Source organism: Ochotona curzoniae, unplaced genomic scaffold (assembly GCF_017591425.1).
Source record: "Ochotona curzoniae isolate NIBS_2020 unplaced genomic scaffold, NIBS_Ocur_1.0 contig_517, whole genome shotgun sequence".
NCBI classification, from domain to species: domain Eukaryota; kingdom Metazoa; phylum Chordata; class Mammalia; order Lagomorpha; family Ochotonidae; genus Ochotona; species Ochotona curzoniae.
The window spans coordinates 8,189,288-8,261,376 of NW_024466454.1; the positions used below are offsets into that span (position 1 = coordinate 8,189,288).

A 72,089-nucleotide genomic window follows, 5' to 3' on the forward strand; every position below is an offset into this window, starting at 1 on the left:
TGCAAGTCTTTACCCTTCCCTCCTCTTGGAAGGAGTGCTTAGGAGTTTGGAGGGGAAAACTAGATATGCAGCTTTATTAGTTTGCCAGGACGACAAACTGGTGGATTAAACAAAAATGGATTATATCTCAGTCCTGGGAACTAGAATTCCAACATTGGCATTTTAATAGTGTAATCTCCTTCTGGGGTCTATGAACTTGTCACATCTCTCATCTCATTTCTGGAGGTTTTTTGGCAGTCCTTGGCACTCATCAACATGTTTAATTGTGTACCACATGTTGTTTTCATCTTTAAATGACATTATTGTGTGCTGTCCAAAATTTCCCCTTGTAATTGGATACCACCCACACTAGAATGAGGACACACTCTAGTGGTACTTGATTTCAACAAATCACATCTGCAATGAGCCTATTCCAAAAATTGGTAACATTCAATGATACTGGGAATTAAATTATTTAATAGATTAATTTGGGGGACACAACTTACTCCATCCAAAAGCATCCAAGTCTTCTCCACCCTACTGTTTCTTATAAATAAAACTTCCCTTGATGCCCTTGACTGTCCTTGGGCATACTGTAAACTGTACTGTGAAGGCATAGTATTGCTAATGACAGAGAAGCAAAAAAAAAAAAAAAAAAAAAAAAAGCCATATTCTGGGATTTAGAACATGAAAACATATTTGTCTCCAATTATATACTGAATCTTCCCAGATGTTTAATTTCAACAGGTAATATTTTGCCTTTCTGTGTGCCTTCTTTTATTGTTTTCCAGTTGACTGAGAATTTGGGAGAAGAAAATGAATCTTAACATATATCGTACCCAAGAATGCATTTTACATCAGCTATAACCATACCCCATACAAATGGATGACTAAGTTATCTGAATTCCTTTGAATTGAAATACGCAGGATGAATCTTTGCCTGAACATATCATAATAAATGAGGGATCATTTAAGGTTGTGTTCAAAAGGAACTTAGATGAGAATGAAGTCAGTTTGTGAGGTACCTTCCTTTTACAATAAAGAAAAAAGATGAAGCATTTACATGGTGTACAGTAAAGACCATTTTAACTCTAAGAATGAGGCTTCACAAAGAGATACGTTTATTTCAAAAGAAGACAGAGCAGAGGGAGTATTTTTTGGGAAATCTGACAGATTCGGTTAGAGGACAAATTAGCTCAAGAGTCTTAGGAGAAAATCTAGTTAAGGTGTCATCTGCCCTTCAAGGAAAATTCTATCTGGAGATAGGAAAATGTCCCAAGACACATGTAGTAGTTGCCTTCACCAGGGACAATGAAGCCATCCCAGATGGCTGTGTGGAGGCAAGGAAGAGGGCAGAGCACTAAGGGTGAATTCTGAGGAAGAGTGATACTTGCAGGGCAAGATGAAGAGGATTTCCAGAAGTAGTCAATGAGAACCTTGAATTAATTTAGAGGCAACAGCAATAACTACGCTAGATAAATGGTGCCTACACACAGAATAGTGGAAAAGGCAGTTACGATAGAACCCTCCTTGAGAGATATTACAAAAACGTGTAACACTTACATCTTGACCTGAACTTTGATTTCTTACTGTCCCAGACTCCTAACTCAAAGAATTATCTGCTTGAAAAAAATCTTACTCTAAAACTTCAGTGATGAGAACAAGCAGTTAAGATTTATTCAGAATTTATTTTGTGTGATCTGGGTTGGGAATCTTAATGGCCAAGCAGAAGAATCAGAAATCTGCTTTCATTTAAATAAAAGCACAATAAACAGAAGCTTTTCTGTAATACTAACATTGCCATTTACAAACATTTAATTATCTGTTGATTACTAAAGGTCAGCATCTTTAGAAAAAGTGACCCAAATTGACATGTCAACATTCCCAATTAGCATAAATCTATTGAAAATGTATTCCTGAATATTATTTTACCAGAGAATATTTAAAGAAATTTGATTTTTGATCAAAGTATGTCTCTATTTAGCTTTTTATTTGAAAGGTAGAAAGAGAGAGAAACCAGATCTTGGTATTCCACTTACTGGTTTATTCTGCAATAGCCGAGGCTGACTTGAACTGAAACAAGGAGCTCAGTCTAGGTCTAGCATGTTGGTGGCAGGCATCCAAGCACGGCAGCCACCACCTGCTGCTTCCCAGAGTGTACAAACATAGAATATGAATTAATAGCAGAGTTGGAATTGATCCCCAGGACTCTGATGACAGTTGGGGGCATTCCAAGTGCTATCCTAATCACTGAGCCAAATTACCTATTAAGTACTTGCTGAGTAAGGAACTATCTTCTGAAGTATTCATACCTTTAAAATTAGTATTTCATTTGAATCTAGCATGTCTATGTAAATAAACATGACTTTAAAACACAAGCCAACCTTGGATTATTATAGCCACATTTAACAATATAGGTGACAAAATTAACAGTAAATACCATTAGAATATCAAACACATTGTTCCTAAAATCATTGGTTTTGCTATTACGGATTTATACGTTACTGAATTCAGGAAAACCACTGTGTTCTAGCAATCAACTTTTTCAATGCCTCTTTTACCTCCTTGTTCCTCAGACTGTAGATGAGAGGATTCAACATGGGAATCACCACCGTGTAAATCACAGATGCCACTTTGACCTGATTGGCTGAGTAGCTTGACTTGGGCATCACATAGACGAACAAAACTGTCCCATAAAACAAAGTGACTGCAGTGAGGTGGGAAGTGCACGTAGAGAAAGCTTTGTTCCTCCCCTCAGTAGAGCGCATCTTCATAATCGCATGGAGAATATAGATGTAGGACACAATGATTGTAGACAATGTGCTTATAAGCACTGATGCTGAAGAGATGGCAGGTGATATTTCAGCAATATAAAGGTGACCACAAGAAAGCTTCAAGAGTGGGAAGAGGTCACAGAAAAAATGGTTGATTTTATTTGGGCCACAGAAAGACAGGTTCATCAGACAGCCTGTAAATGATGATGCATTCATGCATCCACCGAGGTAGGAAGCCCCCAGTAGGAGGAAACAGACCGTTGAGGACATGTTAGTGGAGTAGAGCAGGGGTGAGCAAATGGCCACATAGCGGTCATAGGCCATGGTGGCCAGCAAGAAGCACTCTGTAGTGCCAAAAGTGACATCAGAGCCAAGCTGGGCTATACAGCCTATGACAGGGATAGTAGTTTTTTCTCTTAAGAAACCAATGAGCATGATTGGTGTGACGGACGTGGAATACCCAATGTCCACAAAGGCCAAATGGCTGAGGAAAAGATACATTGGTGTGTGAAGCTGCGGACTGCTTCGGATTAACAGGATTATGCTGATATTTCCAACTATTGTGACTACATAAACTGCTAGGAAAACCACAAAGAAGATGGCACATAGTGTAGGATTATCTGTTAATCCTAAGATAATGAATTCTGTCACTGTTGTGTCATTTTCAGTCTCCATCTATCCATTTAACAGCGCCTATTAAAACCAGAATCAGAGAAGATTAAATTGGCAGAAATCTCCCCACAATCAATGCATATATGTAAACATAATATTGTAATTACATTTTCAAAATGATGGCTTTTCCTTCCTCCTAGAACACTTTGTGCACACAAATTTTCTTTTGATAAAGTATTAAAATTGTAGGTTCAGCTACTTTAGGACCCAGATATTATGCCCCTACTTATTGCCATGGAGCAAGTTCAATCCCTATGTGCACAAGAAATATAAATAGGAGGTTATTTACAACAATATTGACTATAATAAGATTAACATAACTGAAACATCCCTAGGAAGGTCAGTTTTTGATTTTTTCAACCCCATTCCGAATATGTTACTTTCCCAAGAGTCTCTCAGTAAATGTCATTTTGATTTAAACAGCTGATTGGAATAAAAAGTAGATACATTATTGATGTTATACATGTACTCCCCTGAATAAAACAAATCACATTCCCCCAGTGATGATATTAATACCAAATGCTTTACAATATCTATCTGTAAGTAGATGGCAAATAGAATTTTCAGTTTTAAAAACAAGCATCCTAGTATTTTGCAAATATCCTAGGACTTATTTTCTGTATCACTTATTGGTACATATGGAATAGTGTGAAGTACTAATAATGCAAACTGGAATTAAATGAGCCACAGAGCAATGGGGTCTTCCATTAGGTAAGATTCAGCTTCACTAGTTACAGCGTGCATCTGTAAGGATATATGAATTGGGAGAGCTGACATAGGCAGAGAGGCTTAGGAAGGTCAGAACGGAAATAGCCAGCTCAAAAGCCAAGAAATTACATAAAAAAGATTAATGCATATTTCAGAATAATGATCCCTTTCTTCAAAATATACATGATCATTGACAGGGAGACAATATTACTCACACTCCTCCTTTCCCACAGCTCTAAATAACATACTCTTCAGAAATAATAAGCTGTTCCTTTAAGATATTTTGAAGAACCATTATCAGCAACTTGTTCTTTTTCGCCATTCTACCAAATCATGTTCACAGTAACATGAGAGTCGTGATAATGATATGCCATAGTTTGAACAGTACAAGAGTGCATGTCAGAATTCTCCAAGGTCCAAGACAGAAATGAGTTTAATTTTGTATTTTGAAAGAAAACACATGTATGAAAGGAACAAATGTTTTCAAGTTTAAATGTGGTTGTTGACATTGAGGGCCAAGTGGTATGCAGAAATACCATGAACCTTGCAGCCATGCAAAACCCTGCTTCTCATTGTCTATGGAACCACACACAATGCACAAAACCTCTCTAATCTCTCATTTTCTTTCCTCTAAAAAGGACAGGATGATGATACATACCTCAATTCTTGTATTAATTTATGTGATGTGGATGAAAATACCAAACATTATTTCTGTAAAAATACTTTCTCAATTTCTAAAAGTTTCCTCGAAATAATCAATTTATTACTTCTAGCAAATATAGGAGTAGTTTAGTAACCTTTTAAGTGCATACTAGTGATATATCTAACCACAACACTGGAGACAGGCACCAAGGAATTGTTATTGCACTGCAAAGACATATTTAAGTGAAGTTTTGGTCATTTGGGATATAGCCCCAAATTACTAACTTCACTTGAAAATATAAATTGCTTATTCGGAAAAATTACACTGATGGTCCACTGGGACAGAGAAATTACAAGTAAACATCTATTGGGACAGAAACAGAATGTACACATGATTATGTAAAAGGTGCATGAATGAAATCTCCCCAAAGACTCAAAGGCTCCACTTACCATGCAATTAAATTATTAGAAAAAAAGAAATTACAACATTTTTCTCTCATCGAAACTGATTTCTAGGTCAGAATGATCCATGTGGCCAAACAAAACTGTAGCACATCTGGAATGTGGCCACTTGTAGTGGCCCAGTTCTCATGTCACCTGTGTTTAGAGACAATTTGAGTTTTCTGGCAGAGTTTGTTTGTTATTCATTGTTAAAGTTAAAATTTTCAATGCAATAATAATTATGCACCCATGTCATATAGTGTGAAATCTCAGTATATGTATAAAATGCACACTGATAAGATCAGGGTAATTAGCATCTCCAGTACGCCATTCTTTTTGCTTGGGGCCTCTGAGCTTCTCACTGTGGTTCTTGTCAAAGAAATTTAGTTTTAAATCATGAACCCAATAGTACAACATTAATTTCAACATAAGTGATACATGCACTTTTCATACACTTCAACAAATTAGGAAACAGACATGCTGTGAAATTCCAACTGCCCTTAAAAGGATGCACTCATTAGGTTGTGATAAAGTAAATCTGCAGCTGGGAATGGTACAGATAGGTGGCCACTGATTTCACAAAAGCATTGCAGGTTGCGTCTGAGAGAATTTAATTCCTCTCCCTCTGTCTTTCCAACACAACATTTTGTTCAAGCCACTTGATTAATACTCGCCATGATGAAAGATCTTTCTTTTTCACTGGTGCAAAGGTTTAACGTCTATGATTATTTTGGACAAACATTTAATGGTGCAGTATTATAAACACATGAGGTGCTAAAATATACTTATTGAAGCACTAAATTTAAGTGAGTAAAAACAAATCTGTTATGTAACAGTCATTGAACTACAGCCAAAAGATATCATAAAGCTTCATATCTCTATCTTTATTCAGCTACAAAAATTTTATGATTATGTGTATCATTGCTACTTTTCTGATGGAAATGTAATTCCTAGTTATTGGACTCTTAGGTCTCAGAGATAAATCTGCTCTGCAATTGAAGGTTTTCTTGAAAGTCTGGAGTAATTCATATTGTGCTGATGAATAGTGAAAGAAAGTATATTCTGCACTTACTGAAATATATTTTACTCTTACTGAAATATATTTTATAATTATACACTTTAAATTATAGATACAAGGGGAAATAATTGTCTAAAGTCTTTCCTATAATCTTACAACTATATAAGGGATGGGTCTCAGCTGCCTACTTCAAGTCTAGTCTTAGAATATTACAGAATGTTGGGCATATAATAGGATCAGATGAATGCACACTTTCAAAAAATTATTGTGTAATAGAATACAACATATGATTTAATTTCCTAGCAAAACTTTTAAGTGTCTGGTATCACCAAATTATTAAAGGAAAACATTGGAGAAATGATGCATGACATTGGAAGAGGCAAGGCTTTTTAAAGACGCCCAGTAGCACAGACAAAAAAAGCAAAAATAAATTGGGCTACCTCATGCCAAGAAGCTTCTGCACTGCAAAGAAAATGTTCTACAAAATGAGCATGAATCCAACAGCATGGGAGAAAAATCTGCACTCTACTCATGACATAGGATTAATATCCAGGGTCTATAAAGAACTCAAGAAGCTCAACAACAACAAAACAGACAATCCAGTTAAGAAATGAACAAAGAACATGAACAGGCCATTTCCCAAGGATGGAATACAAACAGCAAAGACACATGGAAAAATTCTTAAGTTCATTCACTAGCTATCAGACAAATGTAAATAAAACCTCCAAGGAGATTTTACCTCACCCCAGTCAGAGTGGCCATCATCCAAAAATCAGAACATTATAAATGCTGATGAGAATATGGAGTAAAGGTACCTAATCCACTGTCTGTGGGAATGTAACATCTGTTATAATGGCCATCACCCAAAAATCAAGACAATAAAATGCTGGCAAGGATGTGAGCTGGGGGGAAGTACCCTAAAACACTGTTGGTGGGAACATAAACTAATATAGCTATTATGGAAGACAGTAAATGGAGTCTGTGTGTGTGTCCCAGCCATCCCATCCTGGGAATTTATTCAAACAAAAAGAAATAAGCAAATGAAAGAGTTAATCTGTAATCCTATGTGTATAGCACCTCAATTCATGATAGCTAATATATGGAATCAACTCAGATGTCCATCAACTGATGATTGGATAAAGAAAACATAATATATGTGCACTATGGAATATTACTCATTCATAAAAAGAGTGAAATCCTGTTTTTTGGGGGGTGGGGGAAGAGGACAAAATGGATGCAACTGCAAACCATTATGCTTAATGAAATAAGCCAGTCTTGAAAAATAGAAATACTGTATTTTTTTCTGATAGAAGGCAGTTAAGATAAAATGCAAAAATCATAGGGGAATGATTAAGTAATTTGGAATACAATTGTATGGAATTGGAGCCTTCCTACTATGTTGGGTTTTTTTTTTTTTTAGTCTTCCTTCTTTTTACCTGTTTAAGGTTATGGTTTATAGTGAATGAAGCCTATAAATATAGTGATTTAAAATTATGTCTTAGCACATCTGATTAAGAATGTGGAGAGCGATGGGGGGTTGGGTGGAGCAGGGGAGTGATGGAAGTGGTATTGTCTTCTTGTAGCTATACCTATTGAAATGAGTAAAATCTGTTCTCTTTATGGTAACCAAAAATCTAAATGATGCAAGAAAAAACAGAGAAAGGAGGAATGCCTTCATAATTCTATATATAAACATCTCATAAATTGTATCCAGAGGATTAAGCATAAAAGTGGCACCAACCAGAAAAATGTGACACCATTTTTCCACAAAATTTCTAATTTTTCACAGAAATGAGGCTTAGCATACTGTATTCTTATTTACTTTTGTGAGTTCTAATACAATAAGAATGGTTTTAGCAATCCTTCAAGTATTTGCATTTAAAATACTCTTACTAGGTCTGGTGCCAATGTATAGTAAGCTAAGCCTCTATCTGCAGCGTGGGCGTCCCATATAAACACCAGTTCCTCTCCCAGCTGAATCCAGTTGATTCCAGCTCCCTGCCTGTGGCCTGGGAAACCAGCAGCAAATACCTCAAGTTCTTAGGCCCTTTTACCCCGGTGGGAGACCCAGAGGAAACTCCTTGCTCTTGGTTTCAAATGGGCTCGGCTCTGGCCCTGGGGCCATTTGGGGAGCAAACCAGTGGAAGGAAGATTTCTATGTCTCTCTTTCTCTCTGTAAGCCTGCCTTTCAAAAATACTTTAAAAATCTCTTATACACACAAAAGTAAATTTAGAGATGTTATGAGACAATACATATTATTTGAGCATGCATACTTAGATTTTATTGCCCTAATGGACTTTCAGTTACTTTGTAAACAAGTCATGCACTCCAGAGGCTATATCCCAAAAGACCATATGTATCATAAATGCAGCCTCGCCTTTCAGTGACAATTCTTTGGCATTTCTTGAGAGTACTGAAGTTCATACACTTACAGGTAATAATCTTCCTCTCACATTGATCCAACAATGTTCCTCATGTTTATATTGAAGTTATTTTAAGGTATTAATCATTTATTCCACATGCTATATCAGCTTCTGATATTAACCTGTACATTATCTGATTTAAACAGGATCCTGTCAGGTTTTGTTTTTAAAAGATTGAACAATTTTTGTTAGCTGTCTAAAATGTTACAGATCACCAGTGACAAAGCTAGCTCCTCACCTCAGGCCTATACAGCTCTGAAGCTCATGGAATTTCTGTCTGGCACATAATGACACTTGCATCCAATCTGATTTTGTGTCATGTATTTATATTTTTCTTTTTAGGTTCACATTTTCAGTGAGTCTGGAGTGCATGCCTATTAATTATGTTCCCTCCTCTGTATTATACAAAGACACAAGGAAGTCAGGACATCTGGAGTTCAGACAGCATAACTTTGGTGTTTATATTACAGCATGTCATTATTCAATTAATTCACATAACATCATCTAAGCATGGCTTTTAACAACTAAAATGTATCAATCTGTTACATCTGAGTACACGGCTATCGGTGTGTATGTTAAGTGTATCTGACACTGAATTCTTGTAAGAAAAGAAAATTTTTCTCACAATGTATATTTTCTCACCTCACTAAGAACACGATTCAAACCTGAGTTCCAGCAAGGAACATGGAACAGCATGAAGTTCTTACATAAAGTATTGTAGAAATGTATTTTCCCTTAAATTTGTGAATGAATGTCTGTTTCTGTGATTTTTATTTTATAACTATTGTAAAAGTAAGTAGGTAAATAATACTGTCTTATTAGATTTTTAACACCACTCATTTTGCTTTCAGTGCCTGATTCCCAGCATAGATGGGGACTAGAAACTACACAGCTTTGAGAGAATTCATCATTTTGGGGTTAACAGAGGATACCACAGTTTGTGCAGTTTTATTTATTGTGTTTTTTGGGATCTATGCGGTCACCTTAATGGGCAACGTCAGTATAATGCTGTTAATCCGAAGCAGCCCTCAGCTTCATACTCCAATGTACCTTTTCCTCTGCCATCTGGCCTTTGTAGATATTGGGTACTCTTCGTCGGTCACCCCGCTCATGCTGATGGGTTTTCTCAGGAAAGGAACTTCAATCCCAGCTGCTGGTTGTGTGGCCCAGCTCTGCTCTGTAGTGACATTTGGGACAGCTGAATGCTTTCTGTTGGCTGCCATGGCCTATGATCGCTATGTGGCCATCTGCTCACCCCTTCTCTATTCAACGCACATGTCCCCGAGCATCTGCATTTTTTTAGTGGGCATGTCCTACCTGGGTGGCTGCGTGAATGCTTGGACATTCACTGGATGTCTGTTAAGTCTGTCCTTTTGTGGGCCAAATAAAGTCAATCACTTTTTCTGTGACTATTCCCCGCTTCTGAAACTGTCTTGTTCTCATGGCTTCATTTCTGAAATACTTCCAGCCATCTCATCTGGCTCCATCATTGTGGTCACGGTGTTTGCCATTGGTCTCTCGTATGTCTACATTCTCTTTTCAATCCTAAAGATGCGCTCTTCAGAGGGGAGGCACAAAGCCTTCTCTACCTGCACCTCCCACCTCACAGCAGTCACTCTGTTCTATGGGACCATTACCTTCATTTATGTGATGCCCAAGTCCAGCTACTCAACTGACCAGAACAAGGTAGTGTCTGTGTTCTACACGGTGGTGATCCCCATGTTGAACCCCCTCATCTACAGTCTCAGAAACAAAGAAGTTAAAGAGGCGGTGAGAAAACTGATGGCTCGGACTCACTGGTGGTCTTAAGAAATCTGACTTTTTCTCCTGGAATTGTATCATAAAAAATTTTTAAAAAGAAATCTGACTTTAATAATACATATCACTTATAGTTCTCTTATGGAAATCAAGGACAATGTACTAAGTTTCAGTTAATATCCTAGTATCATAAATTTCAATGTCTTATTAGAATTTTGTTAAGTAATAAACATGTATCCACTAAGGTAGGAACATTTTGCAAAAAATAAAGTCACATGGTTTTCATCCATCCTCCACCCACAATTTCTTGCATATTTAAGCAAAAGTCATTTCAATTAAGTTCTGTGCTCTCTGAATGCAGTTCTTGCAATTGAACAAAGTGATGAAGCATTTCTAACTCCCCCAGCAGGAAATAAAGAGTAGTGTTGCTATCCAAGACATATTCATCTGACATGGATTGTCTCTGTAAGCTACAGTGATCTAAGGGTTTGAACTAGTGTTGCAGGTGGTTCAAAGCTTCTATCATCCTGTAATCTGAGCCTGACCAACACAATTTGCCTTGCAATGTCTCTGCAGATGAACCTGAGCTAGCATAATTAGAAGACAGAGAAGTCCTCACTTAGCTACAGCTCTTCCCCCTTTGGAATCGATTCCATCAAATGCCTGTAAGTGACAGCTTCCTGGGGGCTAAGTAGGATGACTTGGCCTTGTGGCAAAGAAGTTTACTGTTTTCATAAAGGTTGCTCCAGTTTCAGAATTGTATGCTACACTCTGTGATATTTGTTGAACCACTTTTTCTTATGTATTCCTATTGCCTAATACCAAACATTCTTGATGTCTTATGCATAGTCTCATTGGAAGTGTTGTAATAGTCCGAAAGATGCGATTCTTGTAACAGATGAATTTTCATTTTTAGCATTCAATATTATTGCATTATTACAGATTTCCTCTGTTTGTTCACTTTGCCGTTTCTACATGAATATATTTTAAAATAAAAGTATAACACTTTAGGAATCTCACTTTTTAAATAAAAACTTAAATTCAAGCGCAATCTTAGCGTGTGTTACACAATAGGCTCTTTGCTGGGGTATTTGATCAATTTGTTCTGTCCTCCATCCTCTGTTGTGGTACCAGATGTCCTCTGCAGACTCCAGTGTACTACCATATCCACCATGTGCATGTAGATGTGCTGTCCATTGCTCCATCGAAGCCACTGAGGAGGCCCAGCTCTGACACATGCATTCAATGGTCAGACCACAGGACCTGCAATTTTCTCCAAGGTTGGAGTTCTGAGTTCAGCCATTCAGTTGAAGGGATTCCCCAAGAAATTTCATCTGAGATGATCCCAGATCTGATTATTGTATGTGCATGCCAATACAGGGTCTGACACATTCTGTCACCCAAATCAGCCTACATGCATGCTGGCAGTTGCAATTGCTGGGTCAGTTATCTTCAGCCCTCAAACTAATGGGTGTTGCAGTCTAGCCTGATCCTGCCCACCACACACTCAGTCCTCATGCAAACCAGTAGGAGCTGAAGCCCAGTTGGAGCAACCTGCAATAACCCCCACCAGGCCCAATTCCTGCCTTGTTCCTGTGCTTGTTAGTATGTACAGCAGGCTGGTCCATGATCTTTTGAAGAATTTTCATATAAGTGTAATAACATTTTAAAATATTTCACAATCACATCAAGTATCTTTGTAGGAAAAGACTAAGATCAGGCTATAAAAGCAACAAAATTCTCGGGGCTTCCTAACCAACAGGCTGTGAGACCACCAAGGGGAGAGGCTATGATGTTCTTCAGCCCCAGAACCACCAGAGACAAAATGGTGAAGGATGCCCTTTTACTGGGAAGAACTTACAAGCTTATATAGAGTAGAAAAGGCAGAGGTAGAAGGGTGGTCCCGACCTTACTCCCACCTAATAATGACATTGTAACTGGCTAATAGGCATGTCTGTCTCTGTGGACCCTCCAATCAAGTCACTGATCATGTTCTGCAAGCAAGACTGGAAGCTGTGTCTCAGGCCACAGGCTGATGGGCCAAGATAAGCTAGCACCTGGGTTGAAAGCTATGTCTTTGGGCAGGTTCATTACATGCAGCTGCAAAACAGGATGAGGGTTACATTTAACTTCTTAAAGTCCTAGCACAGCTCATCCAAGGCCAGGATGCAGCCCACGGCTGTATGTCCAATGAACAGGCCAGGTTGGAACCTCAGTTATCCAAGACTACTGTCAGGGAGTTTCCCTGGAGACATGGTGAGCCATGTGCCTAGGCCTCTCATATTGGCTAAGCAGGCAGAGATCCAGGAGTGATCTTCCACACAGAATGACACTTTCATTAGCTTCTACAATGTATTATAATTCACAATAATAATAATAATAATAATAATTATATCCAGAAAATCATACTTCTACTTTATCAACCCTTGGTAAAATTTTTTTCAATGTCTTGAACTCTTTCATTTACCACCTGGGGAGTAAACATTTGGATACTCTCTAGAACTTTCCTCAGGGCTATCTGTATTTCCTTATTCCTTAGACTGTAAACAATGGGGTTAAGTAGTGATGTTAGCACTGTGTATATCACAGCCATTAGCATGTTTTCAGGAAGGTATCACTGTACTTGGGCTTCAAGTAGACAAAGCAAGAAAATCCATAGTATATAAACACAGCTGTGACATAAAAAGAACAGAATGAGAAGGTTTTATACCTCCCCTTTGCAGAACACATAATTATGGACACAATAAAGACATAGAAAATCATAATTAAAATAAAGCTGCCAAACAGTACAAAGGCAGAGAGCACAAAAATAGTCATTTTCACAATGGGAATTGTAATCACAAAAAAGGTGGAGCACAGGTGAGATGTCACAGGAGAAATCCTGAATGGTGTAAGAGTCACACAAAGTCAAGTTGAATACAATGGTGATGATGCACAGAGAAACCAGAAACCCAACCATACAGGATGCCATCACTAATTGAAAGCAGATTTTTCTTGTTATAAAGGTGTGACAGTGCAATGACTTGTGGATGGTTTTGTAGTGGTCATAGGACACGGCAGCCAAGATGAAGCAGTTGTTGCCTCCCAAGCCAAAAAAGAACAACATCTGTGTGGCACACTCAGGAAGAGATATGGTCTTGCTGTCTGATAACAAATCCATTAACATGCGGGGGATGATCACCAGGGTGGTACAAGTTTCTGAAAAGGACAGGCCAAAGAGGAGAAAGTACATGGGGGTGTGAAGGTTTGGACTGAGCCTGATGGCCACCATGATGGCCGCATTTGCAGCCAGGATGGTCACATGGGAGAAGAAAATCATCACAAAGAGTAGACTCTGCAGGTGTGGGAAACTAGAAAATCCCCACAGAAGGAATGTGTGCACTGTGGTGTGATTGCCCATTAGAGTCTGCATGGCCACTTTCTACCAATAATGTAGAGGTGTTCTTGGGCAAGACCACAAGGATCTGGGGTCATTGACATGCTGAGAAGTTACCAATCTGGAGGTATCTTCAAGAGGAACCTGCCTTCAGCATCATACCTCTTTTGAGGGAGCACTCCCTGCTTGAGAAACGTGGTGGAAAGCGGGAGTTTCTCTTACAGAAGTAAGAACTTCCAACAGCTCCTTATGAACTTTTTTTCACCTGGGTTTTAATGCCGGAACATTGAGCAAGCATACGTGTACTTTTAGATAAGAGTTAAATGTACCTGGTAGAAGTCATGGGTCAGGAGTCCAAGTGATGAGGAGAATGATTCCAATATGAACTTGTGGATGGTTCCATAGAGTAAATCCAAATGTCTTTGTGAAGTCTACTCACAGAACTAATCTTTGTCTTTTCTCCATTCTATATCTGTAAGGAAAAGAAAAAAATTAATAAAAACTTCACCTAATATTTTGAGGTTCCACATTTTTAAAATGTCTTATGTAATGTAATGGTATTCTGGCATAGATGAGAGCTCAATGAACTGTTGATTGGAGAAACAAAATAATTCAGTTATCTAACTTATTTGTAATTAATATTTTAAAATTTTGGAGATACTGGTAAAAATTTCCAAAAGATTTTTCACATTTCTTTCAATGCAATCCTGTCTTCATCAGTGCTCTCTGTGATGTGGTAACTCCAAGGACCACATTTTGTGACAATTATTAGGCCAAATAAATGAATTCAGGATAGTATAATCTGTGGGCTTCTATCTTTGATAACAATTGAAGCCTGATATGTGTTTATACATACAAACATTACTAATTGTTCTTAAAATAATATTCATTAAGGCATAGCATCAATTTTGAAGTTCTTGAGGGACTTATCACTGAAGCTTTTTTCTTAATATTTTGGACTAATCTGAAATTGACATATATGATTTTGAAGTTTGTTCCTTAATCCAGAATACTACTTTCTTTTTATAAGATACATTTCTGAGATTTATTTTTAGCTGAATGTTCAAAATGGTTTATAACTGGTAAACTTAAGTGGTTTGCTTTATAGTACAGCTCTTAAGAGAATCAAATTAAGTTCCTTGGATCAATACTGTTTGCCATATTTGCATTTTAATTGTTCATTAAACATAAAATTCATGAGAAAATGAAGACGGAATAATCATTTGCAGAAGTAACATAGACCCCACAGAGAATCCAATTCAATCATAGTAAATATTAAATGTGAGGGGAAAACAAAATAAACAGAAGCAGGTATAGGAAATTAAGGGCTGCAGGAGGGAAACATTGGTCAAAAATTCTTAACGGAGGTTTTATGAAATTTAAAAATAATAAAGCAATTATATGGTTAATTGAAGAGTTGCTGTATTCTCTTTGTACTACATTTGTATACAAATAGCACAAGCTTCAAACCAGCATGTATTCAATATAACAGCCAAAATGCTGCTGTGTGGCAACAATCTCTTATATAATCACAAATGAGTACATGTGAAGAATTTCCTCTTGGAATGTACAAAACATGAATGCAGGGGGTCAGCATTCTGGTACAGTAGATGGGATGCTAGCATCCTAAACTAGTACTTGTTGAGTCCTGGCTGCTCCACTTTCCATGCAGCTCCTTGCTATGCACCTGGTAAAAAAAGTCGAAGACAAGCCAAGTGCTTGGCCTGTGCCACACATATGGGAAAGCTGGATGGAGTACCTGGCTCCTAGTTCCACCTAGTCCAACCCCAGCTCTGCAGTCACTTAAGAGAGTAAATTAGCAGATGGGATCTCTCTCTCTCCTTTTGACTCTGCCTTTCAAATCAAGAGATCAATCTTTTTTTGGAAAAAAAAAAAGAAAAAATGGAAGGATTTATTCTAAAAAATTTTTAAAAACCCATGAAAACAAGGTAAGGAGCAGTTATGTGACTATCAGATCATGAACTCAGACATCCTACTTTGACTTAATGTCCATGATGTGCCAGGTAATTCTATGCATGGGAAGCATTATGTAAAATCAGACATGGCAACTGTGTGACAAGAGAGTGGATGTCTAATACTATTTATTTTGACAGAGAAATCCTCTCTGATGAGATGAGGGACATAAATGTAGAAAAGAATGACTCTGTGCCACCAATGATTAGAAGACAGAATATAACAATTAGAACAAGATCTGAAGTTAGGAAATAAATCTACTTGAGCTATCTTCAGGGAAGCTCAACTGGGTTTCCTTTGAATCCAAACCCACAAATTTACCTCTAGAGGAAAACCTTTTTCATGTTTATTCTTTCAGCTACCAATGCTTTTAAATCACTCTCCAATTCTAGACTCCCTTTTTACCAAAAGCACTCTCCATTTTCTTTTAAACATACCTAGCGCAGCATATTTATAGCAAACTATCAACTGTCTGTAAAACCACTTATTGGCACAATTAATAATAAGATCTCCTGAAGTACAAGTGCCCCATATCGGCTGTCTGCAATTGCCAAGTCTGGGCCAGGCCAAAGTCAGTAGCTAGGAACTCAATCTGAATTTCCCAAAGACGTGGCAGAAATCCAAATATTTGAATCATTACCTGCTGTCTCCTAGGGTTTGCTTTAGCAGAAAGCTGGAATTGGGAGCAGAGATGAGATTCCAACCCAGGCACTCTGTCTTTGGACTTGAGTGCTCTAAGAGATACCTTAACCAATAGGACAAAAAAAAAAAAAAAAACCCTGAAAATTTAAAATAAGCTTAATTGTTTATTACACAAGATACAGACTACTGTAAAAACTGTATCCTCCAACTTCCAGCCTAAGCTAAGTGGATGAGGTTTTTTAGCAAGGGTCGTTCAATGGCTATAGAAAAGAATGGAGGGCCCAGCGCAATACTATAGTGGTTAAAGTTCTCGCCTTGCATGCCCAGGATCCCATATAGGCCCCAGTTCTAATCCCGGCGGCCCTGCTTCCCATCCAGCTCCCTGCTTGTGGCCTGGGAAAGTAGTCGAGTACTGCCCAAAGCATTGGGACCCTGCACCCTCATGGGAGACCCAGAAGAGCTCCTGGTTCCTAGCTTTGGATTGGCTCAGCTCCAGCTGTTGCGGCCACTTGGGGAGTGAACCATCAGATGGAAGATCTTCTTCTCTGTCTCTCAACTTCTCTGTATATCTGCCTATCCAATAAAAATAGATAAATCCTTAAAAATTCTTAAAAAAGGAAAGAAAAGAATCGAACCAGGACTTGGGTCATCATCCACTCTTCCCAGGCAATAAGCAGGGAGCTGGATTGGAAGTGAGCTGTTGGGACATGAAGCAGCACCCATATAGGATCCTGGTACTTAGAAGGGGAGGATTAGGCAGTTGAGCCACCATGCGGGGCACATATCCCACCCCAAATTTCCTAATGTATCCAATGAAATATCTTCCATTTGTCATTATAATATACTGAAACTGAGCATGTTAAATGACTAACGTGAAAATTTCCACTTAAAATTTACAGATTAGTATTCCTTAGTATGAAATAGAAAAATAAACTTAAAAACTAATATGTCCGATATAATTTATTATAATATATTCTTGAAGATTATTCAGAGAAAAGAGTGCCAACAATGTAAAACAGGAAACTGATCACTTGAGAATTGACAGGACCCTTGAAGGTCGTGTTTTTGTGAACTTAATTGAAATAATCAATGTGTACTCCAGAATATGATAATGATCGCTGGTGCTTTTGAATTCACATTTGAATTTCTAGAATCCTCAGAGATTTGTCCCCAAAGGAAAACTATACTAGAACATAGCCAGGCTGTATTATAATAATGACTTCAGAATTCCTTACTCCATGATGACAGCAAACTCTCCTATCAACAGGTAATATTAGGCTTTTGTGAGTCTATTTTGTTATGTTTACTGACTTCATCAATCATCTGATTATACCTTTCTCTTTCAAGTTGTATCTGTACTCATCAGCCATAGCTCAGAATCAGGGCAAATGTAATCAGAGAATAGTTGGCAAGTGACCTGAAAGCATTAACCTGATTTTCTACCTTCAAAATTACTATCAGTAGACAGATATAATTCAGTTGACCCAGATTCCTCATATGTCTACTCAGAAGACCAGAACTATGGCCTTTAGTACTATCTAAAGTAAGCGTTCAGCTGTCATTTAATGTATTTATGAGATGTGAAATGATTTTGTTAGTAAATATACACATTGCTAAATACCTTGTGCAAGATCTAGTTTGTGTATGTGTAGCATCACAGTAACAGACCTTGATCTGAACAAAGACAAGCATATAAAGCAATTAAACTCCGGATATAAATATCAACCTGGTCATAAGCTGAAGGGTCCTGGGGAAACAATGTTTTAGGCTGAAATTGTATTCAGCCTTATGTTTACAATAATATTTCATTCTGTAACACTGAAATCATAAAAACTAATATTTGATATATGTCAAGAAACATTCTTCAACTATGATTAAATTTCAATCATTTGTTTGGCATGTGATTATATTTAAATAAAGAAATACTTTCAAAGAAAATTCTAAAAATAAACTGACAACAGGCAACTTCATTTATAATCCTAATTTCCTTTCTAATGTCCTGTTGTATTAAGACAATTGCTTTTTCTCTTTTCAAAATCAACAGACTTGGTTGGCTGACACACCGAAAACCACATATCTATACAGGAACCTTGTGATATATCACCACACAGAAAGATGAAAAACTAAAGCTTCTGTTCCCATTTGCAAGAGAACTACTACTTTTTTAAAAAAAGATTTATTTATTTATTGGAAAGTCAGATATACAGAGAGGAGGAGAGACAGAGAGGAAGATCTTCCGTCCCATGATTCACTCCCCAAGTGAGTGCAACGGCCGATGTTATGCCGATTGGAAGCCAGGAACCAGGAACTTCTTTCTGGTATCCCAAACAGTGCAGAGTCCCAAAGCTTTGGGCCGTCCTCGACTGCTTTCCCAGGCCACAAGCAGGGAGCTGGATGGGAAGCGGGGCTGCGGGGATTAGAACCGGTGCCCACATGGGATCCCGGTGCGCTCAAGGTGAGGACTTTAGCCGAGAACCCACCCTGCCAGGCCGGGGAACTATTACTTTTATACATGTACAACCTAGTTACTGAAGAAATAGGCTGAACTGAGCCTACTTGACTGTGATTCTTCCCATGTAAACTCAGGTAAGCTACTTAGTATTTTTAAACTCATTTCCTCAGCTTATAAAATCATAAACAATGTTATTTTAGGAAAAGTTAAAATGGAACAACTATTTTTATATATTTATACATTTTTGTTTTCATCCAAGAGGCACAAAGTCAGAGGCATAGAAAGGGAATTCCCATCTGCAATCTGTTGGTTCCCTTGCTGCAGTAAGTGAAACTCAATCCAGGTCTCCCATAGGGTGACAGGAACCACAGTACTTGAGCCATTACTGCTGCCCTCAGTGTCTGCACGAGAGAACCAGGAACTGCTGCTGGAGCGGGGAACTGAATTAAAGCACTCTGACATGAGACCCACACATCCTATTTATCACATAACTACCAGACCAAAAATTTGAACCTGTATTATTCTCAATCAGGATCCTAACTGAATAACTATTCAATGAATGTTCACTCCACTATATACCTTGATATTTGGATATCTTAATTCTTTTTGCTATAGTCACTATTCTTCATTTTCGTTTCATAAATCTCAAGTGATAGAAATCTATAATTTCAAGGTCATTTAATTATCACTCTTATAAATAGGTATAACAATATATATTTATGCTGTAAATGTCTTTTAAATATAGAAAGGCTTATTTTACATAAATATGAACATATAGATTCCAGAACTCCAGATTAAAAATGCAACTTCAGGGGTCAAATTTTTGCTTAAACAACCCATTTTTCAAGAACTCACATATTTTATATGCTTACTAAATCCTTTAGTATTATCTTTTCTTCATAGGTTCATTTTGTCAGCATCCTAATAGTCCCATGGATTTTCTGGTGAATGGGAACCTCACTACAATGTCAGAGTTCATCCTGCTGGGCTTAACAGATGATCCAATCCTACGAGTCATCCTCTTCACGCTCTTCCTATGCATCTACCTGGTGACCATATCTGGAAATCTCAGCACCATCATTCTGATCAGAATCTCTCCTCAGCTCCATCAGCCCATGTACTTCTTTCTGAGTCACTTGGCTTTTGTTGACATAGGCTATTCATCTTCTGTCACACCCAACATGCTTGTCAACTTCCTGGTGGACAGAAACACAATATCCTACATCGGATGTGCCGTCCAGCTTGGCTCAGCAGTTTTCTTTGGGACCAGTGAGTGCTTCCTTCTGGCTGCCATGGCATATGATCGATTCGTGGCCATCTGCAACCCACTGATTTATTCAACCAAAATGTCCACACAAGTCTGTGTCCAATTAGTTACAGTTGTTTATATAGGTGGTTTTCTCAACACTTGGTCTTTTACTATATGCTTCTATTCTTTACTCTTCTGTGGACCCAACAGAGTCAACCACTTTTTCTGTGATTTTGCCCCTTTGGTTGAACTCTCCTGTTCTGATGTCAGTGTCTCTGCAGTTGTTCCCTCATTCACTGCTGGCTCCATCATTGTGGTCACAGTGTTTGTCATAGCTGTCTCCTACATCTACATCCTCATCACCATCCTGAAGATGCGCTCCACTGAGGGACGCCGTAAGGCCTTCTCTACCTGCACCTCCCACCTCACAGCAGTCACTCTGTTCTTTGGGACCATTACCTTCATTTATGTGATGCCCAAGTCCAGCTACTCAACTGACCAAAACAAGGTGGTATCTGTGTTCTACCTTGTGGTGATCCCCATGTTGAACCCCCTCATTTATAGTCTCAGAAATAATGAGATTAAAGGGGCCTTTAAAAAAGAGATCACCAGAAAAATATTTTCATTGTGACTGCTGTGTTTTGTGTGTGAAATTTGTTATACCTGCATTTCAATGAATATTATAGTAAAATAAGAGTGAGTGTCTGTGGTTGAAAAAAAAAGGGTACTTTAAAACCTTTAAGCAATATAATTAAACAATAATTTATTTGTGCAAAATAATTTGAAATCCACACATAGTATTTTCAAATGAATTTTCCAATAATTGCTTGAAGACCTTTCATTCACACTAATTTAAAATTTTCTCCGCTTCAATTTTTTTTCTAAAGGAATCAGAGTGGCACAAACTCAATCATTCAGCTTTCTTCTTCTGTATTTCAATCGACTATGATTTATTCTGAATACACAAAACATGGACAAAAAAATTCTGGAAAAGGCAATAGTTCCTTTTTTTAAAAAAAAAAAGATTTATTTATGTTTATTGGAAAGGTGGAGATACAGATAGGAAGAGAGCCAGAGAGGAAGATCTTCTATCCTGTGGTTCACTCTCCATGTGGCTGCAACAGCTGGAGCTGAGCCAATCCGAAGCCAGGAGCCAGGAGCTTTTCCCGGGACTCACCTACAGGTACTGTGATCACAAAGTTTGGGGCTGTCCTTGACTGCATTCCTAGGCCACAGGCACAGAGCTAGATGGAAAGCAGGGCCGCCAGAATTAGAACTGGCGTCCATATGGGATCCCCACATGTTTAAGGCAAAGATATAACTGCAATGTTATCACACCAGGCCTGGCAATAATCATTAATATATGATTTGAACCTTTATATTTGGCCCCAATTTCTTTCCTGTCTCTTAAGATTTTTTCCTTTTGGTTGGTCCTCTTCCAAATTGTTAAACCTATTTATATAGTAGCCCCTGCATCAAGACTTTCCCATATACAGTACTTCTAGCTAAAATATACTGTTTTTTTCCTTTGACTATGCATCAGCTATTTATTCTACAGGTATGAACCTAAATATTGTCTCCCATCCTCTGGTAAACACTTCCTGAAACTCCAGAGCAAAATAAGAATACTGTTAACACAGGATCTTGTATATTTTCTTTAAAATATTCATTGTAATTGCAATTACATACTCAGTGTCTATTTCTGTTATAACACTAGATTTCACAGACATTGATTTAACAGCTTTTTATTTGCAGGTGCCTATTTCATGCAGCTCTTGGAACACAGTGAATATACATGAATGCTCAAATACATGTATAATAATAAATGGTGTAATGAAACTTTTGCTCTTGCTTGAATCATTGATTTTGCTGTCTCTGAATCCTGATGCATGCGGCTGCATGTTACAGATAGAATCTGTCGCAACTGTGATAGGTCTGAAGAGCCATCAGACTCACCACATCTACACCACTATGTTGAACTCTGCTATAACCTGATATTGCAAATAACACTCCAGTCTACTTTATTAAAGTACTTGTAACCACATGATTGACCAATTTCTCTGTTGTGTCTCTGCTAGCTGGAGAATCAGATGTAGAAATCAGATGTTTATTATAGCAACAGTAAAGAAATTAATGTATTAACAACGGTGACTGACAATACCAGATTACTGACTCCATTCCAAACCGTACAATTTGTGATTTATAAGTGTCAAAGCCTCTGAGTAACCTTATGCACTTTTTTGTTTTTAATTCTTACTTCACACAGAATATATCTGGGACACAAAAAATTAATATAAAAAACTTAGTATTTTGATTTCTTTTAAGGATTCTAATCTCTCTGGAGGAGTAGAGGCAGGGGCTATTTGAGAACATTTTACTACTAGGGATTTTGGCAGCTTTTGCAGAAAACCTTTTCTGTTCAGAAAAGTATGGAGACCTTCCTATCTGAGAACAGCAGCTTAATTTGTACCAGACCATGCTGGAGTCCAGCTCCAACCGAGTTCAGAGCTCGGGAAGGGTGCATGGAGTCGGTGATAAACAAAGACACAGACACAGACACTTGGTGCGTTCTCACCACAGTACAAGAAAAAGCTGTCCTTTTTATTTACTCAAAACCCCTCTCAAGCTTCTACACAAGCAACTAATTGTTCCATTTTTTACTTCAAGACTAGAGGGGCATGTACAGACATTTGGTCATTCTGTCTGCACTTCAGGACTAAGCAGGTGCCCCTAAAGATAATTCTGCAAAAATACTGTATTCATATTCTTCAAAGGAAGCTATTATTTATTTTTTCAACAGTAGCCATGGAGCAACAGCCAGGATTCCAAGGCCAAGGCACATGCGATTAACCCTACTGAGCCATGTGTGAGCCATATGTGGGTATGGATGAGCTGTGGCTGGGCTGAAATATTCAACAGCAAGGACCAGTTTGGGTTGAAGGCCAGTCAGGAAAAGCCACTGTTCCTGCTAGGACAGGAAGTGAACTGAGTAGGGCTGGCTCACAGATCATCTGGTGTGCACAAAATCTGGCACTGGGAGAAGTTCTGATGGAGGAGGCTGGACAACTCCTCTGGCAGGACACAGACTTAGCAGGTGAGCACAAGAAGCATGATAGGAAACAGCCCAGAACAGACCATGGACAGTATCCCACTGGCATACATTTGGCATGAATCAGGGGCAGACCAGGCAGAATCAGTTCACGTCATCCACTGGCAAATCTGAGCACCAGAACAGAGTGTGGGTTGGGCCAGGTTTGGTTGTGACAAAAAAACATTGCACATTACAGAATGCCAAGGTGAGGCTGCCTGTATCGGGTGTGACTGCAGCACCCAACCAGCACACATGAGAACCAGGTAAGGAGGAGGCAGAGCCAGCAGAGGGAATAATGAGGGAGGGTTCCCTTGCTGACAGCTACTTCCACTGGGGAGCATGAGCTGGGATGGGGGCAGACCAGACTAAGCAGGGCTATAACACCTGTACGCCTCATGTGGACTAGATCAGGCAAAAGCCAGGCTGGGCTGATTGATCCTACTGGTGCAAACAAAATTAGACTGGGTGAGGGTTGTTTGGGTTTAGCTGCTGCATCAGCTGGCAGAAGCTGGCACTGAGTGCTAATTCTGTCAAGTCAAACCACAGAACCACCTGGAGAGTGCATAATCAGGGAGTGGGAGTGGCCTGGGAGGGAAATAGTGGGCTCCTCCCTTTTGTGTTACCACTTCCATGGGAGGGCATGAAAACTAGGAGAGGGGCTGGTGTGGCTTGACAGAGAGGCACACAACAACATCCATGAGGGCTTGATTGTTGAGCTTGTTAGATGGATCTAAGCTTCAATACCTATCGACATGTATGAGATCTGAATGGGATGTGGGTCTGACTGGACTAGTCTGCTACACATACTGGCAAACGAGGGTAGGTAGTGGTCCTGGTGGGGGTTATTGTGGGTCACTCTCACTAGGCTGCAGCTACCACTGGTTCATGTGAGGGCCGAGTATGCGCTGGGCAGAACCAAGCTGGACTGCAACACCCATTGGTTTCAGTGGAAGACGTGGCTGAAAACAGAACCAACCCAGCAACTGCAGCCACCAGCTGATGGGGGCGATGGACTGTGCTGGGCCCCGTGCTTGCTAGTACATACATGAATCTGGTTTGAGAACACCTCAGACAAAGTTTCTTTGGGGATCTCCCCAATCGAACTGCTGGAATCAGAACCCTAACCATGGAAGGACAGAAGACAGAACAAGTCAATCAACCACCTCAGCTATATGTTGGCAGGGAAGTACGGGGCAAATGGAGACTCTATGATGGACTATGTCAATCAGTGGATTCTTCAAAGACCTCATAGTGCTTGGAGTGGCAAAATTTGAAGTAATTCATAACTGGTGAACTATGAAAACCACTTGTGCAAGTATCTCAGAGCATGCCCCATATCCTGGACTTGGGGTGGATGGGAAACTGTGTGGGGGCTTCTCCCTCAATATCCCCACTTATCTCTGATACATGAAGGAGATAATATGGAAATAATAGTCTTATCCACTTTCCAATAGCCCTTGCCCTTTTTACCCAAATTAACTATATAAAGATTTTCAAAATAAAATAAAAAATGGAAAAAAATGAAAAGAAAAACAGAAAAAAATAAAAGGTATTTCTTTTGTATATCTTGATATGCAAAGTTATATACATATCAAATAACTGCGTTTTTTAAAATATTCAATCTCACATTGCATCGCACCCCATATTCCCAAAGACATCAATCAGAATGTCCTACATTTATCACTAAAAATTAAAAACAAAAAAAATGGAATCTTGATAAAATCAGGATTGCCACCTAAGGTTCCATTTAGTAAGTTTTAAATTGAAGTATCAAGGCAAATGAAGAACCAATATTTTATTTGAGAAAATTTGTAACAATGTATTCAATAAGTATTAAAGCAAAATCTACAACATAAAGAGAATAAAAGTAACGGTCCCTTGAGACTTGATTGACCCTTGAAGATCAGCTATATTTGTCTGAACTTAACTGCTCATATGCACTGGAGGATGTGAATCACAATTCACATCTGAATTCACATCTGAATTTTCAGAATCTTCAGAGACTCATTTTCAAGAGAAAAAAAAACACAAATAACCATCACTGCTATATAATACATGACTCTGAATTAATAACTAGTAAGATGAATGAATTCTTAGTTCAGAGGTAAGATTTTGGAATTTGTGAGTTTACTGATCTCTATTTGTCATTAAAGAACATTTTTTTTGCATCAGTAGTAGCACTGATAATGGCTTTATATTAAGTTGTGGGGAACAGGGAATTTAAATATTTTTTCTTATTTGTCATTTATTGACATTATTACATAACAGTGTGTTAGTCATGTGATTATGAAGTGGAAGTGTGTTGTTGCGAATTTTTAAAAGAAGAAACTAAAGAGGAGGAAAGTGGGTGAGAAACACGGACAGGTAGGGAAGTATAATTATGCTCCTAAATCAGCACTGCGGAAGATAGGAAATTTGTTCACTTTTTAAAAAAGATAGAACATCTGAAGTTGCATCTGAATTGACAAAGTAGCTGAGAAACAGGGCAAATACAATTTGACAACTGGTTACCAAATAACTTCATCTTTACACATTCAAGTTCTACATTCAATTACCACATGCAAGTTAGTGTGGAGTAGATAGATGTAATTCAGCCTACTGAGGTCATCTCATTAATTCACACCCAGGAGGTCAGAACCTCAAATGGTGGTTCACGCTTTTAAAAGTCAGTAGTCAACAAAAAGAAACAAAGAAACAAAAGTCAGTAGTCAATTATAATCATACAATATTTGGAATAATTTTATTATACACTGTTAGTAAATATATTTTGGAAATAGCCTTTTAAAATACTGGTGTGAATCCTTTATTTCACAGTGACTAAAAGATATATTTATGACTAGACTGAAGCACTATACAATTGTGATAATATGGGGAAAATTGTCAAGGAGAAGGAGAGGGAAAATCCCAGACCCTGTGGAATTGTACAATAATATGCAAATTTTAAAAAGATTAAAATTATAAAGCAAAACATGAAATATATAAACCAAAAGGAAAAGGTAAGGACAAAGCTGGGCCATTTGGACTCTAAATGATGAGTTGACTGTTTTTTTTGGAGCTTTTTGTTGTTGCTGTTGTTGTTAAGACTTTTTTATTTGAAAGGCAGAGATACAGAGGAAGATGGAGACAACAAGAGGGAGAGCATCTTGGTTCATTCACCAAAAGGCTGCTGACACCAGGAGCCAGGAGCTTCATCTGAGTTTCTCGTGTGTGTACCGCACCCACTGCAGCTGCTTTCTTTCCCAAGAACATGAACAAGGAAATGAATCAGAAGTGGAATAGCCAGGACTTGAACTGGTGCTCTTATGGAATACCACACCATTGCAAATGACTGCCTAACCTGTTATACCACAACACCGGCTGCTGAGTAAACTATGTTGATGGTAATATTATTTCATTTTATACTATTCCAAATTAGAAAAGACTGCTATGACAAAAAAAAAACCGATTTAAACATAGATTCAATTATGCTCTAGATATATAATTGCAAAAAGATTTTTCAAGTGATTCTTCTGTGATTTGAAACATTTACAAACTATTTTCACTGGAAGTATTAAAAATAGTTACCAACTTTACGATAACCTCATTCATAACTTTAATTTCCAATTCCTTTCTGAGTCTTGTCCTTTCAAGAACACTATATTTCTCCTTTAAAAGATGGCCTGGGGTAGGCACATAGCTTAGCATTTCAAGGTGGCACCCCACCCCAGAGTGCCTGGGTGACATTTCCTGACTCCAACTTGCTTCTAATGCACATCCTGTTGGGCAGTGGTAATAGCTCAAGCATTTGGGTTCCTATCAACCACATGGAAGACCTGGATTAAGTCCCAGTCTCCTAGCTTCAGCCCAGACCACTGCATGGATTTCAGAGCAAACTAGTGACAGAAACACGCACTTTCCCCATTTCTCTGCCTCTTAGTAAAAATTATTGCAATTTTGAACTATGCAACTAGGTATCTCTGTTATGCATTGGTTGTTACAAAACTGAATGACCTACAGCTATGATCCCCAAATTAAACGTGTATACTTTGGAATAATTAACACGTATGAATATTGATGGGAAGGACTGACTGCAGTTCATAGTATAAGTCTACTACTTCCTATGATATTTTAGGTAACTCAACATTTTAATATTCAAATTATGCCCATTAAATGAAAATGTTGTTAAATATTATTTCAGCCTTTAAAAATGAACTCACTGTATAACTTTGAATCTAGTGCCATAACTTATAAATCATTCAATAAATGTGATATTGCTCAACACTCCATTTCATAGAATTTTATCAATTTCATATTTAACTCCTTCATTTCATTGCTTTTTGTTATTTTCCTATATCTCAAAATTTTGAAGCTTTAAATTAAAATCTATTTAGAAATATTTTTTACATTTAAATGAAATGGTGTTTGGTGCAGTCCTTAGGTGTTCCGTGGGGTACCTGTACCCCATTTTAGAGTGGTTATGCTGTGAGCTCTGCCTCCTCATCAGGTTCCAGTTTTCTATGATGAGCATGCAGGGAGGCAGTGGAAGATGGCTCAGGGACCTGCTCCCAGCTCCCCATGAGGGACATCCAGACTCCTGGTCTCAACCAGGGCCAACCCCAGCTCTTCCTGGCACCTAAGGAACAAATCACTGCATGAACAAATACTGCTGTCTCCTCTCTCACTCAAATAAAAATAAGCTAAATCGTACACACAAAACATATAGATATTATTTTAAGCCATTTTCTGGTGTTTCTACTATCAACAGCTTTGAAAACACAGGAAAGCTCAATACAATAACTAAGAAGATATAAACCCTGGCACTCCAGAATAAAAGAAAACACTAATGCAAATTTTACACACGTGATTAATTTGTTAACAATGACTTCCAAGCACATACTAATAGAAATGAAACCTTGATGTCTCTACATCCATTGATACATTATCTTCACAGGTTGATTTTGTCAGCACCTATTCTACCTCAGATTCACGATGGATGGGAACCTCACTACAGTGTCAGAGTTCATCCTGCTGGGCTTAACAGATGACCCCATCCTACAAGTCATCCTCTTCACGCTCTTCCTATGTATCTACCTGGTGACTGTGTCTGGAAATCTCAGCACCATCATTCTGATCAGAATCTCTCCTCAGCTCCATCAGCCCATGTACTTCTTACTGAGCCAACTGGCTTTTGTTGACACGGGCCTTTCATCTTCTGTCACACCCAATATGCTTGTAAACTTCTTGAGGAACAAAAGCACAATCTCCTACTTTGGATGTGCCACTCAGCTTGGCTTAGCTGCTTTCTTTGGAACATCTGATGCCAGCTTCCTAGCTGCCATGGCATATGACCGCTTTGTGGCAATTTGTCACCCACTGCTCTATTCAACCAAAATGTCCACGCAAGTCTGTGTCCAGTTACTGGTAATGGTTTATGTAGTTGGGTTTCTTAATGCTTTTACTTTCATATTTTCTTTCTTCTCTTTATTCTTCTGTGGACCCAACAGAGTCAACCACTTTTTCTGTGATTTTGCCCCTTTGGTTGAACTCTCCTGTTCTGATGTCAGTGTCCCTGCAGTTGTTCCCTCATTTACTGCTGGCCCCACCATTATAATCACAGTGTTTGTCATAGCTGTCTCCTACATCTACATCCTCATCACCATCCTGAAGATGCGCTCCACTGAGGGACGCCGTAAGGCCTTCTCTACCTGCACCTCCCACCTCACAGCAGTCACTCTGTTCTTTGGGACCATTATCTTCATTTATGTGATGCCTAGGTCCAGCTACTCAACTGACCAGAACAAGGTAGTGTCTGTGTTCTACATGGTGGTGATCCCCATGTTGAATCCCCTCATTTATAGTCTCAGAAATAATGAGATTAAAGGAGCTCTGAAGAGACGGCTTGGTAAGAAAGTATTGTCTTAGTGAACACTGTAGTAGTCTGTAGATTTTGATGTAATAACATTACATGAGTAGAGTTAAAGCAAGTTGAGTGGCTATACTTGGAATAAGTATGTACATATAAAATTACCTCAAGTTGAGTAAACTGAAGCAGACTTTCAGATATTGAATACTAAACTGTATACCCACACTGATATGAATAAGTTAAATTTATACTTCAGAGAACAATGTTGTAAATGGTACATTGGAAATTATTTAAACCTTTTGTTATTTCAAATAAAATTTTCTATGCTATGCTTGCATTTACATGCTTACAATCTTTAAGTTTATTTTCAACAGCATCTTCTTTTAAACAAGGATAATAGCTATGGTTAGTATGACTGTGCATTCTAAGATGAAATGAAAAGTATCACATAGGAATAATTTGCTAGGGATACATTTCATCGAATAGGGTCCTCTGGCCATGATGAGTTTTGGATCCCTACCATTTTTTTCTAAAAAAGATTTATTTATGTTTAATGAAAAGTCAGATACACAGAGAGGCAGAAACACAGAGAGGAAGATCTGCCATTCATTCATTCACTGCCTAGTGGTTACACCAGCTGGAGCTTTGCAAATCCACAGCCAGGCTCACAGAGCCTCTTTCAGGTATCACATGTGGGTGCAGATCCCAAGTTCTTTGGTCGTCCTTGACTGCTTTCCCTGGCCACAAGCAGGGAACTGGATGGGAAACAGGGATGTTGGATATGAACCAGTGCCCATATGAGATCCTGGGTGTGCAAGGCAAGGACTTCAGCCACTTAGCTACTGTACCCGGCTGAGATCCTTAATAAGTTTGTGTGTGCTCCTGCGTTTTAAATCCAACTTGGGGATCCCCAGCAAAGGATAAGATGTACCTGAATAACCTGGGAATTCCTATATCAGATAGGAATAAAGAGGTGATACCCTCTGAAGAAATCATTAGATTTCCTGTCATGGCACAAAACAAGTAGAAGAAATCTCCTGAGTGAATTCTTTGTGGTCAGACTCACCTCTAGCTGAGGAAATTGAGGGATGCAGACAGTGCTACTGCTGAGAATCTTAGCGTGCATTCTGCTGTATAGATAACATACCAACATTCTGACAACTAGAGAATTTGTATTTCCCTATCTCTTTTCATTATCCAACTTCGCCCCATCCTTGCCCAGTACTAGGTACTATCATACTATCATTGACTCAATTTGTGGACTCACAGCCGGAGCAAAATTTATTTCTGCTCCCCACCCATACTGCAACATTTAGATCCGTCTTGTAAATTCTAAGTTCAACAGTTGGCTACCACTTGTTGGCACCTTCATTATAACACTCATCTTAAGCTTTCCCTTTTGCATTTTGATTTAAAGGCATCCTTGTGATAACTGACTTTATGTATCAGCTTGAATAGGGTACAATGTTTTGTTGACAGATATTAACTAAAGCAGATTATCCACCACAATGTGTGCCTTGTCTATTCATCTGAGGACCTTCAAAGACTGGGGTGCTCATAAAAGTTAGGAGTCTACCTTCAGAGAAGTTTTGGACCTAGTTTTGCAACATCATCTGTAGCTGGTCTTTTTTGTTTTAAGCTTACCTGCCCAATTGTTTTGTGACTTGTCATCCCCCAAAATGCCCTGAACAAGGTTTTTTAAGTTTCTCTCAAGCATGCTCCTTTTCTAAAGACATAGACACACATATTCATAACCATACACACGAAGGGGTGTATATATGTGATGTTTATCTGAAGAACCTTGAGTAATGCAACCTGCATGTGCTTTCCTTTCCTCATACAACATTCCATTTCGTATTCCATATACCAATGATAGCCATAAAACTATGGATATTTGGTAATCTTCTACACAGTTTAGAATGAAATCAACAACTCTGTTTTTTTTTAAAGATTTATTTTTATTATTTTTTCATTGGAAAGGCAGATATACAGAGAGGAGAGACAGAGAGGAAGATCTTCCGTCCAGTGATTCACTCCCCAAGTGAGCGCAATGGGCCGATACTATGCCAATCTGAAGCCAGGAGCCTCTTCCGGGTCTCCCACACAGGTGCAGGTTCCCAAAGCTTTGGGCCGTCCTCGACTGCTTTCCCAGGCCACATGCAGGGAGCGGGGAAGGGAAGGGAAGGGAAGCGGGGCTGCGGGGGTTAGAACCGGCGCCCATATGGGATCCCGGGCGTGCAAGGCGAGGACCTTTAACCACTTGCGCCACCGCGCCGGGCCCCAACAACTCTGTTTTAAAAAGATTTATTTATTTTTATTGGAAAGACATATTTACAGAGAGATGGGGAGACAGAGAGAAATATCTTCCATTCACTGCTTCACTCCACAAATGCTGCAATGGCAAGAGCTGAGCCAATCCAAAGCCAGGACCCAGGAGCCAGGAGTTTTCTCTGGGTCTCCAACAATGCTGCAGGGTCCCAAGGTCTTGGGCTATTTTTTACCACATTCCCAGGCCATAAGCAAAGAGCTAGATGGGAAGTGGAACAGCCAGGACACACACTGGAACCAGGTGCTTCCAAGGCAGAGGATGGGCCAATTTAGCCATTAAGCTGGTTCAAAGCAAAAATTCTTAAAAGTATCTTAAAACGTGCCAAATATAGCTGTTTTCTTCACATCTCTCAGTTTCTTCTTGAAAGCACCTGTTATAACCAGTCAATGGATCTTTGAAAATGGTAAACAGGCACACTCTGATTATCACTTCATGACTGCAGTATTACACTGCATGCTAACACCTCTTACACTACAGATTCCAAAACAATTGTTCTGTTTTTTCATCCTCCTAGAAGCCTTCTTCAAGCTCCAGACCAATTCAGAGATACCTTTATCCCTTTATAATGCCGTAAGCACATTCTTTAAACCCTCAGTGAAACAATGTTCACACATTCAGTGTCTGTCTCCACCACAATTCTGGAATCTTCATTGCAGATAGGTACAAGAACTTCAAGTTTCTCATTTTCACACAGTTCCTACATCATCATGAGTAGAAATGTGCATCTGATATGAATGAAGAATAATGATGACTAATGAAAATTTTGCTCTTTCTTGTATCATTGTTTGTATAGACTTTGGATCCTGACCACTGATCAACTGGACACTTACCATTTGTTATTTAATATTTTGTCAGGTCATGCTACAAATATAACCAAACTTTTTAAAAATAAACATACACACACATATTATCACGTCAGCTCCATTGGCTCTAATGAAATTCAAGCATTTCAACAGAGATATTCATTTTTGTGAAAACCATGACATTTTATTTTATTATTTTTTTAAGTTTTGTTTTATGACACAGTTTCATAGGCTCTGGGATTTCTCCAAGCCATTCCTGTGCCCTCCCCTTATGTTGGATTCCTCCACATTGTTACAGTAGTACAGTTCATATTAAGTCATGATTCCTTCACTGCGAACATATACCATGCATAGAGTCCAACCTGTTATTGTCCAGATAAGTTCAACAGTTTCCTTGGCAGACCATCCCTGTTCTGAAAGTAGACATGGCAGAATATCATCCCCTCCAATGAAAGGCCACAACATAACATCAACAACAGTTTACAACACTATTCAGTTAATTGACATGGTATTGAGGGACCAATACGTTAGAAAATGTAAGTTATTATCCACATCCTGTGACTACCTCAGTGACATTTCAATTTTAGTTTATACACTACCAGTTGCTATACAACTTAAAATGGTTATAGGGTACTACTCAGCTGTCTTGTGTTTTTTTTCATTTTTATATTTAGCATTTTATAGTAATGAAGCATGAGTTTTACTGAAGTTGGTGAATTTTAGGATAGTCCAAACAAGCTTATAACTCTAATAAGGCATATGTTAACAACTGAGGCACAGAACAGTTTTAGGAGGGGTGTGCAGAGAATCTTCAATACCATACTGAGGAGTACCTAATATTTGTGACCTGCCTAGTAAGGTATATGTGAGTTGAAGCTGAATGTTTCCTGTCTGTTCTAAGCTTTCCATACTGGACGAAGCTTTTATCCGAACCTTGGAGACTCTCGGATCCTCACCTAGGACTATCAGTATGGGCACCAAGGGCTATATCTCAACTGTCAAGGAGACCACTAGAGATTGGAATGTAGGCCAAGAACTCCGAGGTCATACACTCCCTTTTGAATCTCCCACACGAGATGGAAGAACCCAGATCTTTCGTCACAGGATCTAAACTCATCGGAATATCAGCTGGGAGGATCGAGCTATAGACCTATAGATATATAGAATACACATAGAGATCAATAGATCTATATATAGAGAGAACACATTGATACTCACATGCTTGTTTCATCTGCTGGTTTAGTTCTCAAGTGTCTACAATAACCAGGTTTGGGCCTGACCTAAGCCAGGGGGCAAAAATCCTATTGAGATCTTTTAAAATGGTGCCAGAACTTGGTACTTGGGCCACATTCCGCTGCCTATGCAGTAAGGGGGAACATTAGCATATCAGCATTTACTGGGACTAGAAGTCCACTTCACAAACCAGCCCTTGGTTATACAATTCTAGGGTCATTCAAAGTGGCTCAGTTGGCAATCTACAATGTTATCCTCATCTCAAAGTATTTTATAAGTACTATATTCTTACAATTCAGTCTAGGAACTACATTCAGTCTGTTCTGCTGGTAATAATACCACATAAATCTGAAGATTGTTGAGAAATGTTTTTTATGATTCAGATTAGCAAATAGTATAACTGCCTATCTTAAATTGTGTTTTAACTTATCTTTATCTCTGTGCTATGGTAAACGTTAAGCATTCCCCTGCAGCATCAGCACCCTATTTGGGGAGCAGTTCAAGTCCTGGCTATTCCACCGCCCATCCAGCTCCCTACTAATATACCTGGGAAAAGAGCAGAAGATGGCCCTACTGCTTGAGCCCTTGCAGAAGACACAGAAGACAATCTGGGCTCCTGACTTCATCCTAGCAAAGCCCTAGCCTTTGCAGCCACCTGGGGAGTGAATCAGTGGATTTCAAACTCCTTTATAAAGAAAAGTATTCATTTATTTGATTCACAGATCTATTTTTGGTATATTTTAGAAATAAACACTAGCTTGTAACATGAAAACAGAGAGAAGGAAAACAGAAAAGGTGAGAAAGAGAAAGAAATGAAGAACGTTACAGAGAGAAGGAAAGACAGAGAGATCTTTCATCTACTGGTTCACTAACCAAATGGCCACAATGTAGAAGTCTAGTCCACGCTGATTCCAGGAGCCAGAAAGTTATCCAGCTCTCCCACACAGGTGGAGAGGCCTAAACACTTAGGCCATCCTAGCCTGGAGCTCGGACAGAAGAGGAACCGCTGGTCCATGAACTGGGACCATGAACTGGGATGCCACTTTTGCTACAACACAACACTGGCCCCTGCCCCTACCTACTTTATTTAAATATCTGCCATCATACACAATCAAATAACTTGCTCCTTTGTGTTCAAAAAATGTGCAACTGCAAGCTAAAGTCAAGGTTAGCAGCAATAGGACAGTAGAAACAATGGTAAAGCTTTAAGTGTGTTATAAACAACTGCTACTGAGACTCCTGACTCCATTCTGAGCCCTGTTCACAATGATTCACAGGAATTTAAAAATTCTGGACCTGGCACAATAGCCTGGTGGCTAAATCCAAGCCTTGCATGCACCAGGATTCCATATGAAAGTCAGTTTGTGTCCCGGCTGATCCATTTCCCTTCCAGCTCCCTGTTTGTGGCCTGGGAAAGCAGTAGAGGATGATTCAAAGCCTTAGCACCCTGCACCAATGTGGGAGACCTGGCCATTGTGGGAGAGAACCAGCAAATGGAAGATCTTTCTCTCTGTATCTTTCTCTTTGTGTGTTTGCCTTTCCAATTAAAAATCAATAAATCTTTTTAAAACGAATTAATTGAATACATTCTTAAAATACCCCAATAATGTTTTTCCTCAGCTATTGCTTTATAAAGGATGCAACTGAGGCCATGACAATTACTCTAGAAGTTAAGGTCACTGTATCTGATCAGCATGGTGACTTCATTTACGTCATGTACTCGGTGAAGAGTTGTAGTGAGAACTACTGAAGAATACTTCAAAACCAGGGGATTTTATCTGCCATATTATTTCTCGTACACCTTTTATATTCAATGTATATGAATATCCTCATTTGAAACTGGAACATAAATTTGTATTCTATAAATTAGTTCAAGTAAAACAAATAAGCAGCTGGATACTTTTTAAACAACATGTTTGAAAGCATGTCTTTCTAGATCCATAGAGAGGAGGTTACACCATCCCTCATAAAACTTCCCTCATACAACACCTACCCTCAGAAATAACCATGAAAGTACACAGCTACTAATGGGATAAACACTTTGAGTGAAGAAAGGAGGGTAGACATTTCTGGAGCTTAGGACATGAGGAATAACAAGGGTAGCAATGAAGGACGCTTTTCTTTGTGTGGCTGCTTTTCACATATTTAAAGGTTTCAGCAACAAGACATAAAGAGATTTGCTTCATACACCCTAGAGTAGAGACCTCCACCTGACAGGATTTTTAAAAGTTTATATACATATATATATTTTTGAAAGGTTAGACTTATACAGAGGAGAAGTACAGAGAAAGGTCTTGCAACAACTGGCTCACTCTCCAAGGGACCATAATGACCGGAGCTCAGCCAATCTGAAGCCATGAACTAGAAGATTCCCCAAAACATCTCATGTAGGTACCAGGTCCCAAGAACCTGAGACATCCCCTCTACTGCTATCCAAAGCTAAAAGCAAGGAGCTAGATTGAAAGTGCAGCAGCTAGGACATGAAGTGGCACCCATATGGGATGCCAGCACATGGAGCTAGAAATTTGGCCAGGGAACCAATTTGTTGGCCCCCAGATTTGTTTAACAATGAAAAAGACGCTCAAATAAAAGCCTGACATTCCTAGTGAAAAACACTGAGAAAAGGGTGGTATGAACAGAAGAGGAAACTTCTGGCAATATCCATCCAACCGCAGACAAATGATAAGGGAAAATGGTAACCACTTCTGCTCCACTTTCAGTGCAGCCAGTCAGGGAGTTGGTCTTCACTTCACTATTCCTCCCATTATCCTACCTACCGTGAGTGGGGTTCACCACACAAGTGAATCTCCCTGTTATCTGGAAACAACAAGACATAATGAGATGCTGTTGGATGGGACTAGATTGCTGGTCCCTTCCCTTGGGCACAGAGGACAGCTGAGTTCATGCCCTTATTACAAGAAACTTCCAACCATTCTTTCCCTCTTGTAATGGTGGGAGAATCCACCAGTGAGCAACGTTAAGCCAGAAGCAAGGAGACATACACTAGCATGTAGTCCACAGGGCAGGGTGGTGGTGAGCCTCTACTTCCATCTAGAAAGCAGGCGTTGTTCACGACTCCACTTTAGCAGATTGGAGTCTGTACACCCAGTAGGAAGCAGAATATACCTCTCACCTTTTGCAGGCATTGTGAAGCAAAGACATAGGAGGACTGCCTACTAAGATATGGAAAATGATCCAGAGATTTGTGATATGATAAACTAAATGTTCATAATAAAATGAAAATTATTCATTATATTCTGAAACTCAAGAAGATCACAGCTCAGATGAGAAAAGGCAACACAGATGCCCACAGAAATGAGACAGACGCTGGATATGCTAAATGTCCCCAATTTGAAAAAATTGTATACTGTTGTAGAAACAAGTTTAGTGTTTAGTGATCTTTAGTCTGAAATACCTAAGTGAACAAAAACTAATATTTGCTTGAAACAGCTTATTACAATATATTCTTAATGACTATGCAGTGAAAATGTGTCAGCAATGTAAAACAGGAAACTGATCATTTCAGAATTGACAGGACCCTTGAAGGTCGTGTTTTTGTGAACTTAATTGAAATAATCAATGTGTACTCTAGAATATGATAATGATTGCTGGTGCTTTCGAATTCACATTTGAATTTCTAGAATCCTCAGAGATTTGTCCCCAAAGGAAAACTATACTAGAACATAGCCAGGCTGTATTATAATAATGACTTCAGAATTCCTTACTCCATTGCTGGGGTCCGTGTGATGGATGTGGAAGGCAGGAACATGTGAAGAGTATTGTTCTATTGTAGGCAATGCCGCAAGGAATGTCCAGCTGTGTGGCAAGGCCAGGAGGATGTCTCTACAACACCTGAATGTAGCTCTGACTCCCTTTGCATGGACACCCCGGACAACCCCCGCTGAGTATTCTGTAATCTATTTAGGCATTGTCTGCCTCTGAGGAGTTACTGTTAAATATCAATAGGAACTTAGAAGCTAATGTTGCTGGTGCCGTTTTTAGCCAAAGAGCTGTTATTGCTGTTAGGGCTGCATCCTGTGGCAATATGTTAATCAAGAGTGTTATATCCCCCTTTTGATCCTATGCTAATCAAGGGTGCTAACCCCCCATTTTTGATCCTATGCTAATCAAGGGTGTTCTGTCTTCAGGTGTAGTGGGAATCCATTCTTTCCCTCTTTCTTTGATCTTTTAGGCCCCTTCCTTCCTTGACTGTCTCAAGACCTAGCTGTAAAGTAATTGTGGTAGGAATGTGCTACTGACTGATATGCATCATCTATTGAAAACCTTTTCCTAGCCAGGTGCCAGGTGAATAGCAACCTAGCCTTAGGTGAAACTAATGGCAGAGTTATCTTTAGAAACCTCCGTTTGAGCGTGATGTAAAAAGCCTGAGCCAGAGTTTGACTGATTTTGTATAAATAAAACGGACAGCTTTTGTGCGTCGTCCACGATGGTCAAGAGTTCCTAGTGGTCCGTCTCTTTCTTTCTTTACGCCTCATCCACGCACCGTTCGCGAGTTCCGAACTCAGCTGGAGCTGGACTCCGGCACTCCATGATTACAGCAAACTCTTCTATCAAGAGGTAATATTAGGCTTTTGTGAGTCTATTTTATTATGTTTACTGACTTCATCAGTCATCTGATTATAACTTTCTCTTTCAAGTTGTATCTGTACTCACCAGCCATAGCTCAGAATCAGGGCAAATGTAATCAGAGAATAGTTGGCAAGTGACCTGACCTGCATTAACCTGATTTTCTACCTTCAAAATTACTATGAATAGACAGACATAATTCATTTGACCAAGATTTCTCATATGTCTACTCAGAAGACCAGAACTATGGCCTTTAGTACTATCTAAAGTGAGCATTCAGCTGTCATGCTAATGTATTCATAAGATGTGAAATGATTTTGTTAGTAACCATAACTATTGTAATTATCTCCTGGAAGACCTACTTTTTGTATGTGGTTAGCGTTACAGTCACCAAGACAAGCATATAAAGCAATTAAACTCTGGGCAGGAATATCAACCTGGTCATAAGCTAGGGGGCCCTGGGGAAAAAATGGTTTAGGCTGAAATCGTATGCAGCCTTATGCTTAAAATAATGTTTCATTTGTGCAATACTGAAATCATAAAGCACTAATATTTGATATATGTCAAAAAATATTTCTCAGGGTGGTCTCAGGATGCGGTGTCTCATGCCTGGATCCAAGACAACAGCCACCATGTGCACGCGGTGGGCTGTCCCCAGGCCTGTCTGGGCTCCTGGGGCTGCTCCCTTTGGGGTGAGTACACCAAGGGGGGAGGTCTCCATGACTGGGCAGGTCTGGGGTCCACCCATCACCCTCATTGGGTGGTGGATGGGATTGGGGAGGGGCACGGCCTGGGACCTGGGGATTTAAACTTCCAGCAAACTCCCGGGAGCTGGTGGGTCTCAGGACGGGGCGCCTCATGCACAGATCCCAGACGACAGCCACCATGTGCACATGGGGAGCTGTGCCCCCAGTGGCCAGTGAGCCATTTGGAGCCAGCTCCACCTGCTGGCTGTGCAGCTCTGGAGTTTTGCTTCTTTGAATGGCTGCTTAGGTAGCTCCAGGTTAAACCCACTGTGCTTCTGGGAGGTGAATATATCCTAAAGATTCCCAATGATAGTTACTCTTCCTTTGAAGAACATGTGATCACCGTACAATGCTGACCACCAAATACCAGTTCATGCAAAAGCTAAGGCTCAGTGCTTGTCCAGCAGGACCATATCCTGTTACCTGACATGATGATGGATCAGCAGATGGGTCACATTATGCAGGACCAACACATTAACTAGCACTCAAGAACCGTATCCTGGGGTAGATTCCGTGAAGGGTGTGTGGGCCAAACCCTGTGGAAATTCTAGCCCCACTGGTTTGCTCAAGAGTTGGGGAGGTGATGGACTAAGCTAGGTGTGACCAAGGGAGCCTTCCATCAATCACAGGTAAAGGAACTGACAACGCTCTGGACTGGTCAAGGCAGCAGCATCTAAATGTGCATCCTGAATAGGGTGTGGGGTGGGCTGGGCTGCAACATTCACCAGCTCATATAAGGCCAAATGGAAGGCCAGACTTCCCCGGAACTGGGCCTAAAACCCAATGGCATGTATGAGAACTGGGTCTGGGAGTGGATCAAGTGGAGGAACTTGGGAAATTCCCCTAAAGTGTCATAGCTCCACTGGTGAACATGTGGTCCAGACCTGGGGGGGTTAGACAAGCTTGGCAAAGTAGCTCTAACAGCTGGCTGATGTGTCAATTGGTAAAGGAATAGGATGGACAGGGTAGGACTGAGAAACCATGGCCACAAGCAAAGCTAGACACCAGGATGGAGCACAGGTCATGCCGAACTAGGCTCTTGCACATACTGGTCTGTGTTGGGCAAGAACGCTAAGCCACAGTGTATAAGGCAGAGGTCGGGACAAGTGAGGGGTTGAGCCAAGTTGAGTCAGAGAAACCACTGGAATGCACTTGATCTACGACTGGGAACAGGCCCGGTTGGGAGCTAAGGGGACAATCCGAGCTGGGATGAGGATCCCACCCAGGGGTGCGTGGGCTGGAATGGGGGCTGCATTCTGATCAGGAAACAGTTGTAGTCTCCCTTGGCACAAGTGTGGACTGGGATTGGATGCACCGAGCTGGGCCAGACCCCAACACCCTCTGGTGTGCTGGAGGACCAGGGTAGATGTGGGATAGATCAGGCTAGGTCTCATCCCTACTGAGCCATGTGTGAGCCATATGTGGGTATGGATGAGCCGTGGCTGGGCTGAAATATTCAACAGCAAGGACCAGTTTGGGTTGAAGGCCAGTCAGGAAAAGCCACTGTTCCTGCTAGGACAGGAAGTGAACTGAGTAGGGCTGGCTCACAGATCATCTGGTGTGCACAAAATCTGGCACTGGGAGAAGTTCTGATGGAGGAGGCTGGACAACTCCTCTGGCAGGACACAGACTTAGCAGGTGAGCACAAGAAGCATGATAGGAAACAGCCCAGAACAGACCATGGACAGTATCCCACTGGCATACATTTGGCATGAATCAGGGGCAGACCAGGCTGAATCAGTTCACGTCATCCACTGGCAAATCTGAGCAACAGAACAGAGTGTGGGTTGGGCCAGGTTTGGATGTGACAAAAAAACATTGAACATTACAGAATCCCAAGGAGGAGGCTGCTTGTATCGGGTGTGACTGCAGCATCCAACCAGCACACATGAGAACCAGGTAAGGAGGAGGAGGCAGAGCCAGCAGAGGGAATAATGAGGGTGGGTTCCCTTGCTGACAGCTACTTCCATTAGGGAGCATGAGCTGGGATGGGGGCAGACCAACTAAGCAGGGCTATAACACCTGTACGCCTCATGTGGACTAAATCAGGCAAAAGCCAGGGGCTGGGGTGGCTCAACAGACACCCAACAGCATCTCTGTGGGCTGTGTAGTGGAGCTGGGTAGATGGAACAATGCTTTAATTCCCAGTGACTTGTACAAGAGCTGAATGATGTGTGGGACAGACTGGACTAGTCTACTGCACATACTGGCAAACAAGGGTAGTTGGTGGGCCTGGTGGGGGTTATTGTGGGTCACTCTCACTAGCCTGCAGCTCACACTGGTTTATGCGAAGGCCGAGTATGTGCTGGGTAGAACCAGGCTGGCTGTAACACCCATTGGTTCCAGTGAAGTCGGGGCTGAAAAGAGAACCAACCCAGCAATTGCAACCACCAGCTGATGGGGGTGATGGACTGTGCCGGGCCCTGTACTTGCTAGTACATACAAGAATCTGGTTTGAGAACACCTCACACAAAGTTTCTTTTGGGATCTCCCCAGTTGAAATGCTGAACTCAGAGCCCTAACCAAGAAAAGACAGAAGACAGAACAAGTCAATCAACCACCTCAGCTATATGTTGGCATCGAAGTACTGGACAAATGGAGACTCTATGATGGACTATGTCAACCAGCGGATTCTTCAAGGACCGCATAGTTCTTGGAGTGGCAAGATTGGCAGCAATTCATAACTGGTGAATTATCAAAACCACTTGAGCAAGACCCTTGGAGCATGCCCCACATCCTGGACTTGGGGTGGGTCAGAAACAGAGTGCGGCTTCTCCCTTAAAACCTCCTTTACCTAAGATATATGAAGTAAACAATATGGAAAAAATAGTCGTACCCAATTTCCTATAGCCCTTGAACCTTTTTACCCTAATTAACTATGTAAAAATTGTCAACAATATAATGAAAAATTGAAGTATTATTTCAAAAAAAACATTTGTCAACTATGAATAACTTCCACTCACATGTTTGGCATGTGGTTATACTGATATCTTAAATAAAGAAATATTTTCCTAGGAAATGCTAAAAATAATCAATTGATAATAGGCAACTTCATTTATACCCCTATTCCCTAACATCTTGTTTTATGACAATTTATACTTTTTCCTTTTCAAATTAGCTGACTTCGTTAGTTGATACACTGCAAACTACATAAACAAACAGGAGCCTTGTAATATTTCACCACTCAGAAAATGAAAAGCCAAACCTGCTCTCTCCCATTTGCAAGAACATGCAGCCTCTGTAACCATTCCTTTTTTTTTTCATGTACAGCACAGTTACTGAACAAAAGGCCTGAATTGAGCTTGCTTCACTGTGTTTCCTCTTTTAATACTATTATTTCCCATGTAATCTTAGATAAATTACTTAATATTTTAAACTCATTTCCTCATCTTATAAAAGAACAAACAAGGTTATTTTAAGAAAAGTCAAAATGGAACATATCTATATTTGTATGTAGTATTTTACATTCATTGGGGGAAAAGAGACAGAAAAGGGGAGTAATCAACTGCAATCTGTTGGTTCCCTTGCTGCAGTAAGTGAAACTCAATCCAGGTCTCCCGTATGGTGACAGGAACCACAGTACTTGAGCCATTACTGCTGCCCCTCAGTGTCTGCACCAGAGAGAACCAGGAACTGCAGCTGGAGCGGGGAACTGAATCCAGACCTTACAATGAGAAACCCATATATCCTCATCATCAGCTTAATGACCAGGACAAAAACTTGCACTGATATGATTTTCAGTCTTATGACTCTAATTTAAAAACCATCCAATGCATGTTCATCTCCATTAAATACTCTGACACGTACACAATCTTTGTTGTTATAGGTACTACTCAGTTTTCATTTTCATAAATCTCAAATGTATAAAGCTCTAGCTTCAAGCCTACTTAGTTACATCTTAGAAATATTTATCGTAATACACATTTCTGCTGTAACATTCCTCAAATTAAAGGAAGACTTATTACAAGTTTGCGAGAATAGACAGATTCAGAACTCCAGAATAAAGATATAAGTTAAAAGTTCAAATTTTGATTGAATAACACATTTGTCCATAACTCCTATTATTTATATGCTTGAAAAGCTTTCAGTATTATCTTTTCTTCATAGGTTCATTTTGTCAGCATCCTTATAGTCCCATGGATTCCTTGTGAATGGGAACCTCACTACAGTGTCAGAGTTCATCCTGCTGGGCTTAACAGATGATCCAATCCTACGAGTCATCCTCTTCATGCTCTTCCTACGCATCTACCTGGTGACTGTGTCTGGAAATCTCAGCACCATCATTCTCATCAGATCCTCTGTTGAGTTCTGACCTGATGTCTATGTCCCTGAAACTGTTTCCTCATTTACTGCTGGCTCCAACATTGTGGTCACGGGGTTTGTCATAGCTGTCTCCTACATCTACATCCTCATCACCATCCTGAAGAGGCACTTTCCTGAGGGTATCATAAGGCCTTCTCTACCTGCACCTCCCACCTCACAGCAGTCACTCTGTTATAAGGGACCATTACTTTCACTGTTGTGATGCCAGGTCCAATTTCAACAAGCAATGGTTAATTCATTTAGAGAAAATGAATATGAGGCTTTGAAATAAAAAATAAGAAAGAAGTTAGGAAGTAAGGAATCAATCAAACTCATTAAACTGACAAATACAATCAATGAATTTAAAGAGATACATGAGATTCCCGGATGAACTCAATAGTATGTATTTAGCAGAGGCAGAGATAGAAATATTGAGAACTTGAATAAATGTGTATGTAATGTGCTTAATCTGAACAAGGAAGAACAGATTGGAAATTACAAATAAAGCTACCTATACCAATGGGACAACAAAAAGTGAGTGTATTCCTGTTTTGCTTGTTTATTTTGGGAGGAAAGAAGAATGGAAGAAAACTCTACAAATACTTGATGAGATGAAATGCTGGCTTAAGAATGCTCAACACTGATGATACACAGTCACAAATTCAGGATGCTCAACTAAACTCAAATAGCAAAGGATCAATGATATCCATACCAAGACACTTCCTAATTCAACTTTTAAAAATTAAAGAGAGCACATTGCATGATGACCCAGTAGCTAAATCCTCACCTTGCACACACCGGTCAGGGCATTGCTTTGTATCCCAGCTGCTCTATTTCCCACCCAGCTCCCTGCATGAGGCCTGGATAAGCAGAAGACAATGGTCCAAAGTCTTAGCTCTCTGCCCATTCAAGGGAGACCTACAAGACGGTTCTGACTCCTGGCTTCAGGATCAGCTCAGCTCTGGCTGTTGTGGCCATTTGGGGAGTGAAACAGCAGATGGAAGATTCTTCTGTCTTTCTCTCTATAGATTAGCCCTTACAATAAAAATGAATAACCTTGGCCCAGCCTAATAGGGTAGTGGCCAAATTTCTTGCCTTAAACATGCCAGGGTCCAATACGGGCAACAGTTTTAATCCCAGCAGCTGTGCTTCCCATCTAGCCCCCCTACTATAGCCTTGGAAAGCAGTTGAGGACTGCCCAAAGCATTGGGACCCTGCACCCACGTGGGGGACCAGGATGAAACTCCAGGCTCCTGGCTTCAGATTGGTTTAGCTCGAACCATTGGTGCTGCTTTGGGGTGACCCATCAGCCAAAAGATTTTTTAGAAGCATGTTTGGGGTAAGAGGTATGATTGTTTGATAAACATGTACATACTCCTATGTTTGAGAGTCAATCTGAAAGAACATATGCATGGTGGAAATCTAACATAAGAACCCAGATCTGCAACTCACTGGAGGGAGTGGCACAAGTGATTGGAAACAGCTGGGTACCAACTGCAACTAAGTAAAATCAAATTGTAGATCTGTGGTGACAGAGCTTAGAAACCTGTCCCAAGGAGAATTTGATAGCCTAATACAATGAATAAGAGCAAAGGAAGAGACAGAGGCTCAATGAATATTACTGAACACTCCCTGCAATGGAGCAAACCTCTTTGTCAGCCTAGAGAAAGACATCGAGAAAATGGGGGATACAGAAATCAAAACACTTGTTATAAACCTTCCTGTTAACAACGAGAAGCACATAAAGCAGGTGTTGAAGGAATTCAACCAATATGTCACACTGGAAATAAATCAAATAAAAGCAGCTATATCAGAAAGAAAGAATACAGTGCAGTATAGTAAAAGTACAATGGAGAGTCTCCAAAGTAGAATGAAGCAAGCAGAAGAATCTCAAAATTAGAAGTTAATTCCCCTTACCAGGGGAAACAAAAATCTGGAAGCAGATCTGAGTCAAGCTAAAAAAAAATGTATTCATGAATTGAAAGACACTATTAAAAGGCCAAATAGAAGAGTTATAGGAGTCCCAGAAGGTGCAGAAAGAGAAACTGGGATTAAAGGTGTATTCAATGAAATAAGAAGGGGAAATGTATCTAATCAAAGAAAGAATTGGGAAACAACATCCAGGAGGGGCACAGACTCCCAACAGGCTTGACCAAAAGTGATCTTTACCATGACACGTGATCATCAAATTCTATTCAATCAAACATAAGGAAAAGATCCTTAAATGTGCACGTGAAAATAATTAAGTGACATACAAAGGAATGCCAATGAAACTCACAGGAGCCCTCTCACAGGAAACTCTACAGTCAAGAATAGAATGGAGATACATATTCCAGATGCTAAAAGCAAAAAAAAAAAAAAAAAATTGTCAGCCCAGGATAATGTACACAGCAAAGCTTTCCTTTGCCTTTGAAAATAAATATCTTCCACACGAAAGAAATGTTAAAAGAATATGCATAAAAAAAGAATTTGCCTCTTTTAAACCTGCCCTACAAATGATACTTCAAGATGTTCTCTTGACAGAGAAAAGGAATAGTGCCCACCAAAACCAAAGGCAAATGGGAAGAACATCCCAATAAAAGAGAAAAGAAGACTAAATCAATGAATAACCCATTGCTAAAGGGACAGGACCAAGTTACAACCCATTCATATTAACCTTGAATATAAATGGCTTAACTCAATCAATTGTCAAAGATTAGTAGACTGGATTAAAAACAAAACCCATCTATTTGTTGCCTACAGGAAACACATTTCACCAACAAAGATCAGCAGAAATGTATCTCATGGATTTTTCATTTTTTGTTGCTTTCATCTCTTCAAAGCATTTTTTTCTCAAAAAATCTTCACTAATGCATAGATCATACAGTAGCATCATTTTCTTCAAGAAGGTTCTTGATTTTCTTGTACAACACATAATTCATTCAGTAGCATGTTATTTGGCTTCATGATGTTGTTGATTTCTTTTTTCTTTCTGCTGCTAATTTTATTTTGTGGTTTTTCATTCAGGCGGATGTATAATGGCTGAGTAATGGAGACTATCATATCTAGTAGCATGTTATTTAATCTCATGGTGTTGTGAATTTCTATTTTGCCTTTCTGTTGTTGATTTAGTATTTTGGCTTTTCATTTAAGGGAATGTACAGTAACTGTGTAATATAGATTATTATATTCAGATGTGAGGATACAGTGCAGTATGTATCTCTACTTCTAGACTAAAGAAGGACTCCTAATGAAACTATTTACTATATTTTGACAATAGGATGTTGGACTCTCTGCCATTGCCCATGCCTGCAATAGTGAACATTTGACTATCTATGAAGAACTATATGTTAATAATGATATAAAGGAACTCATTGAGGGGGGAGGGAATTGGGAAAAGGGATAAGGGGAATCCCAGGGCCTGTTGAACTGTATGATCTAATGATAATAATAAAAAAAGTAAAACTAAACAAACAAAAAACAGGCACCCAGAAACAGGATGCTGAAGATCCAAACAACTAAGCCAAATGCCTGTTCCTGCAGGGCTTCCATTTCTTCTCTATCATCTTCTACTCCTTCTTGAACTATTGAGTTTGTGTGATCCTTACATTGCTTTCTTAACAGAAAATTACATGAAAATATTTTTCCAAGTCTACAGGCTATCTTTCCATCTTAATTGCCTTCTTCTAATTTTCTACTCTGCCTGTATCATGTGTTGATTTTCCTAAAAACCAGATTTGAGGTCCCGGAAACGTGGCCTAGTGACTAAAGTCCTCGCCTTGAACATGCCAGGATGCCAAATGGGCACCAGTTCTAATCCCGGCAGCTCCACTTCCCATCCAGCCCCCTGCTTTGTGGCCTGAGAAAGCAGTTGAGGATGGCCCAAAGCGTTGGGACCCTGCACCCACAGGGGAGACCTTGAAGAGCTCCTGGCTCCTGGCTTCGGATAGTCGTATCACCGGCTGTTGCACTCACTTGGGGAGTGAATCATGGGACGGAAGATCTTCCTCTCTGTCTCTCCTCCTCTCTGTCTCTCCTCCTCTCTGTATATCTGACTTAGTAATCAAAGTAAAAAAATAAATCTTTAAAAAAAACCCCAATTTTGAAAAATAACTTACTGTAAAGAGAAACTGGTAAAGGAACACAGAAAAAGAGGAAAACAGCAGAAGTTAAGCAAGAAAAAATAAAAACTAAGGTAAAGTTCTGGTTCTTTAATGGACATTATTCAGAAGTCATAACGCCATAAATAATTGTCTTCATACTTATAATAAAAGAGATTCTACAACTTAGTGCTAATTAGAGGACATAGTATCAAGTTACCTTCAGATGAAATTCAGGGAAAAATAATATACAGATAACATTTTTCTCGAAAAATAATTCAATACTATTTGTCACACCTAACAATTAAATGTGAAAACATATATTAAAAAATTAAACTTTAAGAGGATAAAACTTAATTGCAATTATGTGAAAAAACTGAAGAGGAAATTCTGACTGTCTGTGTTTACTTAGATTGCAAAGTCGTATAGAAACTAAGAACTACCCTTCTATACTAACAAATGAGTGCAAGGAATAATTACGTTTATCATATGAACAGCATGGTACATACAAGAAAATTCATTAGAACAGTAACTGCTGTGTGAGATGATAAATGGAGAGAGTGTATATGGGATTTTAGGATGAACAATCACAGCATTGACTCTGATGAGCACATGAAAAGAATCAGGATCTTGATCATTAGGCTGGGGCTCAGGACCAGACTGTAGACTGAAATTAGAGCTATGCATGGTGTTGAGGGAGATGTCCACACATTAAGGGACTCCTGGCCATGGATGCACTTAAGCCTGGGTGCCATTTGCTGTGCTTGATGCACATTCTAACATTCAGTCTGTCCTGAATATTAAACTTAAGATGGAATTTTACTAGGAAAGTACAATTGTGCAATTAAATTGAACTAAGCCTACGCTAACTCATCTGCAAAACACCAAACACTTGCATGCATTAAATGATGGAGTGTGTGTCAGCAGAGTGCTTGGCAAAATAGAAGCCCTCAATGAAAGTCAGCACTCCTAGTAGTAAAACACACCAAGAGAGTATTAAAAGGGTGAGACAGGACTGTGTAAATTTAGGATTACCAAGAGAATGAGAATGACTCTTCAAGTAGAAGTACATAGTATCTTCTACCACCTATCTTCTGCTATAAACTAGTAATGGAAGTAATTATTTCAATGTATAAGTAAAAGAGACCAAGGCTTACATGGAAATCATTCACATCTGGTGTTACTTGGAAGGATTCTATCTAACGAACTTTAAAAAGATTTAGTTGAGGAATCAGCACAATAGCTCAACTGGGTACTCTTCAACCTTGTAGTGCCAGCATCCCAAATGGGAGGCAGTCTGAGTCCAGAATACTACCTCACTTCCACCAACTCACTGCTTATGGCCTGGGAAAGCAAGGGAAGGTGGTCAAGGGCTTTGGGATTCTGTCCCCATGAGAAAGACCTGGAAGACACTCATGGTTTGTGTTCTGGCCTTGTGGCCATTTGGGGAGTGAACCATGAGATAGAAGATCTTTTTGTTTCTTTCTTTCTGTAATTCTGTCTTTCCAATAAAATTGAAGAAACATTATAAAATCTCTATTTAAAAGGTAATTGGTTTGTATATTTTGATACGAAAAGCTACTCATATATCTTAAATTACTGTACTATTTAGAATAGTCAAGGACATTTGGCATCGAATGCCTAAATCCCCAAGAAATTGAACATCATGTCCTATACTTATCCCTATCAAAAATTGGAATAGATGAAGCCATGACTGCCAGTTATGGTTGCAATTTGGCATCCTTTAATTTGAAATACCAGAATAAAAATAAACTAAGAACCAATATTTACATTTGAGACAATTTATTACACTATTCTCAATAACTTTGAAATGAAAATGTATAACATGCAAATAAAAATAAATGATCAATGGGGATTAAAGGACCCTTGCAGTTCAGCTGTGTTTGTCTGAACTCAACTGCTCATATGCACTGGAGGATGTGAGGATGATCCCTGGTGCTTTACAATTCACATCTGAATTTCCAGAATCTTCAGAGACTCGTCTTCAAGAGAAAACAACACAAAAGCATGGCTGCTATATAATACATGACTCTGAATTAATTACTAGTAAGATGAATGAATTCTTAGTTCAGAGGTAAGATGTTCGTATTTGTGAATTTACTGGTTTCTATTTAGCATTTAAGAACATATTTTCTATAAGTACTATTGCCTTTATTCTTGAGGAACAGTTTCTTTTTTAATTTCATTCCTAGTTGCTACTTGTTGAAATCTTTACACAGCAGCGTGTGTTAAACCTGTGACTGTGAAGTAAAAGAGTATTGTTGTAAATAAATTTTTAAAGAAAAACTCCAAGAGGAGGAAGATGGTTCAGGAACAATAGCAGGAAAAAGAAGAGGGTGGGAAGTATCATGATGCTCCTAAATTGCAGCATAGAAATTAGGAAATTTGTTCACATTTTAAAAAAATGATAAACATCTAAGGTTGCAGATGCATTGATAAAGTAGCTCAAAAAAGTGTAAATAGGATTTCATTAATGGTTACAAAATAATTCATGTGAATTGGTTTCCATTTTCAAGTTATTGTTGAACAGATGTAATGCTGATTTAGAGATTTATCATTTACTCACACCGAAAATCTCAGAACCTCAAATAGATTTCTGCCAACTAAACATCAGTATCCAATTATAACATGTTCATGGGAATTGAAATGTTTTTTATATACTGCTGGTTAATATTTACTCTTTTTAAATATTGGTTTGAATCTTATATAATAAACTATCCAAATGCTCTGGTAAAGATAAGGAGAAAAATATGAACGTGGCCACATTAGTCTCAAACCACTGAGCTGACTGAATTTTTGCTGTTGCTGTTGTTTTTTGTTAAAATTTATTTATTTGAAAGGCAGAGATACAGAGGAAGATGGAGACAACAAGAGGGAGAGCATCTGACTTCATTCACCAAAAGGCTGCTGACACCAGGAGCCAGGAGCTTCATCTGAGTTTCTCGTGTGTATGTACGGGACCCACTGCAGCTGCTTTCTTTTACAAGAACATGAACAAGGAAATGAATCAGAAGTGGAATAGCCAGGACTTGAACTGGTGCTCTTATGAAATACCACACCACTGAAGATGACTGCATAACCTGTTATACCACAACACTGGCTGCTGAGTAAACTATGTTGATGGTAATATTATTTCATTTTACACTATTCCAGTTAGAAAAGACTGCTATGACAAAAAATTAAACATTGATTCAATTATGCTCTAGATGTATAATTGCAAAAAGATTTTTCAAGTGATTCTTCTGTGATTTGAAACATTTACAAACTATTTTCACTGGAAGTATTAAAAATAGTTCCTAACTTTATGATAACCTTGTTCATAACTTTAATTTCCAATTCCTTTCTGAATCTTTCTTGTCCTTTCAAGAGCACTATACTTCTCCTTTAAAAGACGGCCTGGGGTAGGCACATAGCTTAGCATTTCAAGGTAGCACCCCACCCCAGAGTGCCTGGGTGACATTTCCTGACTCCAACTTGCTTCTAATGCACACCCTGTTGGGCAGTGGTAATAGCTCAAGCATTTGGGTTCCTATCAACCAGACGGAAGACCTGGATTAAGTCCCAGTCTCCTAGCTTCAGCCCAGACCACTGCATGGATTTCAGAGCAAACCAGTGACAGAAACACGTACTTTCTGAATATTTCTGCCTCTCGATAAAAATTATTGCAATAAAAATTCCACATGTCTCTGCCTCTCAATAAAAATTATTGCAATTTTGAACTATGCAACTAGGTATCTCTGTTATGCATTGGCTGTCACAAAACTGAATGACCTACAGCTATTATCCCCAAATTAAATGTGTACAATACCATCATGTAATTAGCACGTATGACTATTAATGACCAGGACTGACTGCAGTTCATAGTACAATTCTAATATTTCTATGCAATTTTAGGTAACCCAACATTTTATTAATGATCAAATTCTCTACCCATTAAATGGAAATAAAAGCAGTAAATATAATTTCATAGCCTTTAAAAATGAACTCACTGTGAAACTTAGAATCTTGTGACATAACTTAGAAATCATTCAATAAATGTGATTATTGCTCAACTCTTCATTTCATAGAATGATTTTACCCATTTCACATTTACTCTTTTGTTTCATTCCTTTTTGTTATTTTCCTATACCTCAAAATTTTGAAGCTTTACATTAAAATCCACTTAGAAATTTGTTTATACATTTAAATGAAGCAGTGTTTGGTGCAGTCCTTTAGGTGTTCCGTGGGGTTCCTGTACCCCATTTTAGAGTGGTTATGCTGTGAGCTCTGCCTCCTCATCAGGTTCCAGTTTTCTATAATGAGCATGCAGGGAGGCAGTGGAAGATGGCTCAGGGACCTGGCTCCCAGCTCCCCATGAGGGACATCCAGACTGAATTCCTGACTCCTGGTCTCAACCAGGGCCAACCCCAGCTCTTCCTGGCACCTAAGGAACAAATCACTGCATGAACAAATACTGCTGTCTCCTCTCTCACTCAAATAAAAATAAGCTAAATCGTACACACAAAACATATAGATATTATTTTAAGCCATTTTCTGGTGTTTCTACTATCAACAGCTTCGAAAACACAGGAAAGCTCAATACAATAACTAAGAAGATATAAACCCTGGCACTCCAGAATAAAAGAAAACACTAATGCAAATTTTACACACGTGATTAATTTGTTAACAATGACTTCCAAGCACATACTAATAGAAATGAAACCTTGATGTCTCTACATCCATTGATACATTATCTTCACAGGTTGATTTTGTCAGCACCTATTCTACCTCAGATTCACGATGGATGGGAACCTCACTACAGTGTCAGAGTTCATCCTGCTGGGCTTAACAGATGATCCAATCCTACAAGTCATCCTCTTCACGCTCTTCCTATGTATCTTCCTGGTGACTGTGTCTGGAAATCTCAGCACCGTCATTCTGATCAGAATCTCTCCTCAGCTCCATCAGCCCATGTACTTCTTACTGAGCCAACTGGCTTTTGTTGACATGGGCATTTCATCTTCTGTCATACCCAACATGCTTGTCAACTTCTTGAGGAACAAAAGCACAATCTCCTACTTTGGATGTGCCACTCAGCTTGGCTCAGGAGCTTTCTTTGGAACATCTGATGCCAGCTTCCTAGCTGCCATGGCATATGACCGCTTTGTGGCAATTTGTCACCCACTGCTCTATTCAACCAAAATGTCCACACAAGTCTGTGTCCAGTTACTGGTAATGGTTTATGTAGTTGGGTTTCTTAATGCTTTTACTTTCATATTTTCTTTCTTCTATTTACTCTTCTGTGGACCCAACAGAGTCAACCACTTTTTCTGTGATTTTGCCCCTTTGGTTGAACTCTCCTGTTCTGATGTCAGTGTCTCTGCAGTTATTCCCTCATTTACTGCTGGCCCCACCATTATAATCACAGTGTTTGTCATAGCTGTCTCCTACATCTACATCCTCATCACCATCCTGAAGATGCGCTCCACTGAGGGACGCCGTAAGGCCTTCTCTACCTGCACCTCCCACCTCACAGCAGTCACTCTGTTCTTCGGGACCATTATCTTCATTTATGTGATGCCCAAGTCCAGCTACTCAACTGACCAGAACAAGGTAGTGTCTGTGTTCTACATGGTGGTGATCCCCATGTTGAACCCGCTCATTTATAGTCTCAGAAATAATGAGATTAAAGGAGCTCTGAAGAGACGGCTTGGTAAGAAAGTATTGCTTTATTGAAGATTGTAGTTTCTGTAGATTTCGATGTAATAACATCACATGAGTAGAGTTAAAGCAAGTTGAGTGGCTATACTTGGAATAAATGTGTACATATAAATTTACTTGAAGTTGAGTAAATTGAAGCAGACTTTCAGATATTGAATACTAAACTGTATACCCACACTGATATGAATAAGTTAAATTTATACTTCAGAGAACAATGTTGTAAATGGCACATTGGAAATTATTTAAACCTTTTGTTATTTCAAATAAAATTTTCTATGCTATGCTTGCATTTACATGCTTACAATCTTTAAGTTTATTTTCAACAGCATCTTCTTTTAAACAAGGATAATAGCTATGGTTAGTATGACTGTGCATTCTAAGATGAAATGAAAAGTATCACATAGGAATAATTTGCTAGGGATACATTTCATCGAATAGGGTCCTCTGGCCATGATGAGTTTTGGATCCCTACTATTTTTTTCTAAAAAAATTTATATTTAATGAAAAGTCAGATACACAGAGAGGCAGAAACACAGAGTGGAAGATCTGCCATTTGTTGATTCACTCCCTAGTGGTTACAGCAGCTGGAGCTTTGTAAATCCACAGCCAGGCTCACAGAGCCTCTTTCAGGTATCACATGTGGGTGCAGATCCCAAGTTCTTTGGTCGTCCCTGACTGCTTTCCCTGGCCACAAGCAGGGAACTGGATGAGAAACAGGGATGTTGGGATATGAACCAGTGCCCATATGAGATCCTAGGTGTGCAAGGCAAGGACTTCAGCCACTTAGCTACTGTAACCGGCTGAGATCCTTAATAAGTTTGTGTGTGCTCCTGCGTTTTAAATCCAACTTGGGGATTTAAGGATAAGCAAAGGATAAGATGTATCTGAATAACCTGGGAATTCCTATATCAGATAGGAATATAGCGGTGATATACTCTGAAGAAATCATTAGATTTCCTGTCATGGCACAAAAGAAGTAGAAGAAATCTCCTGAGTGAATTCTTTGTGGTCAGACTCACCTCTAGCTGAGGAAATTGAGGGATGCAGACAGTGCTACTGCTGAGAATCTTAGCGTGCATTCTGCTGTATAGATAACATACCTACATTCTGACAACTAGAGAATTTGTATTTCCCTATCTCTTTTCATTACCCAACTTCACCCCATCCCTGCCCAGTACTAGGTACTATCATACTATCATTGACTCAATTTGTGGATTCATGGCCTGACCACAGTTTATTTTTGCTCCCCACCCATACTGCAACATTTAGATCCGTCTTGTAAATTCTAAGTTCAACAGTTGGCTACCACTTGTTGGCACCTTCATTATAACACTCAAGCTTTCCCTTTTGCATTTTGATTTAAAGGCATCCTTGTGATAATTGACTTTATGTATCAGCTTGAATAGGGTACAATGTTTTGTTGACTGGTTCTGCAAGGGTCCAAATATTATTCTGATGGTGTCTTGTAGATGTGAGTATTATGTATGTCAGCAGATATTAACTAAAGCAGATTATCCACCACAATGTGTGGCTTTTCTAATCATATGAGGACCTTTAAAGACTGGGGTGCTCATAAAAGTTAGGAGTCTACCTTCAGAGAAGTTTTGGACTTAGTTTTGCAACATCATCTGTAGCTGGTCTTTTTTGTTTTAAGCTTACCTGCCCCATTGTTTTGTGACTTGTCATCCCCCAAAATGCCCTGAACAAGGTCATTTAAGTTTCTCTCAAGCATGCTCCTTTTCTCAATTTCATAGACACACACATATTCATAACCACACACACGAAGCGGTGTATATATGTGATGTTTATCTGAAGAACCTTGAGTAATGCAACCTGCATCTGCTTTCCTTTCCTCATACAACATTCCATTTCATTTTCCATATACAATGATAGACATAAAACTATGGATATTTGGTAATCTTCTACACAGTTTAGAATGAAATCAACAACTCTGTTTTAAAAAGATTTATTTATTTTTATTGGAAACACATATTTACAGAGAGATACAAAGAGAGGAAGATCTTTCATTCATTGCTTCAATCCACAAATGCTGCAAAGGCAAGAGCTGAGCCAATCCAAAGACCGAAGTACATTCTTTGAATCCTCATTGAAACAATGTTCACATATTCAGTGTTTGTCTCCACCACAATTCTGGAACCTTCATTGCAGATAGGTACAAGAACTTCAAGTTTCTCATTTTCACACAGTTCCTACGTCATCATGAATAGAAATGTGCATCTGATCTGAATGAAAAATAATGATGACTAATGAAAACTTTCACTCTTCCTTCTATCGCTGTTTATATAGACTTTGGATCCTGACCATTGATCAGCTGGACACTTACCATTTGTTATTTAATACCTTGTCATGTCCTGCTAAAAATATAACTAAGTTTTTTATAAAAACATATATATTATCACGTCATCCCCATTGGCTCTAAGGAAATTTAAGCATTTCAGCACAGATATTCATTTTGAGAAGACAGTGAATTGCATATATATTATACATTATATTTTATATTTTATATATGAAATACATATTATATATATATACACATAGAGGGAGAAAGAGCAGTATAGTATTCAGAAGATCGTTTCACCTGCTGGTTTAGTTCTCAAGTGTCTACAATAACCAGGTTTGGACCTGGCCTAAGCCAGGAGGCAAAAATCCTATTGAGATCTTTTAAAATGGTGCCAGAACTTGGTACTTGGGCCACATTCTGCTGCCTATGCAGTAAGGGGGAACATTAGCACATCAGCATTAAGTGGGACTGGAAGTGCACTTCACAAACCAGCCCTTGGTTATACAATTCTGAGGGAATCTCAACCGAACCTGAACTGTGGTTGCGAAACGGCGGGGAGGAGCCAACCATGGGGAGAGGGTTTGGAGAGTGGTTGGAGAATCCCAGTGCCTATATAGAACTGTGTCACATAATACAAAGTAATTCAAAAGTATATATAATAAGAAAAAAAAAGAAAAGAAAAAAAAACAATTCTAGGGTCATTCAAAGTGGCTCAGTTGGCAATCTACAATGTTATCCTCATCTCAAAGTATTTTGTAAGTACTATATTCTTACAATTCAGTCTAGAAACTACATTCAGTCTGTTCTGCTGGTAATAATACCATATTAATCTGAAGATTGTTGAGAAATGTTTTTTATGATTCAGATTAGCAAATAGTATAACTGCCTATCTTAAATTGTGTTTTAACTTATCTTTATCTCTGTGCTATGGTAAATGGTAAGCATTCCCCTGCAGCATCAGCACCCTATTTGGGGAGCAGTTCAAGTCCTGGCTATTCCACCGCCCATCCAGCTCCCTACTAATATACCTGGGAAAAGAGCAGAAGATGACCCTACTGCTTGAGCCCTTGCAGAAGACACAGAAGACAATCTGGGCTCCTGACTTCATCCTAGCAAAGCCCTAGCCTTTGCAGCCACCTGGGGAGAGAATCAGTGGATTTCAAACTCCTTTATAAAGACAACTATTCATTTATTTGATTCACAGATTTATTTTTGGTATATTTTAGAAATAAACACTAGCTTGTAATATGAAAACAGAGAGAAGGAAAACAGAAAAGGTGAGAAAGAGAAAGAAATGAAGAACGTTACAGAGAGAAGGAAAGACAGAGAGATCTTTCATCTACTGGTTCACTAACCAAATGGCCACAATGTAGAAGTCTAGTCCACGCTGATTCCAGGAGCCAGAAAGTTATCCAGCTCTCCCACACAGGTGGAGAGGCCTAAACACTTAGGCCATCCTAGCCTGGAGCTCGGACAGAAGAGGAACCGCTGGTCCATGAACTGGGATGCCACTTTTGCTACAACACAACACTGGCCCCTGCCCCTACCTACTTTATTTAAATATCTGCCATCATACACAATCAAATAACTTGCTCCTTTGTGTTCAAAAAATGTGCAACTGCAAGCTAAAGTCAAGGTTAGCAGCAATAGGACAGTAGAAACAATGGTAAAGCTTTAATTGTGTTATAAACCACTGCTACTGAGACTCCTGACTCCATTCTGAGCCCTGTTCACAATGATTCACAGGAATTTAAAAATTCTGGACCTGACACAATAGCCTGGTGGCTAAATCCAAGCCTTGCATGCACCAGGATTCCATATGAAAGTCAGTTTGTGTCCCGGCTGATCCATTTCCCTTCCAGCTCCCTGTTTGTGGCCTGGGAAAGCAGTAGAGGATGATTCAAAGCCTTAGCACCCTGCACCAATGTGGGAGACCTGACCATTGTGGGAGAGAACCAGCAAATGGAAGATCTTTCTCTCTGTATCTTTCTCTTTGTGTGTTTGCCTTTCCAATTAAAAATCAATAAATCTTTTAAAAAGGAATTAATTCAATACATTCTTAAAATACCCCAATTATGTTTTTCCTCAGCTATTGCTTTATAAAGGATGCAACTGAGGCACATGACAGTTACTCTAGAAGTCAAGGTCACTGTATCTGATCAGCATGGTGACTTCATTTAAGTCACGTACTTGGTGAAGAGTTGTAGTGAGAACTACTGAAGAATACTTCAAAACCAGAGGATTTTATCTGCCATATTATTTCTCGTACACCTTTTATATTCAATGTATATGAATATCCTCATTTGAAACTGGAACATAAATTTGTATTCTATGAATTAGTTCAAGTAAAACAAATAAGCAGCTGGATACTTTTTTAAAAAAAGTTTGAAAGCATGTCTTTCTAGATCCATAGAGAGGAGGTTACACCATCCCTCATAAAACTTCCCTCATACAACACCTGCCCTCAGAAATAACCATGAAAGTACACAGCTACTAATGGGATAAACACTTTGAGTGAAGAAAGGAGGGTAGACATTTCTGGAGCTTAGGACATGAGGAATAACAAGGGTAGCAATGAAGGACGCTTTTCTTTGTGTGGCTGCTTTTCACATATTTAAAGGTTTCAGCAACAAGACATAAAGAGATTTGCTTCATACACCCTAGAGTAGAGACCTCCACCTAACAGGATTTTTAAAAGTTTGTATAATTTTTTAGATTTATAGAGAGGAGAAGTACAGAGAAAGATCTTGCAACAACTGGCTCACTCTCCAAGGGACCATAATGACCGGAGCTCAGCCAATCTGAAGCCATGAACTAGAAGATTCCCCAAAACATCTCATGTAGGTACCAGGTCCCAAGAACCTGAGCCATCCTCTACTGCTATCCAAAGCTAAAAGCAAGGAGCTAGATTGAAAGTGCAGCAGCTAGGACATGAAGTGGCACCCATATGGGATGCCAGCACATGGAGCTAGAAATTTGGCCAGGGAACCAATTTGTTGGCCCCCAGATTTGTTTAACAATGAAAAAGATGCTCAAATAAAAGCCTGACATTCCTAGTGAAAAACACTGAGAAAAGGGTGGTATGAACAGAAGAGGAAACTTTTGGCAATATCCATCCAACCGCAGACAAATGATAAGGGAAAATGGTAACCACTTCTGCTCCACTTTCAGTGCAGCCAGTCAGGGAGTTGGTCTTCACTTCACTATTCCTCCCATTATCCTACCTACCGTGAGTGGGGTTCACCACACAAGTGAATCTCCCTGTTATCTGGAAACAACAAGACATAATGAGATGCTGTTGGATGGGACTAGATTGCTATTCCCTTCCCTTGGGCACAAAGGACAGCTGAGCTCATGCCCTTATTACAAGAAACTTCCAACCATTCTTTCTTCTTGTAATGGTGGGAGAATCCACCAGTGAGCAACGTTAAGCCAGAAGCAAGGAGACATACACTAGCATGTAGTCCACAGGGCAGGGTGGTGGTGAGTCTCTGCTTCCATCTGGAAAGCAGGCGTTGTTCACAACTCCACTTTAGCAGATTGGAGTCTGTACACCCAGTAGGAAGCAGAATATACCTCTCACCTTTTGCAGGCATTGTGAAGCAAAGACATAGGAGGACTGCCTACTAAGATATGGAAAATGATCCAGAGATTTGTGATATAACATACAAAATGTTCATAATAAAATGAAAATTATTCATTATATTCTGAAACTCAAGAAGATCACAGCTCAGATGAGAAAAGGCAACACAGATACCCACAGAAATGAGACAGACGCTGGATATGCTAAATGTCCCCAATTTGAAAAAAATGTATACAGTTGTACAAACAAGTTTAGTGTTTAGTGATCTTTAGTCTGAAATACCTAAGTGAACAAAAACTTAAATTTGCTTGAAACAGTTTATTATAATATATGCTCAATGACTATGCAGTGAAAATGTGTCAGCAATGTAAAAACAGGAAACGGATCATTTCAGAATTGACAGGACCCTTGAAGGTCGTGTTTTTGTGAACTTAATTGAAATAATCAATGTGTACTCTAGAATATGATAATGATTGCTGGTGCTTTCGAATTCACATTTGAATTTCTAGAATCCTCAGAGATTTGTCCCCAAAGGAAAACTATACTAGAACATAGCCAGGCTGTATTATAATAATGACTTCAGAATTCCTTACTCCATGATTACAGCAAACTCTTCTATCAACAGGTAATATTAGGCTTTCGTGAGTCTATTTTGTTATGTTTACTGACTTCATCAGTCATCTGATTATACCTTTCTCTTTCAAGTTGTATCTGTACTCACCAGCCATAGCTCAGATTCAGGGCAAATGTAATCAGAGAATAGTTGGCAAGTGACCTGAGCTGCATTAACCTGATTTTCTACCTTCAAAATTACTATCAGTAGACAGATATAATTCATTTGACCAAGATTTCTCATATGTCTACTCAGAAGACCAGAACTATGGCCTTTAGTACTATCTAAAGTGAGCATTCAGCTGTCATGCTAATGTATTCATAAGATGTGAAATGATTTTGTTAGTAACCATAACTATTGTAATTATCTTCTGGAAGACCTACTTTTTGTATGTGGTTAGCGTTACAGTCACCAAGACAAGCATATAAAGCAATTAAACTCTGGGCAGGAATATCAATCTGGTCATAAGCTAAGGGGTCCTGGGGAAAAATGTTTTAGGCTGAAATCGTATGCAGCCTTATGCTTAAAATAATGTTTCATTACTGCAATACTGAAATCTTAAAACACTAATATTTGATATATGTCATGAAGCATTTGTCAACTATGGTTAATTTTCAATCACATGTTTGGCATGTGGTTATACTGGTATTTTCAATAATGAAATATTTTGATAGGATATGCTAAAATAACCAGTTGGCAATAGGCAACTTCATTTATAACCCTATTCACTTTCTAACATCTTGTTGTTTTATGACTACTGATACTTTTTTCTTTTTAAAATTAGCTGACTTGTTTATTGATACACTGCAAACTACATAACGAAACGAGAACCTTGTAATATTTTACCACAGAGAAAAATGAAAGGCCAAACCGGCTATCTCTCATTTGCAAGAACATGCAGCCTCAAAAACTATTCCTTATATTTCGTGTATCTCATAGTTACTGAACAAAAGGCCTGAATTGAGCTTGCTTGACTGTGATTCCTCTTCTAATACTACTATTTCCCATCTAATGTTAGGTAAGTAACTCAATCTTTTTAAACTTGTTTCCTCATCTTATAAGAGAAGAAACAATGTTATTTTGAGAAAAGTCAAAATGGAACATATCTATGTTTACATGTGTTATTTTCCATTCAGGGAAAATAGAGTCAGAAAAGGGGAAAAATCATCTGCAATCTGTTGGTTCCCTTGCTGCAGTAAGTGAAACTCAATCCAGGTCTCCCATATGGTGACAGGCACCACAGTACTTGAGCCATTACTGCTGCCCCTCAGTGTCTGCATGAGAGAGAACCAGGAACTGCAGCTGGAGCAGGGAACTGAATCCAGGCATTCCAATTAGAAACCCATATATCCTCATCATCAGCTAAATGACCAAGCCAAAAACTTGCACTGATATGATTTTCAGTCTTATGAATCTAATTTAATAACCATCCAATGCATGTTCATCTCCATTAGATACTCTGACACGTACACACTCTTTGTTGTTATAGGTACTACTCAGTTTTCATTTTCATAAATCTCAAATGTATAAAGCTCTAGCTTCAAGCTCACTTAGTTACATCTTAGAAATATTTATCAAAATACACATTTCTGCTGTAAACATTCCTCAAATTAGTTTGTGAGAATAGAGATTCAGAACTCCAGAATAAAGATATAAGCTAAAAGTTCAAATTTTGATTGAATAACACATTTGTGCATAACTCCTATTATTTATATGCTTAAAAATCCTTCAGCATTATCTTTTCTTCAAAGGTTGATTTTGTCAGCACACTCATTGTCCCATGGATTTCCTGGTGAATGGGAACCTCACTACAGTGTCAGAGTTCATCCTGCTGGGCTTAACAGATGATCCAATCCTACGAGTCATCCTCTTCATGCTCTTCCTATGCATCTACCTGGTCACTGTGTCTGGAAATCTCAGCACCATCATTCTGATCAGAATCTCTCCTCAGCTACATCATCCCATGTACTTCTTTCTGAGCCACTTGGCTTTTGCTGACATAGGCTATTCATCTTCTGTCACACCCAACATGCTTGTCAACTTCCTGGTGGACAGAAACACAATATCCTACATCGGATGTGCCGTCCAGCTTGGCTCAGTTGTTTTCTTTGGGTCAAGTGAGTGCTTCCTTCTGGCTGCCATGGCATATGATCGATTCGTGGCCATCTGTAACCCACTGATTTATTCAACCAAAATGTCCACACAAGTCTGTGTCAAATTAGTTACATTTGCTTACATAGGTGGTTTTCTCAACACTTGGTCTTTTACTATATGCTTCTATTGTTTACTCTTCTGTGGACCCAACAGAGTCAACCACTTTTTCTGTGATTTTGCCCCTTTGGTTGAACTCTCCTGTTCTGATGTCAGTGTCCCTGCAATTGTTCCCTCATTTACTGCTGGCTCCATCATTGTGGTCACAGTGTTTGTCATAGCTGTCTCCTACATCTACATCCTCATCACCATCCTGAAGATGCGCTCCACTGAGGGACGCCGTAAGGCCTTCTCTACCTGCACCTCCCACCTCACAGCAGTCACTCTGTTCTTCGGGACCATTACCTTCATTTATGTGATGCCCAAGTCCAGCTACTCAACTGACCAGAACAAGGTGGTGTCTGTGTTTTACATGGTGGTGATCCCCATGTTGAATCCCCTCATTTATAGTCTCAGAAATAATGAGATTAAAGGGGCCTTTAAGAAAGAGATCAGCAGGAAAATATTTTCTTAGTGATTCCTGCTTTGTTGTGTGTGAAATTTGATATAATTGCACGGTATGAATATAATAGTGAAAGAAAACTGAGTGCGGTTAAAAAACACGGATACTTTAAAACCTTCATGAGAGAAGAATTAAGAAGTAACTTATTTGTGTAGAAATAATTTGAATCTACATCTAGTATCTCATATGAATTTCTCATGAATTATTTGAAGAATATTCACATGTGTTATATTTAAATTTTTCTTTGCTTCCATTTTTAATTTCTAATGAAATCATAGTGACTCAAACCCTACCTAAACAGCTTTTTTCTTCCATCTTTTAATCACCACAATGCTTGGATAAGCAAATTCTTGGAATAAAGACAACATCTTAATATATACTTGTGTTTCTGAATATGGCCCTGATTTGTTTCCTGATTTCAATAATTTTTTCTTTTGTCTGGTTTTCTTCCAAATGCTTAAACCTATCTATAGAGTAGCACCTGTAACAAGACTGTTTCCTATGCAGTACTTCTACTTTAAATATACTTCCTTCCTTTAACTATGTAATTGATAGTTCTGCTACAGGTATGAACCTAAATATTGTCTCCCAACCTGTGGGAAACACTTCCTGAAACTCCAGAGCAAAATAACAATACTATTATTATAGGATCTTGTATATTTTCTTTAATTATTTCATTATTTCATTAATTAATTCATTGTAATTGCAATTACATACTCAGTGTCTATTTCTGCTACAACACTAGCGTTTACAGACATTGGTATAACAGTTCCCTATTTCCAGGTGCCTATTTGATAGAGTTCCTGCAACACAGTGAACATTCATGCACACTCAAATACATGTACGAAAAATCAGTAATATAACAAATGATGTAATGAAACTTTTGCTCTTGCTTGAATCATTGATTTTGCTGTCTCTGAATCCTGAACATGGATGTGTCAAGTGCTTCTTTGTGATGCATGCGGCTGCATGTTACAGATAGAATCTGTCGCAACTGTGATAGGTCTGAAGAGCCATCAAACTCACCACATCTACACCACTGTGTTGAACTCTGCTATAACCTGATATTGCAAATAACATTCCAGTCTGCTTTATTAAAGTACTTGTAATTATATGATTGACCAATTTCTCTGTTGTGTCTCTGCTAGCTGGAGAATCAGATGTAGAAATCAGATGTTTATTATAGCAATTGTAGAGAAACAAATGGATTAACAACGGTGACTGACAATACCAGATTGTTGACTCCATTCCAAACCGTGCAATATGTGATTTATAAGTGTCAAAGCCTCTGAGTAACCTTGTGCACTTTTTAGTTTTTAATTCTTACTTCACACAGGATATAACTGGGACACAAAAAATTAATATAAAAAACTTAGTATTTTGATTTCTTTTAAGGATTCTAATCTCTCTGGAGGAGTAGAGGCAGGGGCTATTTGAGAACATTTTACTACTAGGGATTTTGGCAGCTTTTGCAGAAAACCTTTTCTGTTCAGAAAAGTATGGAGACATTCCTATGTGAGAACAGCAGCTTAATTTGTATCAGACCAGCTTACTGAAACAAACTAGGAAGTTAGATACATGTTATAAATGTCTGAAGGCACTTTTGTGTTTCCATTGAGCTAAGACAAATAGGCCTGAAAATTTTTGAAAGATGCAAAGAAAGAGGACTGCTTGTTGTTTTAGAATGAGAAGAAAAGAGAGCAATCTGTTGGGTCTCCTGAATGCTTCCTTATACCCTGGAAAGCGCAACGCAGAACCTCTGGTACAACCATTCACAATCACAAAACAAAGCTCTAAAAAAAACTGCACTGTTGTAATAAATACAGGAAATCAGTGGGGGTGGGTGGAACCTGGGTTAGAGGCAGGAGAAATCACAGAGCTTTGGCAATTGTATCAGAGGGGCAAGAAGGTAGTACAGGATGAGGACAGGTTTAAACTGATGAAGAATCATCAGGCAGGGTGAAACAGAAAGTGCAGATGCCAGTAAAAAGGAGAGAACAGGCCAACAGCAGGGGGCACCTGGAGATCTGTGGACACAGGGAAACAAGTATCTGAGTATCTGTGTTACTTAGAATGCAAAGCTGTACAGAAAGTAAGAGCTACCTTTCTATACTAAAGTCAGTGCAAGGAAAAGCTATGTTTATTATCATATGAAGGGTATTATACAGCCAAGAAAATCCATTAGGACAACCACAATGTGAGATGATTTGAAGTAGATAGAGTATTTGAAGTAGATAGGAATTTTAGGATGAAAAATCGCAGCATTAACTAAGATGAGTACATGAGAGAAAATCAGGATCCTGACTATTAGGCTGGGGCTCAGGACCAGACTGTAGACTGAAATTAGATATATGCATGGTATTGACGGAGATGTCCACACTTTAAGGAACTCCTGGCCATGGATGCACTTAAGCCTGGGTGCCATTAGTTATGCTTGATGTACATTCTAACATTCAGTCTGTCCTGAATATTGAACATGATGAAATTATACTAGGAAAGTTCAGTTGTGCAAGTAAGTTGAACTAAGCCTAGACATCTGCAAGACACCAAACACTTACATGCATTTAATGAGAGAATTTGTGTAAAGCACAGTGCTCGGCAAAATAGAGGCCCTTAATGAAAGTCAGTACTTCCAGTAGTAAAACACACACACAAACACAAAAGGAGTGTTAAATGGGTGAGACAGGATTTTGTAAATTTGAATTACCAAGAGAATGAGAATGACTCTCTAAGCAGAAGTTCATTGTATCTAGTATCACCTATCTTCTGCTATAAATTAGTAATGGAAGCAAATATTTCAACGTATATAGTAAAAGAGACCGAGGCTTACATGGAAGTCATTCAAACCTGTCTTTACTTTGAAGGATTCTATCTAATTCACATTAAGAATTTGACTATGCAAAATGGAGGAATCAAGATGGCGGAATAGGGTAAGGACACATTTAAACGGACGGAGAAGCATTTAACCAGAATGAAGCAGAGAGGACATATTTCAGGAAATACGAAAGGACAGAACAACAGCAGAGGGGTACCTGGAGACTGACAGACACAGGAAAGCAGCGGGCACAGCAGTTTGGTGTTGCAGTGAATGATATTCCAGCACGGTGATCTAAACTCCACCAGCAGCCGGAATTCCACCAGCAACCAGGTGGGAAGAGACTTTCACTGGCAGCTTGGGAGGTGAACCTAGACGGGGAACTGTCTGTCCTGCTGGTCCGTTTGATTTGACTAGGAGCAGAGACAGAGCAGCAGGTCCCAGGTGGGCAGTGCGAGAACAGCGAGGATTTTGTAGCCCAGTCAGCCCCCTAAAGCTGAATTGGGCGCCATTTTGCCTAAGGAGGAAAGGGCAAGGGAAAGGACTGAGCATGCTCTGAGAGGGAGTGAGCTCATTTCTGACTTGGTGAACTGCAACGACGTGGCATTCTACGGGTTCCATCCAGGGCAGGTCTGGGTAACCCTCAGACCTGACAGCCAGCAGATCAAGAACTGTTGTGGTAGCACATCGGGCGCCATTTTGTGCACAGTGGCAATAGCTTTGGGACTGCAAGGGACAACAGAGAACTGCGCATGTGCTGAGCTCGCAAGAACTCGCTGAGGTCCCGCAGGAAAATAATACCGACTGTGGCATCTTACTGGTCAAAACAGGTCCGTGTGGCACCCAGACCTAGCGTCCAACAAGTTCCGACAAGATCAGCACCAACAACAACCTAACTAGATAGGACACCTGGTGTCTCTTTAATCCTGGAAACCACTCCAACCAGAAAAGGGAGACAGGTTGCAGAGACAACAGTGCAGCCTCAGCACGGTATCACAGGAGGTGGAAAGTGGTGAGCCAAGAGCTGGGCTGTGGAGACCATGGTGGATATCTGACATAAGAAGCCAGACCTGGAACTCACTGGAGGTTGTGGCACAAGTGGCTGCAAGCAAAAAGTTGTGTACCAACTGCAATAAGTAAAATCGCATTGTAGACCTGTGGGTGACACAGCTTAGAAACCTCCCCAAGAAGTAGACTCTGCTAACCAGAAGTACAATGATCAAGAGCAAAGAAGAGACAAAGGCACAATGAATATTACTGAAAACTCCCCTGCAAAGGAGCAAAACCCTATGCCAACCTCAGAGTTAACCGAGGAAGACATTGAAAAAATGGGGCACACAGAATCCATAAGACTCATTTTAAAGCTTCTGATCAAAAATGAGAAGTTAATGCAAGAGTTCAAAGAATTTAAGGAAGCAGTAAAGGAAATCAAGGCTGGTATATCAGAAATTAAGAACACAGTAGAGCATATCACAAGTACAGTGGAGAGTCTCCAAAATAGAATGAAGCAAGCAGAAGAAAAAATCTCAGAATTGGCAGATATCTCCTGTCACCAGGGGGAAGCAAACAAAAAGCTGGAAGCAGAGCTGGATCAGGCCAAAAAAAGTATTCAAGAATTGAAAGACACTATTAAGAGGCCAAATATAAGAGTTATGGGAGTCCCGGAAGGTGCAGAAAGAGAAGCTGAGTTTGCAAAGGTATTTAAGGAAATAAACAAGGAAAATTTCCCTAATCTGGAGAAAGAATTGGGAAACAAGATCCAGGAGGGACACAGAACTCCCAACAGGCTTTATCAAAAGCGATCTTCACCAAGACATATGATTATCAAGCTCTCTTCAATTGAACATAAGGAAAAGATCCTTAAATGTGCACGTGAAAAACATCAATTGACATATAAAGGAGTACCAATTAAGCTCACAGGAGATCTCTCACAGGAAACTCTACAGGCAAGAAGAGAATGGAGTGACATATTCCAGATTCTAAACGAAAAAAATTGTCGGCCTAGGATAACATACCCTGCAAAGCTTTCTTTCATCTTTGAAAATGAAATAAAATTCTTCCAGAGTAAAGAAAAGCTAAAAGAATTTGCCTCTTCCAAACCTGCTCTACAAATGATACTTCAAGATGTTCTCTTGACAGAGAAGAGGAATAGCACCTACCAAAACCAAAGGCAAACGGGAAGAACATCCCAGTAAAAGGACAACAGAAGACTAAATCAATGAACAACCCATTCCTAAAATGACAGGACCAAAGTACCAGCTATGTATATTTAACTCTGAATGTAAATTGCGTAAGCTCAATCAAACATCATAGATTAGTAGACTGGATTAGAAAAACAAAACCCATCTGTTTATTGTCGGGAGGAGACACACTCCAACAAAGATCAGCGGAAACTATATCACATTGGGTTTTGTTGTTTTCTGTTGGTTTCATCTCTTCAAAACACTTTCTTCTGATTAAATCATTCAATGACTCGTAGATCATGCAGTGGCATCATTTTCTTCAAGAAGGTTCTTGATTTTCACTTCTTCAGCTACACGTTGGACATGTAGTTTAACTTCTTGGTGTTGTTAATTTCTTTTTTCTTCCGGAAGTTGATTTTGTTTTGTGGCTCTTCATTTAAGGGAAGGTAAAGTAGTTGTGTAATGGAGACTGTCATATCTAGTAATATGTCATTTAACTTCATGGCATTGTAAATTTCTATTTTTCTTTCTATTGTTGATTCTGTATCATGACTTTTCATTTAAGGGAATGTACAGTAGTTATGTAATGGAGACTAACAACCAGATGTGAGGATGCAGTGTGGTCGGCATCTATGTTTCCAGACAAAGATGGACTTACAGTGAAACTGTTTATATTATATTTTGACAATAGGATTCTGGACTCTCAGCCATTGTCCATGCCCGCAATGATGAACATATGACTGAGTATGAAGAACTATATGTTAATAATGATATAAAGGAACTAAAGGGGGGAACTGGGGAGGGGATAGGGAAATATGGAACTGTATCGTAAAATGATAGCAATAATAATAAAATGTGAAAAAGAAAAAAAAAAGAATACTTAGTTGAGGGACAGGCACAATGGTTCAACTGGATACTCCTCCACCCTTATAGTGCCAGACTCTCAAGTGGGTGGCAGTTCGAGTCCAGGATACTGCTTCACTTCCACCCAGCTCACTGCTTTTGGCTTGGGAAAGTAAGGGAGGATGGCTGAGGCCTTGTGATTCTGCATCCATGAAAAAGACCTAGAAAACACTACTGGTTTTGGTTCTGGCCTTGAGAACATTTGGGAAGTGAACCAGCAAATACAATACTTTTCTCCCTTTCTATAAATTTTTAAAATAAAACTAAACAAACCTTATAAAATCGCTATAAAAGGTAATTGGCTTGAATATTTTGATATGAAGTTTATATGTATATAAATCTTAAATAAGTGTAGTTTTTAAAATATTCAAATTAACTGGCATTGAACCCCTAAATCCCCAAGAAATTGAATAGAATGTCCTACATATATTACTATAAAACATTGGAATGGATAAAGCCATGAGTGCCATTTATGGTTGCATTTAACATCCTTTAAACTGAAATATCAAAGTCAACTAAAGAACAATATTTACATTTGAGATAATTTATTATATTATACTCAATATTTATGAAATGAAAATCTAAAACATACAAATTAAAAATACATGCTCCCTTGGGGATTAAAGGAACCTTTGAAGTTCAGCTGTGTTTGACTGAACTTAACTGCTCATATGCACTGGAGGATGTGAGGATGATCCCTGGTGCTTTACAATTCACATCTGAATTTCCAGAATCTTCAGAGACTCGTCTTCAAGAGAAAACAACACAAAAGCATGGCTGCTATATAATACATGACTCTGAATTACTTATTAGCAAAATGAATGAATTCTTAGTTCAGAGGTAAGATTTTGTTTTTTGAGTTTACTTATTTCTACTTAACATTTAAGAACATATCTTATTAGTAGTATATTGTGTATATTCTTGAGGAACAGGTTTTTCTTCTTTTTTTTTTTTTTAATTTTATTCCTAGCTGCTGGCTGTTGAAATCTTTATGGAACAGTGAGGTATTGAGCCAGTGTTTGTGAAGTGAAAGTGTATCATTCTAAAAAATGAAGGGGACTGGCACAGTACCATAGTGTCTAAAGTACTTGCATTGAACGTGCCAGGATCCTATATGGGCACCAGTTTTAATCCCAGCGGCCCCACTTCCCATCTAGCTCCCTGCTTGTGGCCTGGGAAAGTAGTCGATGACGGATTAAAGCCTTGGGACCCTGCACCCATGTTTAAGACCCTGAAGAAGATCCTGGTTGATGACTTCAGATTGTCTCAGCTCCAGCCACTGTGGCCGTTTGAGGGGTGAACCATCAGAAAGAAGCTCTTCCTCTCTATTACTCTTGCTCTCTGCATCTCTGCCTTATCAATAAAAATACATGAAATTTAAAATTTATTTTTTTTAAAAAAGGAAATCATAGAGTAGGAAGATGGTTGAGGAACAAGGGCGGGTTGGAAGGGAGGGTGAGAAGTATCACTATGCTCTTAAATCTGCATTGTGGAAGACAAGAAATTTGTTCATTAAAAAGAAAAAGACAGCTTATCTAAAGTTGCATTTGCATTGAGAAAGTAGCTGAGAAACAGGGCAAATACAATTTGATAACTGGTTAGCAAATAATTCATGTGAATTAGGTTTCCACATTCAAATTACTGTTGATTAGACAAATGTTCTTCAGCATACCAAGATTTTGCATTTATTCACACCCTTAAGATCAGTCCTTCAAATGGTCTTTCATATTATTACAACTCAGTAGTCATTTTAATCACATATTCATGACATTTGAAATGTTTTTGCTATACACTGTTATTAAATAGATTTTGCAAATAGACTCTTTAAAACTGGTCTGAATCCTTTATATACTCCAAATGCTCTGGACAAAGATAAGGAGATAAATATGAACCTGGCGGCCACATTAGTCTCAAACCACTGAGCTGACCGAATTTGCTGTTGTTGTTGTTGTTTTTTGTTAAAATTTATTTATTTGAAAGGCAGAGATACAGAGGAAGATGGAGACAGCAAGAGGGAGACCATCTTGGTTCACTCCCCAAAAGAGCTGACACCAGGAGCCAGGAGCTTCATCTGAGTTTCTCGTGTGTGTACGGGACCCACTGCAGCTGTTTTCTTTTACAAGAACATGAACAAGGAAAAGAATCAGAAGTGGAATAGATCATATTGAACTGGTGCTCTTATGGAATACCACCCCACTGAAGATGACAACACCGGCTACTGAGTAAACTATGTTGATGGTAATATTATTTCATTTTATACTATTCCAGTTAGAAAAGACTGCTATGACAAAAAATTAAACATTGATTCAATTATGCTCTAGATATATAATTGCAAAAAGATTTTTCAAGTGATTCTTCTGTGATTTGAAACATTTACAAACTATTTTCACTGGAAGTATTAAAAATAGTTCCTAACTTTACGATAACCTCGTTCATAACTTTAATTTCCAATTCCTTTCTGAGTCTTTCCTGTCCTTTCAAGAGCACTATACTTCTCCTTTAAAAGACGGCCTGGGGTAGGCACATAGCTTAGCATTTCAAGGTGGCACCCCACCCCAGAGTGCCTGGGTGACATTTCCTGACTCCAACTTGCTTCTAATGCACACCCTGTTGGGCAGTGGTAATAGCTCAAGCATTTGGGTTCCTATCAACCACATGGAAGACCTGGATTAAGTCCCAGTCTCCTAGCTTCAGCCCAGACCACTGCATGGATTTCAGAGCAAACTAGTGAACAGAAACACACACTTACCCAATCTCTCTGCCTCTTAGTAAAAATTATTGCAATTTTGAACTATGCAACTAGGTATCTCTGTTATGCATTGGCTGTCACAAAACTGAATGGCCTACAGCTATGATCCCCAAATTAAACGTGTACAATACTATCATGTAATTAGCATGTAATTTCATTGAAAGCATGGGTATTAATGGCCAGGACTGACTGCAGTTCATAGTATAAGTCTACTAGTTCCTATGCAATTTTAGGTAACTGAATTAATATTTTAATGATCAAATTCTCTACCCATTAAATGGAAATTAAAGGAGTAAATATGATATCAAAGCCTTTAAAAATGAACTCACTCTGAAACTTTGAATCTTGTGCCGTAAATTAGAAATCATTCAATAAGTGTGAGATATTGCTCAACTCTCCATTTCATAGAATGATTTTACCCATTTCACATTTAACTCCTTCATTTCATTCCTTTTTGTTATTTTCCTATACCTCAAAATTTTAAAGCTTTACATTAAAATCCACTTAGAAATATTTTTTTACATTTAAATGAAATGGTGTTTGGTGCAGTCCTTTAGGTGTTCCGTGGGGTACCTGTACCCCATTTTAGAGTGGTTATGCTGCCTCCTCATCAGGTTCCAGTTTTCTATATTGAGCATGCAGGGAGGCAGTAGAAGATGGCTCAGGGACCTGGCTCCCAGCTCCCCATGAGGGACATCCAGACTGAATTCCTGACTCCTGGTTTCAACCAGGGCCAACCCCAGCTCTTCCTGGCACCTAAGGAACAAATCACTGCATGAACAAATACTGCTGTCTCCTCTCTCACTCAAATAAAAATAAGCTAAATCGTACACACAAAACATATAGATATTATTTTAAGCCATTTTCTGGTGTTTCTACTATCAACAGCTTTGAAAACACAGGAAAGCTCAATAAAATAACTAAGAAGATATAAACCCTGGCACTCCAGAATAAAAGAAAACACTAATGCAAATTTTACACACGTGATTAATTTGTTAACAATGACTTCCAAGCACATACTAATAGAAATGAAACCTTGATGTCTCTACATCCATTGATACATTATCTTCACAGGTTGATTTTGTCAGCACCTATTCTACCTCAGATTCACGATGGATGGGAACCTCACTACAGTGTCAGAGTTCATCCTGCTGGGCTTAACAGATGACCCCATCCTACAAGTCATCCTCTTCACGCTCTTCCTATGTATCTACCTGGTCACTGTGTCTGGAAATCTCAGCACCATCATTCTGATCAGAATCTCTCCTCAGCTCCATCAGCCCATGTACTTCTTACTGAGCCAACTGGCTTTTGTTGACACGGGCCTTTCATCTTCTGTCACACCCAATATGCTTGTCAACTTCTTGAGGAACAAAAGCACAATCT

General features: G+C 39.1%; 7 protein-coding genes and 1 pseudogene across 7 annotated transcripts in view; 6 read left to right on the forward strand and 2 right to left on the reverse strand.

The window, feature by feature from the left end:
• Nucleotides 1–2,489: 2,489 nt before the first annotated feature.
• On the reverse strand, nucleotides 2,490–5,472 carry LOC121162141 (olfactory receptor 481-like). The gene is made up of 2 exons (XM_040988988.1): nucleotides 5,464–5,472; nucleotides 2,490–3,428 (listed from the first exon to the last, which is right to left on the reverse strand). Exons 1-2 carry the CDS (start codon nucleotides 5,470–5,472, stop codon nucleotides 2,490–2,492), a joined length of 948 nt encoding a protein of 315 aa, XP_040844922.1.
• A 4,056-nt stretch (nucleotides 5,473–9,528) lies between these two features.
• On the forward strand, nucleotides 9,529–10,467 carry LOC121162142 (olfactory receptor 508-like). Its single transcript, XM_040988989.1, has one exon. The coding sequence runs from the start codon at nucleotides 9,529–9,531 to the stop codon at nucleotides 10,465–10,467; it is 939 nt and encodes a 312-aa protein (XP_040844923.1).
• A 2,368-nt stretch (nucleotides 10,468–12,835) lies between these two features.
• On the reverse strand, nucleotides 12,836–13,816 carry LOC121162176 (annotated as a pseudogene).
• Nucleotides 13,817–19,792: 5,976 nt separating this feature from the next.
• On the forward strand, nucleotides 19,793–20,740 carry LOC121162177 (olfactory receptor 478-like). The gene has a single exon (XM_040989018.1). It carries the CDS (start codon nucleotides 19,793–19,795, stop codon nucleotides 20,738–20,740), a length of 948 nt encoding a protein of 315 aa, XP_040844952.1.
• Nucleotides 20,741–28,162: 7,422 nt separating this feature from the next.
• Nucleotides 28,163–29,101, forward strand: LOC121162143 (olfactory receptor 478-like). The gene has a single exon (XM_040988990.1). It carries the CDS (start codon nucleotides 28,169–28,171, stop codon nucleotides 29,099–29,101), a length of 933 nt encoding a protein of 310 aa, XP_040844924.1. The 5' UTR covers nucleotides 28,163–28,168.
• Nucleotides 29,102–51,915: 22,814 nt separating this feature from the next.
• Nucleotides 51,916–52,857, forward strand: LOC121162178 (olfactory receptor 478-like). The gene has a single exon (XM_040989019.1). The coding sequence runs from the start codon at nucleotides 51,922–51,924 to the stop codon at nucleotides 52,855–52,857; it is 936 nt and encodes a 311-aa protein (XP_040844953.1). The 5' UTR covers nucleotides 51,916–51,921.
• An 8,262-nt stretch (nucleotides 52,858–61,119) lies between these two features.
• On the forward strand, nucleotides 61,120–62,086 carry LOC121162144 (olfactory receptor 478). The gene has a single exon (XM_040988991.1). It carries the CDS (start codon nucleotides 61,121–61,123, stop codon nucleotides 62,063–62,065), a length of 945 nt encoding a protein of 314 aa, XP_040844925.1. The 5' UTR covers nucleotide 61,120; the 3' UTR covers nucleotides 62,066–62,086.
• Nucleotides 62,087–71,809: 9,723 nt separating this feature from the next.
• The window catches only part of LOC121162145 (olfactory receptor 478-like), a 939-nt gene continuing 659 nt past the window's right edge, over nucleotides 71,810–72,089 (forward strand). Inside the window, exon 1 of the mRNA XM_040988992.1 lies at nucleotides 71,810–72,089. This exon is cut by the window's right edge and continues 659 nt beyond it. Within this exon, the coding sequence (XP_040844926.1) occupies nucleotides 71,816–72,089 (274 nt within the window). The 5' untranslated portion in view covers nucleotides 71,810–71,815.

What these genes read in the sequence shown, in the direction of transcription:
- LOC121162178 (XM_040989019.1), top strand. Translation starts at nt 51,922, where the DNA reads ATGGATGGGAACCTCACTACAGTGTCAGAGTTCATCCTGCTGGGCTTA.
- LOC121162177 (XM_040989018.1), top strand. Translation starts at nt 19,793, where the DNA reads ATGGATTTTCTGGTGAATGGGAACCTCACTACAATGTCAGAGTTCATC.
- LOC121162142 (XM_040988989.1), top strand. Translation starts at nt 9,529, where the DNA reads ATGGGGACTAGAAACTACACAGCTTTGAGAGAATTCATCATTTTGGGG.
- LOC121162144 (XM_040988991.1), top strand. Translation starts at nt 61,121, where the DNA reads ATGGATTTCCTGGTGAATGGGAACCTCACTACAGTGTCAGAGTTCATC.
- LOC121162143 (XM_040988990.1), top strand. Translation starts at nt 28,169, where the DNA reads ATGGATGGGAACCTCACTACAGTGTCAGAGTTCATCCTGCTGGGCTTA.